At 32.8% G+C, this 72,089-nt stretch overlaps 2 protein-coding genes across 2 annotated transcripts; both read left to right on the top strand.

Moving 5' to 3' along the window:
* The first annotated feature begins 13,489 nt into the window (after positions 1–13,489).
* On the top strand, positions 13,490–52,451 carry LOC132721992 (uncharacterized). The gene is made up of 4 exons (XM_060706385.1): positions 13,490–13,804; positions 22,199–22,417; positions 25,970–26,219; positions 45,712–52,451. Exons 1-4 carry the CDS (start codon positions 13,619–13,621, stop codon positions 46,401–46,403), a joined length of 1,347 nt encoding a protein of 448 aa, XP_060562368.1. The 5' UTR covers positions 13,490–13,618; the 3' UTR covers positions 46,404–52,451.
* LOC132721991 (uncharacterized) lies at positions 29,964–34,186 on the top strand. Its single transcript, XM_060706384.1, has 4 exons — positions 29,964–32,091; positions 32,646–32,705; positions 33,151–33,334; positions 33,563–34,186. The coding sequence occupies exons 1-4, from the start codon at positions 32,041–32,043 to the stop codon at positions 33,592–33,594; spliced, it is 327 nt and encodes a 108-aa protein (XP_060562367.1). The 5' UTR covers positions 29,964–32,040; the 3' UTR covers positions 33,595–34,186.
* Positions 52,452–72,089: the final 19,638 nt, after the last annotated feature.

Here is a 72,089-nt window from a genome sequence, read left to right as displayed (position 1 = left end):
GTTCAAAACTCAGAGGAACCTACTTAAGCATCGTGAACAGTGGTCTACACCCAGAAGGTCTTAATCTGTTGACATACAGAACTATATATGCATCGGTAGTTATACCTAAGGCTATGTATGGCTGTGAATTATTAAACAGTTATTCCAAAACTGATATAAACTTGCATAGATTCTGCATTAAGTCAATATTGGGACTCAAAGGCAACACAAACACGAACTACAGTCTAGCTACAATAGATATGGACTCATGTGAAACTATAATAGACAGTGGAAAATAAACATTCTTTGGCCAGCTCTGTCGACTACCGACTCGATATATGGCTAAGACTGTCTTCTTGAATCGTCTTACTAGATACATGTATTTGAAACGGGCCATCAAACCCAATGTTTGGGAAAATCATTTCCCCGTTTTTTCTATCTGAAAATTTTGGGAACGTTTATGTATTTTAAATGAACTTGTTTTTTTGGGTTTTTAAACGCTATAACTCGTATCCCTTAAGGTTTTGTATACAAATTTAAAAGACAACAATTTTGGGTATTGAAATTTGAAATAAAAGTGTCAAAAAACTTTTTGTCTTTCAGAACCCCTAAAATTTTTTTTCTTTTGACCAGCATAGGCTATCTTTTTAATTGGCAACCCAAATAGCAAAAATTTCCCTTTGCGACGAACAAATAAGGGGGGTTTTTTCCCCAGATTCTAAAAAATTCTAGAAAAATACAACCTATTAAAATGTGAAACAAACAAAAACCCCTAAACCCGGGAAATTTTTTCCAAATCAATTTTTCAGTGGAAAAATGTGATAACAAAGATGTGTACCAATGTCTGCTAAATATGAAAGACTTAACGCCCTTTTGGAACTTCGGCCATCAGCTTCAGAGTTCCTCCCAAATGTCAACAATCCATGTGCACTTTTCTCTCGTGAAATATATTCAAAAGATGTGTGGCTATGGATTATGTCCCTTGTATCGGTCGTCGGGAACTTGTTCTCTAGACAATACATTCAGAGTTGTTTCTCTGTGCAAACACCATGTGCTTCAATATCGTGGGATCATGTTCTAAACTTTTGTAGTAAAATGGACAGATCGATATTCCGACAATCACTTTGGTCGGTCCTACATGTTTGAAACTATGGGGATTAATGCGTATGTAGAATGGACAGTGTGGTGCTTCGAGAAAGACAGACGGATCAGTTTAATAGCGTTGGCTTTTTAATCAAGAAAATTTGCCGTAAAGTACACACTTTTGGGAAAATGTTTCCATCCATTTTTAGAAATCTTTCCCCCCCAAAATTTTCCCAAATCCCGAAATTTTTGGGGAACAGTTTTAATTATTTTCTATAAAACTTTTTTGTTGGAAATTTTTAACGCTATTCGTAAAAAAAGGTTATTTGGTACACTTTTAAAAACAAAAAAATAGGGGTTTTAGCTTTTGGGTATAAAAAGTGTCAAATTTTATGCATTTCAAAAAGCTAAAACTTTTTTCGTTTCGAAAAGCATGGGACTACTTTTTAATATGGCAACCCGTAGCTAAAATGTCCCTTTAATAGACAAAGTTTTTAAAAAATTTAATTTCTTTTTTCCGGTTTTAAAGAAAATTAAATCTAAAAAGAATAATTTTTGGTTTTTTTAAAAGAAGTACACGAACCTATATGAAAAAAATCGCAACAGTTATTCAAAGTCAAAATGCAATAATAGAAGCAGTATTAGTAATACATTGTATTTCTATACTAGCATTAATTTATTTGGTTCAATTCTCTTGAATGATGTCATAATGACGCTAATATGACAATGTTAATGTCGTTATATTGTACATTTTTACTACTAAACTGGTATACTAAGAAAGATACAACAATTTTTCAAAATTGTCTCTCCAATTATAATATAAATTAAAGCATAATGTTTTCAATTTTGATCATAAATGACTGCTAAATACAAATGTATCTAACCCAAAGTTCTATTACCATTTAAAATTTATTGTTAAATACATTTGTTGAACACATTTTATTATTCTATGCTTAAACCTTAACAACGAGTTATATGCATCCTTTTGTGGAGAGAAGCTTTATGTAATTCAAACACCTGATGGCTTATGCTCATAATATTACATATGCATATATTTTTACCATTATTAGCTAGGAAACTTGGACGTGATATATGTACGTTGTATATTATGTCAATGTCTTTATACTTGTACGTTCTGCATGTATATATGTTGTACTCTTCAAATTTGGAGGAATAAAAGAATATATCTATCTAGCATAAAAAAGCAGACGTAAACGAAAACGGAAGTACAAATGCAAGCCTGTGATGCTAATAAAAACAACGAATCATGTGTGACTTTTTAATAAAATCTTTAAAAAATCAACTTAGAATAACAATTAAACATTGTTCTTACTTTTTGTAAAGTTGAAGTCGTTCCGATATATTTAGAACAGTCTTAAACTGGTATTGACACCAGCTGTCATATTGTTTTTCTATATGCAACTTCCAGGGCCGCCACAATAGTCGGCTTTTTCCATTAAATCTGTCGCTTTTGGTGCATTTATGGTGTATTGTTTTGTTAAACATGAATTTATGAATAACTTAGTAAATAATTAACGAAGACTGCAGCTTTAAATAAACAAAAGGGCCATGATGGCCCTGAGGTCGCTCACCTGTATATAGGCCATACCCAGCACAACCCCCCCCCCCCCGTCAGGGCCAATTTTAACCAAAAGGCTTTTATTTTAACAAACCTGGTTGACACCAATAAGAAGATGTTTCATGCTAAACATCTAAGTTCCAGCTCATTGGATTTTTTAAAAGAAGATTTTTAAGTTTTTACTATACACATATAGTTAAAAACAATGACATCCCTGGGGTGGGGCCAGTTTTGACCCCAGGGCTTTTATTTGAACAAACTTTGTTAATATTTACTAGAAGATGTTTCATGCTTAATATATAAACTCTAGCTATTTGGGTTTTTTTCAAAGAAGATTTCTAAGTTTTTGCAATACACATATAAGGGAAATCAATGACCCCGGAGCGGGCCAATTTTGACCCCAGGGCTTTTATTTGAAAAACTTTTAAGACACTCACTAGAAGATGTTTCATGCTTAATATCTAAACTCTAGCTCATTTGGGTTTTTTAAAAGAAGATTTTTAAGTTTTTACTATACACATATACTTAAGTTAAAACAATGACGTCCCTGGGGTGGGGCCAGTTTTGACCCCAGGTCATTGGATTTTTTAAAAGAAGATTTTTAAGTTTTTACTATACACATATAGTTAAAAACAATGACATCCCTGGGTGGGGCCAGTTTTGACCCCAGGGCTTTTATTTGAACAAACTTTGTTAATATTTACTAGAAGATGTTTCATGCTTAATATATAAACTCTAGCTATTTGGGTTTTTTTCAAAAGAAGATTTCTAAGTTTTTCTGCAATACACATATAAAGGGAAATCAATGACCCCGGAGCGGGCCAATTTTGACCCCAGGGCTTTTATTTGAAAAACTTTTAAGACACTCACTAGAAGATGTTTCATGCTTAATATCTAAACTCTAGCTCATTTGGGTTTTTTAAAAGAAGATTTTTAAGTTTTTACTATACACATATACTTAAGTTAAAACAATGACATCCCTGGGGTGGGGCCAGTTTTGACCCCAGGACTTTTATTTGAACAAACTTTGAAGATATTTACTAGAAGATGTTTCATGCTTAATATCTAAAAAATAGTTTTTTTTTTTTTTTTTCAAAAAGATTTCTAAGTTTTTGCTATACACATATAAGGTAAATTAATGACCCCCGGGGTGGGGCAAAATTTGAACCCAGGGTTTTTATTTGAACAACCTTTGTAGACACTCACTAGAAAATGTTTCATGCTTATTACCTAAACTCTAGCTATTTGGGTTCTTTTAAACAAGATTTTTTAAGTTTTTACTTTATGGATATAGGGAAAATCAATGAACCCCTGGGGCAGGGCCAATTTTGACCCCGGGGCTTTTATTTGAACAAACTTGGTAGACACTCACTAGAAGATGTTTCATGCCAAATATCAAAGCTCTAGCTCTTAGGGTTGTTTAAAAAGAAGATAATTAAAGATTTTTCTTTCGGTTGCCATGGCAACCAGAGTTCTGCATGGAATTAAATTCTTTGAACAATTTTAAAAATAATTCATTCACAAAATTGAGACAGTTTTGATGCTAGAGATAATTGTTATTAATGTAATTATGCAGGTGTGCTATGGTTGTTGATTGATTTCTACATTTAATTACAATTAGATATCTGAACATTTAAAGGTCGGTCTACGTTTTGAAGATAAATAATTATGTGAAAAAAAACCATTATCACGTGTCTTTAATATCAATTCAGTCATTGTCTCAAATAATCATGCATTGAATTCGACTTTGCATGTCTACTTTGCATCCATATATATGTACTGTATATAAATCGTGGCAAACCAGTTCTCAAACCTCTAAGCATTCAAGAGGTCTTTTAATGTAAATGAAAATATATCTTTATAAAAATTCTTTACATATGCACATTTTTATCTTTATTTTACATTTCTGTAAAATGTGGCTAAAATTCAACAATTAAAACAGCTCTATTTCCATCCTGGAAAAGCATGACCTTCTTCTGTTAAAAGGACATGGTCTCGCAAAATTGTTTGTTAAAAAGCCGAATTAGCAGTAACATGACACAAAAGTTCGCGTTTCAGCTGATTTTTTTTTTTAATAAAAAATCCCATTAAATACAAAACATGTGCTTTATTAAAATATGTGTCACGAAGTCTCCATGTAAGTGGTACGAAATCCCATGGTATGAGGTTTCAATGGTACGAAGTCTCCATAATTCGATTTTCCAAAATGGCGGCGCAAGTTATAGGGCGATACTAAACTGCTGACGACTTAGCTGACGATATAGATATATAGGAAACTGCTGACCAGTTAAATAAAGAAGGATTATCGGAAAATGCTGACCAGTTAAACAAAGAAGGGAAAACATTGAAGGTGTCAAATTGCCGTTGGTGATATTATAGACGAGGTCGACTTGATAAGATGTTTTTCAAAATGGCAATATTACAAATGATAAATAATATTAATAAAAATTTCAATGGATATATTTCTCAATTTCTATTGATATTGATATAATATTTTATTTCAGTACGTTATTAAATTGTTTTCTATGTGTTATATATTGGTTAAAATGTAAAAAAATGTAGTCATAATATATGATGTACTTACATACAAGAAATGTGATATGTTTCAAGTATGTATAAAACTATGCATCATAGCTGAGACTTAAGTCCCAGAACATAGTTAAAATATATAAATGTACATATATGTAAAAAATATAATTATTATGTCGTATTTATTGCAAATATGAAATAAAGTGTTTTATATTTTTCTTATTTGTTGTTCGTATAATTGTATAAGTAATATTGAACAAAAATTAATAGTGTGCTTATTGTTATAGTTAATTAGCTTTTATCACATTATAAACACCATGTTTTTACAGATATCCATTAAACTGATAATCGTCGGTTTTTAATGACAATCGACCGCCGTCTTTCAAGTTATGTGAAAAACGCTTAATCACTCTAATTGTTTATTATCGTGTGTCTGTTTATAACAAGTTCTATTGAGATTTTAATACAATACTGTTTATTTGCTTTAAACAGTAGACAATGTATTTATTAATACAAAAATACATCAAAAGAATTTAAACTGTTATAAAGAAAGAAAAATTGTACTTAATTAGTTTCAATCTTCCTACAATTAGATATGATTTCATCAATATAGAGTTAAGTTTGAGTAAAAAACTGGGTATATAATATTTAAGTGAAAATATGAAATCATATAAAATCTATATTTGCGTATATTCAATATCATACAATTGTGTCATTCCTAAAATATTTGTGATCATATTTTGAATTTGTGTTTTGTGTGAATTATAATCATGGCTATGATAGTTGGGCATTCTCAGACCAAGTACTTAGACAATTTTGTTACTTGTCCTGTGTTTTCCTACCCTGGATTTACTGTGAGAGATATTCTGAAGGAAACTTTGGATTTTTACAACGTGGTGCCAAGCAAGTCGGTAAGTGCATTTTGCTTAGATAAAAATTGGCAATTATGACGTTGATATCAGATATTGCAAAGAAAATAATACAATTTTATATGATTAGCCGGAAAGTTGATTATTTATTTGAATTAATTCACATTATATTTTGTGTCTGTGTGCATTATTCTTATAAAATGAAAATTGCACGTGAATTTCATCGTTAATCTGTAGGTTCGCACCTACAAAATACACAATATCGAGACCCATATGCCCCGAGGTCATAATAGTTTAAAGCAATTTCACAGCGACGTGTCATTTTTAATTATCTATGAGAAAATACAATAAACAGTCCAAAATATGTCATTGAAGATAACCATATTGTAGAATATGCTGACCAGTTAAACATAAAGTAGAAACTGCTGACCAGTTAGATATATTGGGAAAATGCTGACCAGTTAGATATATAGAGAAAAATGTATATTGCCGTGAAATTGTTATTCATTTTATAATATATGTAAATTTAATATATTGTATAGAATCATTAAGTAAACAAAACTGCTGACCAATTTAATATTTATTCAAATTGATTCAAGACGTAAAACTCTTCTTATTCTATATGGTCAGTAAATTTAAAGCTCTTAACATATAAGCGAGAAAATGCTGACCAGTTAAACATATAGTAGAAACTGCTGACCAGTTAGATATATAGAGAAAATGCTGACCAGTTAGATATATAGAGAAAAATTTATATTGCCGTGAAATTGTTACTCATTTTATAATATATGTAAATTTAATATATTGTTTAGAATCATTAAGTAAACAAAACTGCTGACCAGTTAGATATATAGGGAAAAATATATTTTAAATAGATTTAAGCCGTAAAACTCTTCTTATTCTATATGGTCAGCAAATTTAACGCTCTTTACATTCAGGCGAGAAAATGCTGACCAGTTAAACATATAGTAGAATCTGCTGACCAGTTAGATATATAGGGAAACTGCTGACCAGTTAGATATATAGGGAAAAATATATTTTGCCGTGAAATTGATACTCATTTTATAATGTATGAAAATTTCATATATTATATAAAATCATGTCGACATTGAATTAAGTAAAAACACTTCTGACCAATTAAATATTAATTCGAATTGATTTAAGCCGTAAAACTCTTCTTATTCTATATGGTCAGCAAATTTAACGCTCTTTACATTCAGGCGAGAAAATGCTGACCAGTTAAACATATAGTAGAATCTGCTGACCAGTTAGATATATAGGGAAACTGCTGACCAGTTAGATATATAGGGAAAAATATATTTTGCCGTGAAATTGATACTCATTTTATAATGTATGAAAATTTCATATATTATATAAAATCATGTCGACATTCAATTAAGTAAAAACACTTCTGACCAATTAAATATTAATTCGAATTGATTTAAGCCGTAAAACTCTTCTTATTCTATATGGTCAGCAAATTTAACGCTCTTTACATTCAGGCGAGAAAATGCTGACCAGTTAAACATATAGTAGAATCTGCTGACCAGTTAGATATATAGGGAAAAATAAATTTTGCCGTGAAATTGTTACTCATTTTATAATGTATGCAAATTTAATATATTATATAAAATCATGAATCAAGTAAAGAAACTGCTTATTAATTCAATATGAATTCAAATTGATTTAAGCCGTAAAACTCCTCTTATTCTATATGGTCAGCAAATTTAACGCTCTTAACATATAGGCGAGAAAATGCTGACCAGTTAAACATATAGTAGAATCTGCTGACCAGTTAGATATATAGGGAAAATGCTGACCAGTTAAACATATAGTAGAATCTGCAATTTTTTTTCCAGATTGTTGCTTTGGTTATTGGTGCGAACGACATAGGTCGGAAGTCAGTGCGGGAAATAGTAGAAGACTTCAAACAACTATGCCAGCGTCTACATACAATGTCTCCAAGGTAAGTTGACATTTTCTTTATTGCATTTTTTTTCTTTTCAATTATTACGATTTGGAATACTTCCTCTTGAATTTTGTGCTGGCTTATTGTAGAAGGAAGTTGTCCGGGAAGGCTTAATGGAAATTCAAAAAAATTGTTTCACTAAAGAAAATACATTTTAATTATTGCAAAATTTGTAAACTATGTTATGTTACGGATACATAAAAATGTATGTCGAGAAATACACATTCATCATTTGCATTTGCAGTGCAACGATTTTGGTGTCAGAGATACTACCGAGGGGCCGGAACTTATTTCATGCACAGTCTAACGACCGTATTGCTGCAGAGACTATTTTCCTAGATGAGTGGAATGCTATTGCTGGCCTGATAAACCAAAGTCTGCGTGACTTGACGAAGTCCAATGCTTGGATGCAGATAATCAGTCAGTGGGAATTCCATACTTTATTCGGTAAGCTAACTTAGTAATCATTATAATATGCAATGTTCTTCTTATAATATAACAGAAAGGGACATTCTGTCTATAAGTAATTAAGATTTCTTCAATTTTCTGGTCGACCTGTTTATGACATCTTATAAAATTAGATAATTAATTTATAAAAGGAGCGTTGATTCATGTTTTATGTTTGTGAATCTATATATCTACATATTTGTACTATTAATGAATACATATGAAGTAACAGTCGGTTACGAATTAACATGGTCATTATTATAATTATCATTATTGATCCGTTTACAGGTGCCGCTCGTCAGTTCCTTGGTAGGGACGGACTCCATCTCAGCGTTGAAGGAAATGAGAAGTTGGCTAACACTATCGAGGCTGCCATAGAATCTGTAACTGAAAAGTGTAAACCAGTGTTCTCGTCTTGTGGTATCTTACAGCTCCAAACCTGTACAGACAGCGAGTTTGATATTTCGCAGCGTAGCCAGTCCAGTGGTTGGGAAACGGTCGGTTCATCAGGGCGTCGAACATCGTCTAGTCGTGTACCGCGTGCATCTCGTGCACAGCCATATGTTGACGTAAACCATGCTCCAACATCATTTGTTAAGACTGCTATCCAGAATAGGGTATGTTCATAATCTTGTACTTAAAGTATACGGATAATTTTTTTTTATGAATGTTCATTTTCAAACCAATTTATACCTAATATATAACAAGTTTATAGCAAGTTTATTTATCTTTTCCCAGAAGGTCATAGACCCATTTGGTACAAAATGCAAAACATATAATATGGCATAATACGTGCAAAATTGACATGATCTCGCACATGCATTACAGTAGCACATTTTACATCGGAAATGAAAACATATATTTACCTATTAAATGATGTACATGCTTATAGTAATTCACATTTTCTATCATAAGTGAATAAGATAATTTGACAGATTAAAATCTTTCTCAATTGAATATTGAATTAAATCATGTTGATAACGAAAGTGTGAAACATAGAAATATGTAAAATAATTAATCAGTTCCAGATAACCACGGTATTATTTAAATGAAAAAATATTATACTTATTTTCAGAGAGTGTACGAGGTAATCCGTGACATTCCATCAGCCCCTCTATCAGGTGGTCGCTACTGTCCAGTTTCTCGTGCGTCGGGTAAAGTGAAGGGAACTGATCACTGCACTACAAGACTTAAGAGCGCCTCTTCTTCACCAAAGTCTTCAAAATCAAAACGAAAGGACAGTGTGTTCATCAATAAACATGTCATTTTATGTGAGTCTGATCGTATGTTCTATCTAAGTACAGATGTGCCGTCAAAACTCTATGGAGGTGGAGTAGAAACGCCTATATTCTCGACGACTGAGAGAGTAATCTCGTACGGAGAGGCTTCCTGTATACTAGAGTCTAGTCAGTCAGATAGCATAACAATTAATTCTCCGTACAAACCAAAGGAAGGAAGCGTATATTTATATTGTGATTCTGGTGATACGAGTAAGAAGGACGATTGGAAAGCTGATGGTTATACGTGGCGGCATAACGGCAGAAAAGAGTATAAGGTTGAAGGGAAAGTGATAGAGAGACACTTTTTTAAAATAAAAAATCAAAAAACAGCTAACAATGATTTCCAGAAACACGTGTTTCGCTACACGTCCAGTGACTATAACGGGAAAACTGTGCTAGCTTACTATGGGAATTCTAGTGCGTATCAATCAATGCCACATGGAAACAGAAGAAATAACAATAGACCTTTTAAACGTACAAAACCGTCCGTATTGCATAAAATAAAAGAAGCCACACTTACAAAAGATGAACCTAAAGAAATATTAGAAAAAATACGTTCAGAGATATCACCTGAAACTAAATTAAAGGGAGTAAGCGCGCCAAGAAATCTTAAACAAATACAGAATTCTAAACAGACAATTAAAACTGTAAAAAAACTTTCTCATGATGCAATGTTTGCACTTCACTTGTTAGTTACTCAATTAGATGGTTATATATTAAGCATAAAAACAACGCCCGACTTAGAGGTCGTGGTCGGGAATAAGGAACTGTTCGAGGAAGTGAAGAAACTTATTCAATTAAAAGATTCAACGGTTGAAATATTTTATGATACAACTTTTAATCTTGGTGATTTTTATGTTTCTACTGTTGCAATCCAACATCCGATGTTCAAGGAAAATCCAGTTATTCCAATTGCTTTTATGCTCCATGAAAGAAAATTTCAATCTTGCCATTCAGACTTTGTTCACATTCTTAAATCTAAAATTCCAAATTTAAATTCTGCGAATGTTACCATTATCACAGACAGAGAAAAGGGTATCATTGGAGCATTTGAAGCTCAGTTAGAAAAAGCAACTGTTGTTAATTGCTGGAATCACATTTTTAGTGATATAAAATTTTGGGTTTCGAAACATGGCGGTTCAAAAGACGATAAAAAAATATACGAGTCTAATATAAAATCCTTATTGCAATGTCAAAACATCGAAGATTTTGAAAATATGCTGTCGGAACTTAGATTATCATGGAGTGAGTCATTTTTGAACTATTTCGAAACAAACATTTACCATTCTTTGAAAACATATTGTGCCAGATGGATTCTGGAAGAGAGAGACATTTACAATCCGTATTCAGGAATTACTAATAATGTTAGTGAAAGTTTAAATGCAATGCTCAAAAGGCTAATTGAATATAAAGAAAAAGCAGTCGACGAGATAGTGCTATTTCTATATTACATGCAAGGAAATATGCTCGCAGAATTGATTCGTGCTTTTTGTGGTGAAAGTGAGTGGACACTAAGAACCAATTATAAATACGCAATACTAGATCCAGATACCGTATCACTTCCTAAAAACGTGTGTCATCCGCATAAAATGATAGAATTAATAAAGGGGGAACTATCTACAATAACGGAAACAAAAACAGAACAAATGATGGAATCTTCAGAAATTACAATAAATAAGCCGAAAATAAAGCATAACAGTCAAAAAACACTTGCCATAAAAGTAATTGAAGAAAATAACATAGTTTTAGTGCCTCAAATGGGCGCATTTATGGTTCAAGGCTCAAACGGAACTAAATATTCTGTAACACTTTTTCCTAAAGAATCCTGTACCTGCCCTTCAACTGCAAGATGTTATCACATAATAGCTGCGATGATGGCAATCGGAATGGAATTACCAGACGATAAAAAAGTTTTTAATCTTACTCAACTTCGACGTAACTGTAGACCAAAAAGTAATAAAAAGTGTGGTACAAAAAAAGGAAGAAAAGGAGATAATGATGAACATGTTATTGTTAACGCTGCGCCAGATTCCATTTTAAAAAGTGAACAAAAAATTAATACGGTTGTTACACCATCATCTAAGATTACCAAACAGCATGACTCTAATAGTGACGTGAGAAGATCTTTATTTACTAATTCCACTCCAAAATCTATTTTAAAAACACCTAAATCATCATCGAACGAAAAGAAACGAAAACTGTGTTTTGTATCGCCTGAAAATAATAACAATGTTAAAATTCCAAAAATCAATGATCTTTCTACAATAGAAGAAGCAAGTGAAATGATAGAATTAAGTGACATACGTGATGATAGTGCATTAGAAACAGAAAATAATATGTGGATAAAAAACTTAAAATTGACAAATGATGATAAACATATAATCAATGACAAACATGGAAAACTACACTCTCAACATATGGAATCAGTCAATAAACTTTTAAGAAAAAAATTTGGTAATGAAATAGGCGGATTGCAACTACCAGAAAAAGTACCAAAATTTAATGATAATAAAAATACTTGGACAACATTTACACCCTTACAGCCTTCTAATGAACAATTATCCTGTCAAATTCACCACAACCACAAAGATCATTGGGTTACATCAATAAAATGCAACAATGACATTTATCTTTTAGACAGTTTGGGGAATGAGAGATCGGATGACAGTTTAATTCCAGATGGACTGAAAATACAACTTTCACAAATTTATGGCAAAAATAAAAAAAGTGTAAATATTATTATTCCACCCGTTCAAAAACAAGAAAACTCCGTAGATTGTGGTTTATTTGCAATTGCTCAAGCAACTTCATTTTGTATAAGTAAAAAACCATTGTTAAGTAAAATTTTTGATACTAACAAATTAAGAAGCCATTTATTGAAATGTTTTGAAAATGAAGAAATGACAGAATTCCCTACTACAAAGAAAAATTTAAGTTCTCGGAGAATAAAGAAACAGAAAATCGTATCAATTGACTTATATTGTATATGTAATATGCCTGCTTGTTTAGGGAATCAAGTACAATGTGATAAATGTTTAAATTGGTACCATAAACACTGTGTTGATGCACCCGTTGATATATCCCATGTTGATGTTGAATTTATTTGTTCTGTTTGCTCATAATATGTTTCCTAGGTCAAATATGAAACATTGTATTCTTCTTGTTATTATTTTTTATGCATTATAAAATAAAGAATGATTTTACATTTTTATATGTTTAAATGGGATTTTATAACTCTCTGTGTTTATAATTGCTTCATATATGAATTTAATTGCAATTATTGCTTTTGAAAATGCATTTTTTCCAATACAAGATTTTTTCTATTAAAACATCACGTTTACAAAAGATTTTGATAAAAAAATTATTACATCGTAATTCTGTATAAAACATTAATTGAGCTTTTAGCATATCTATAGAGGTATAGCTGTTAATATATATATATTTTTTAATGTATGATATTATGGTACGTTACATGTATATATTAATTTTGTTTAATTATTTATTAAAAATAGTCATATAAAATTAAATGTAAAAATTACAAATATAAATAAAGAATAAAAGTATTTTCCCGTCTTTTTATTACCCCCTACGGCGTGTTTATATAACTTCACACCTACAATGTTTTCCCTTCTTTGTTTAACTGGTCAGCATTTTCCGATAATCCTTCTTTATTTAACTGGTCAGCAGTTTCCTATATATCTATATCGTCAGCTAATTCGTCAGCAGTTTAGTGCGACCCCAAGTTATAAAATTATAATCATGAGCGGTGAATTATATTGTAATCTGTGCATGGAAGTGAACGGATTTACCATATAACCTTAGATTTCATATTTTAAGTGTGTTACGGTCCGAAGGAAGGAAAGAAAAAAGGCATGTGCTGAAAATGGATGAAGAGGACATTGAAATATTCATAAAGAATTTAAATCTTAACCTAGGTGTTTACAGTTTTGATAACCTAGTCGCAAACCCAGGATCTTTCAGTGTCCTAGGTAAAATTAACACAATAAGTGACACAGCTCGTTATATCGGTTATGGAAAACCTTTAGTGGAATTTCTCAAACCATTCAAGGTAGATATCATATATTTTCAAGGTAGCCTAATTAATTTGGCGTGAACGGTTTGACCCATTTTACAGTCTTTTTTTTAATATGAAAAAGGCAAAGCCTCAAAGCGAGCTCGATGTACTATTACGTGAAATAGTATGAAATAATCGCTCATTTTTATTTCAAATGCAGTGACAAGTGCGTGTGACGTCACACGTACTGTGTTAAATATGGCTCCGCCCCTGTCGTGAAATGAATAACGAGTTTTGAAAACGTTGATAAAACTTTGTTTATTTTATTTCACTCTATAATTTTTCAAGCGAAATAAAGATTATTTAAAGTGAAATAAATGTGAAACTTAAAACGTTTGCGACATTAAAATAGCGTACTTGATTTGTTTGTTTTGCACGTGCTGTTTGGCGCTACATTGTGACGTCACGTAAACAATACTTTAAACGTCTGTACAGCGTTAACGACTGAATAAAAGATATTGGTGTTCGGATTCATTTTCTTAGTTAGACCATTTTCTTTCATTCTAGATAGTTTTCACCACAAAATTCGACAAAAAATTGTTTTTATTTATCAGATTTCAAACAAAATGGCGCCTTGGATTTTCATTTTTTATACACAGCTTCCGTTATTCTGGTTCCCTGTCCAATTATGGTTCCCATAGGCGTACGCGGGTGACCAGTCTACACATCCTTTTTCAGTCAGAATTCCTCAGTTTTTATCGCTATCTTTAAATTCGAAAGGTTGTGATGTGTCCAATTCGGTACTTTGGACGAAAGTTTTCAAAACCATCACTTAGCAGGTACTCGCGTTACCGTAAAGCTCGCTTTGCAAGCAGGCCCTTCGGGCCAGCTCGTCAAGCTCGCTATTACTGTCAAACCGTTACGCCTAATTTTAAGTGTCATTTTTACGCACGGAAAATCTACCGGCAACACTATCGATAGCTTGGCCTGATTTTTATGACTGCTTAGGACTGCTAAGGAGCCACAAAGAACTACTAGGGAGGCACAACGGACCTTAAAATACCTCCTAGGGCATTCTTATAGCCTGGAACCCTGTTGTATCGATCTATTTACCTATAAATCACAATTGAACTTAAAAAATTTAAATCTCCCTGAATCTTTATTTTGTATCATTTATTTTGATTCTTTTGTCATAATATTTACATAGCAAACATCACTAATATATAGGGGTGTAACAATACAGCAAAAACCGTATTGCAATATATTGCCATTTTGCTGAAACGTATTGCAATACGTATTGTCGTGTATATGTTTTGATGTAAAGATGGAGTTACATTTATATATTATTATTATATGTATATATTTTAGTAGACACTTAATAAAAAGTTAAGGAATAAATAGAAAGTAAAGTGTCTCACAATTTGAAAAACAAAACTAGTCGCGTGTGACCTTTCACATCTGGGCTGCTTATGTAAATTATGCGGCCGCTTATTGACTTTTAAGTGTACTAGTTGTCGGATACTTTTATCTTACGTTGGCGCCAACAAAATTAGCCAATTAAAGATTTTATGTACAAAATTAGAAGGCAAATAATTGAAAAATATGATTTTTATAAAATACCGCCTTTTTTTACCGGTTTTCCAAAAATAGTACCGCGGTACGAAATTAATTTTTTCATATTGCAATATATCGGTAAACCGGTAAACCGTTACACCCTTACTAATATATATAGTTTTTAGCTTTGGAAATCTGGTTGGAGAGATTAACTCCGACGCATAGATAACCCCGACACTTGCTTGATAAATATGATTTTTATAGCTTTGTCTTTCAACAAAAAAGCATTTGGTCACCTATTAGTATAGGAGCAGGACAGAATTTGATGATTTTTTGTAAGTTGGTATACTTTTAAATGTTTTTCAATTAACTGAAACTTTTCGTTGGCAAAAACTGCTTCAAAACGTTCTTTTTTTCTAAATTACAATGAGGTAGTTAGAAATGTATTATCCAGAGGTCACCGACTTGGGAAATATTTTTGAAAACTTGTTTTTACATCAACAACAAATAGATAAAACATATAAGATGTAAAAATAAATTAATGATGCTGATTTTCCGGTCATTTTTTACTTAAAGATTCAAGTGTTGGCTTTATCTACTCAGTTGAGGGGTAAAAAGACCATGTTTTGTATACCCCATTCAGGACCTTAAAGAAGTACCAATTCTCATGTTCATACATTATTTTTGTAGTGTAATGTAAAGTCTTTGAACTGAACTTTATTTAGGTGGTTCAATATTTAAAATATACAGGAAGATAATTAAGATATTACAAAAAGTATGTGATTTAGTGTCGGAGTTATCCCTCCAACCAGTATACGGATATTTACAGACATGCCAAACAGGTTGAAGAATTAGGCCATCCTTAATAATATATATGTTTGCTATTGCCGACCCAGAGTTATAAGGAGTGGGTCGGTAGGTAGGCTTTTTTTTTTTTTTTTGATATATGATTTTTACTGAACATAAGTTAATACGCTTAGTACGTTGTAGCTGATTGTGGAAATTTGGACTACGTACACTATCATCATCGGCGACGGCAAAACTTACATGTAAAAGACTGTCAAAAACAATAAAAAACATGTTCACTAGTAATCATAACATGAAATAAAAAAAATGACTATGTGGACATAAATTCAAGCATGGTCAAATTACCGATGTGATAAACTTCTCCTGGGTAAATATTCTCGTACGAACTTGAAAAATTATAGTGGATCACCAGGACATATCGTTCTATCGGGTGATCATTACTCAATTTATTACACGTCTGTAAAAAATAACACACGCAAGATTTGTCTCCTATAATTTCTGAATGGCGGATATTTGCACCCCTGTTTTAAAAATGTTTAAATATTTCATTGTTAGTTACCGAAAATTATCGCCGATTGTTGAAATTCCATAGTGCTAAAAGACACAAAAACACTCAGGCAAAAAGTAGCATCCATAAATAAAAGGAATATAATGTTTCCATTGTTAAATAATAGATACAAAATTTACACACAAAATGACCTCTGACAAATGACTGGTCGGCTCTTCTGAAGAATCTGTGAATCTTTGATGTTTACACACCTGCAGTTGTTGCGGAATCATCAAAGAAGTGCCGACACTCAATTGACTTCCACCTCATTTTTATATATAGAAAAAAACTGTCATTTCTTTTTGTCAAGGAATGATTACACATGTTTAATTATTGCTCAAGTAAAAAAAAAATGTTGGATATTTATTGTGTCAATATTATTGACATATTATTAATCGGAAGTTCATTTTGACATGGAGTTTAATTAGACGTATGTATATTTGTGATTTTGATTGTGATATTTTATTTACATTTTTACGATCTTGAAGATATTGTGCAATACTTGTGTCTGCTATCAAAGCAACAATGCATATGAAAGGACCACAGCTTCCAAAAATTTATTTTTTCGGTCAATTTTATGACAGAATCCCCGCTGCTACCAGAAATGTTTCATTGCATGGGCTAAGTATTTAATCTGTGTTGGCAGTCATCAACAAACGAACATGTACTCCAAAGCACATTAAAATTACCACATGGTAAACTAGTGACCATATAAATGCTTTACAAATATTCATTAATTGAACAAACATTATTTTTAATATCGTTTTGATACGTTCTATTATTAGTTAATTCAACTTAATTGCCGCGCGCATGCAGTACTGCGTGACGTAAGGAAAATATCCTTCCCTGGTTGGTCGCTTTTTATGTAAATACTTTAAATAGTAATGCACAGAATGCCCTCATGAATTATCACTCGTTACTTTACATATTAAATGTGTGATTTTCCTCCGATTTTATTATTGTTTTCGAGGGAATTTTTTAGGTCAAATGCCCTGGCTGATTTGGCGGAAATAAAAAAAAATCTGATTTTTTTAAGCTGAAAAAAACTTTTGAGTCGGGGCATTTTCGGTGGGTCGGCCGGCAATAGCAAACAGATAATTTTTTAAGAGTGGCCTTAGGTCACGCCATTATATTGATGCATTGTCAAAGATTGGAAAGCCTGATCCATCTTTTTTAGTTTTTGCTAGATTTTTCAGTCAATTAGAATTTAGGATGTCTGTTTTAAAATGTCAGCATAAATTTAGGAACTTTTAACAGACAGTTAAAGCTACATTAAATAAATATGTTAAAATATTTTTGCCGTCTGCCTAAAAACCAAGCATTCTACAGTTTCATTAACCTTTTTAACAGTATCGTTGTAAATCTCATCAAATTTTGTTCAGAAATTAGGATTTTAAATGGAAAACCCCACGGTAACACTAAAGTTTGAATACGAATTTTAACATGCAAATGAAGACTATAATCAGCTTGTGTATGCGCTACGTCACGGTGATATAGTTGCTACCTGGAACACAGCAAATATAAGATTTTCTTGTGCAAACACACTTTACCGTTTAAGCTTCACGGTGCACTAGGCCTGTGGTTAAGAAAAAAGTAATCATCTCATAAAAAAGATTAAATTTGTATGAAAATATCCGTTTCAATGCGGAAATATACCGTTAAATTAGGACTGCTACTTATTGTCATGTTTGTTGATTTTATATTGATGTACGGATGATCTGAAGGCGGAGTTTCTCATGCAAACAGAAATTGTACTTCCGAATTCGCCACAATGAGGTTGCACATTTGTATGCTCATTTAACTCATTTTGGTTGTCTGGACACCAAAATAAGATCTGGAGTCGATATGAAACCCAAATTATTAATGAAATGTCGCTATTTCTTTTTTTTATGAAATTTATTTAATGTAACTTTAATGTACATTTAATAAGAACACATTATTTATAAGTCTTTTTATTATCTACAAAGTCCGACGGTACTGGAAACATGTTTTTGATCATTGTTATGGCACAAAACAAATGCGAAAGATTTTCGTGACACTGTTGTAAATGTAAACAATCAGTAGCTAGTTCTTTTTGCAAATAAATCAAATGATTTGTAAATAGATCGATACAATGAATAGCACGATACAATGGGGTTCCACTATAATATATGGTAGTATGTTCAGTGAAACTTTTTTTATAATTTAAGAAAAAATATTATTTTTGTGAAAATTTTATGAGTTGCCGGACTGCTAAGGACTCCCGACTGCTCAGATATACAAAAGACTGCTAGGGAGGCACAAAGGACCTCCTAGGGCATTGTTATAATTCAAGGTAGTATGTTTAGTGACAAAAAATGTATTATTTTAAGAAAAAATATCATTTTTGTGGTAAAATTTATGTTTTTGAAGAGTTGTCGGACCGCTAAGGGCTGCTCAGGTGCACTAACAACTGCTAGGGAGGCACAAAGGACTTTAAAATCCCTCCTACAGGGCTCTCAGTAGGGTCAGAATTTCACGAGTCAAGGACTCTTTGGCCAAAATTTTCATGAGTCAAATCATTTTTAGCTCACCTGTCACAAAGTGACAGGGTGAGCTTTTGTGATCGCTTTTCGTCCGGCATCTGGCCGTCGTCCGTCCGGCGTCCATCCGTCCGTAAACTTTTACTTTAAATGACATCTCCTCATAAACCACTAAGCCAATTTCATCCAAACTTCACAGGAATGTTCCTTTGGTGGTCACCTTTAAAAATTGTTCAAAGAATTTAATTCCATGCGGAACTCTGGTTGCCATGGCAACCGAAAGAAAAAACTTTAAATATCTTCTTTTAAAAAAACATAAGAGCTAGAGCTTAGATATTTAGCATGAAACATCTTCTAGTGAGTGTCTACCAAGATTGTTCAAATGAAAGCCCTGGGGTCAAAAGTGGCCCCGCCCCGGGGGGTCATTGATTTTGCCTATATGCATATTGTAAAAACTTAAAAAATCTTCTTTTAAAGAACTCAAAGAGCTATGGCTAAGATATTGAGCATCAAACATGTTCTAATAGGTGTCTACCAAGTTTGTTCAAATAAAAGCCCTGGGGTCAAAATTGGCCCGCCCCATAGGGTCATTGATTTTCCCTATATGCATATAGTAAAAACTTAAAAAATCTTCTTTTAAAGAACCAAAAGAGTTAGACCTAAGATATTTAGCATAAAACATGTTCTAATAAGTGTCTACCAAGTTTGTTCAAATAAAAGCCCTGGGGTCAAAATTGGCCCCGCCCCGGGGGGGTCATTGATTTTCCCTATACATGTATGCATATAGTAAAATCTTAAAAAATCTTCTTTTAAAGAACTCAAAGAGCTATGGCTATAATATTTAGCATCAAACATGTTCTAATAGGTGTCTACCAAGTTTGTTCAAATAAATGCCCTGGGGTCAAAATTGGCACCACCCCGGGGGTCATTGATTTTCCTTATATGTGTATAGCAAAAACTTAAAAAATCTTCTTTGAAAAAACCCAAGATATTAAGCATGAAACATCTTTTAGTGAGTGTCTACAAAGTTTGTTCAAATAAAAGACCTGGGGTCAAAATTGGCCCCGCCCCGGGGGTCATTGATTTTCTTTATATATGTATAGCAAAAACTTAAAATCTTCTTTGAAAAAACCCAAATAGCTAGAGTTTAATAGATATTAAGCATGAAACATCTTCTAGTAAGTGTCTACAAAGTTTGTTCAAATAAAAGCCCTGGGGTCAAAACTGGCCCGGCCCAAGGGGTGTCATTGTTTTTAACTATATGTGTATAGTAAAAACCTTTAAAAAAAATCTTCTTTTAAAAAGCCCAATGAGCTAGAGCTTAGATGTTTAGCATGAAACATCTTCTTATGGGTGTCTACCAAGTTTGTGCAAATAAAAGCCCTTGGGTTAAATTGGCCCTGCAACGTTGGGGGGGGGGGGTGGGGTGTTGGTGGGGCCTATATACAGGTGAGCGACCTCAGGGCCATCATGGCCCTCTTGTTTCTAAGTGTCAAGCGTTGCTATTTTATAATTGATAAATCATGAATGATATTTAAAATGACACATTTAAATTAATGGTTGTTTATATCTTATGACACCTATTATATTTCGTTATTTTATCTAATTATAAACAGATTCTCCCTGTTCTATTTTTAAGAATCATGTGACTACACGATGTATGTTTAAGTGTTATAGAATCTATAAATAGTAACAGATTGCTGATAAGAAAACAGTATGGCGGCTAATTAGATGCAAATGTATAAATAATTACAAAGTTATCTTTCATTAATCAGTTTCATACTTTATATCATTAGAAAGGATTAGCACATTAAAGAATTAAATAAATTTTCAAAACCTTTTCATTTTATCTTGGTAAAGGGTTAAATTTTGCCCTTTCTGTCAACTTTCAATAGTTTAGTTTACGTTGAACATCACAAAATAGATTTATGCTAAAGAGGCACATTTATTGAAATAAAAAGTGGTAATCGTCGTCTTCGTTATATTCGGTCAATTTCCGTCGCGCGGGTTACCAAAACGGCATGACAGATTGTATTAGATACATAATAAAGAAAACTAATAAAATATCTTTTTGTACTGAAAGGCAATTAAACGTTTACTATATCATATGTATATAATGACAGGAATATTGATTTCAACTAAATAATTTATTTTTTCGATAGCGCAAAAAATAGTTTTATGAAAACTGCAAAAGGGATTTTCAAAGATTCGAATTTGGCCTACTAGGTCACAACTTCGTCCTATACTTACCACCTGTTGGCCATCGAGCAATATTAATTAATTTAATATCGAGATCTATACTATCAATAAAATCTTTAGCATAAATCATAATAAGTTACGTAAACTAACATACAAAATACTTGCTTAATAATCATAGCAGTTCCTTGACAATATTGCTAAGCAAGTTTGCTTCATATATGATGTTTTATTGTGAATAAACTCAACATAAATTGTTCCTCTTTTCTTTATACCTGAACCATTAATTAAACTGATTTTTTTTTATATTTGTGATAATACAGTCGATATCCGGCGACTTGATGCTTTAGCATCAAAATCTCTACTTGTGTTTTAATGTAGTTAAGTTTTTCAGCTCTTATCAGTTATAAGCAGTTGACCAGTGAATCCATTTATTCAGGAGTGACTATAGAAAACTGGTAGACACCTTTGTTATAACTGAACTAGAGCATTATTTGTGAATTACTTACTTTTGTGTCAAATATGCAAAGTTGAGGCCATATCATGGTCTTTTTGGGCAATAATTTAGTTGTAAAATTTCAAATTTTGGCCCTAAAATTTCTTTTACTTAGTACCCTAAAATTCCTAATTTTAGCCCTAAAATTTCTTAAAAATTGCCCTTAAATTTGCCCTAATTTTTTGTAAGAAGGTGCTGGACAGCCTGTGTCTACCATTTTTGTTCATTATAAGGGCCCAGGGGTTAAAATTGGCCCCGCCCCGGGGATCATTGAAATTTGCCAAACTCACAGACTACATGTTTTTGTAGTAAAAAATGCTAAATGAAAATATTTTGCAACTTTTCAGGAAAAAAAGTCGTTGAAAAGAAAATTGAGCAATTGCAGTGATACTGAAACACAAGAAAGAATATTGAAAAGTAAGAAATCTGATGTTCATGAGACTGAAATAACAGTTACTGATGATTTGCATAATGAACAGGAGACTGCAGGAGCTTCGTGTATGGGTGATCATTCAGCCAAACAGAAAAATTTCCAAGAAGAGAAAACAGAGGATGAGACTGACACGGTCAGGATATTTCAAATTTTGCATTTGCTTATTGATACATGGAAAGCCCGAGTTTAGCCTTGGATTGTAGCGTTTTAGATAACATCTATGTTGTATGTGAATATAATGCAACAAGTATATTGATAATGTGGTCGATTGGCATTGCGATGTCCCACTTTCTGGGTTAAATTTGTGTTTTGGGATATCTTCACCGTAGTTTACTGTGAAATATTGCAGGGACATTTCACTCTCACGTATTTTCCAGTGTCTTTTAAAAAATAACACACACACAACATTTGTCTTCTTTAATATATTTGCACACCAAAATGGTAAAATATTTAATTGTTAGTTACAGAAATTCATGGATGATATTCCATAATGCTAAAACAGGGTCCTCACTAGGACTTTAAAACATGGAGTCCATGGACTTCCAAGCCTGAAAAATTTGGAGTCCAAAAGCGTGTTGCAAATAATATGTTTACAGATTAGTCATTTTATGCTCACAATAGCATTGCTTATATTTTGAATCTTCAAGAGACTTTCAAAGTTTATTGTAATTCAAAACAAACTCTGAACTACATAGTGTAAGTATTGTTTGGTTGTTAATATTTATTATATGAAACAATGAAATTATAATGCATCAACTCGTGGAAATTTTTTTTGTTGTTTTTTTTTTCACTTATATACCAAATCAAATTTTATTCTGGTTAAATAGGTCCACTCTTAAGACCAAAAGTTTATATTTGTAAAAAAAAAAAAACGTAATTGTATATAGGCAGCGTTTAGCGGAATGGATAGGAAAATCGTGTACAGCTTCACACAATGTGTAAGAGATTCATCCAATCGACAATTATTTTAGCAAATATCTTCAAAAGGGGGCAAATTGAAGATCAATATTTCAAGATTTAATGTTGATTTATTAACAAAGGAACAATTCATTCACATAGTTAGCTTGAAAACTGAGAATTTTTGTGCCCTTTGAGTAATTTGAGGGTTTCTGGCGAATGTGAAATTGCCGATGTTCGGAATCAATTTTCGGATAGAATCTAAAAATCAAGGAAAAGGGTTTGTTTTTTAAAATTTTTATTATAATTGCTTCTAACTTTCTTATTTATGAATGGATTGTCATCATACTTGAACATGTTAACCCTTGGAACAGCACCTTAGAGAAGATCAAACTCAAGTAATCTTACCCTTGAACTGACCTTGACTGTCATGGTCAGATTATTGAATTTTCTTAAAAATGGTGTAGCTTAAATTGTTATTAATTGATCGATTTTATTGATATTTTGATAAAATAACATGTATGACAAAACCGACATGTTGCATAATCAATGTATGACTTTGAATTGACCTTAACCCTTGAGGACATGTTACTGAATTTTGCAAAAATTGGTGTAACTTTGGTAAAATTTGATTGATACATGGGCAAAATAGACATGTATAATTTATGTTTGGCCTTGACTTTGAAAAGACTTGACCATCCAGGTCTTATTATTGAATTTTGCAAAAATTGACGTAAACTTCATTATTATTTGATGAATTTGATTGATAGTTGCACTTAATGTAAAACAACACTGCTGATAAATAACATGTTGACCTTGAATTGACCTTGATTGTCAAGGTAATGTTATTGAATTTTACTGAAAATGGTGCAACTTTGTTATTAATGAATTGATTTGATTGATGCTTGGACAAAAAACAATTATGACAAAACTGACATGTTGCTTATGTTATGTATGACCTTTACCTTGGAACAATCTTGACCGTCAAGGTCATAGCATTGAAGATTGCTAGAATTTGTGTAACTTTTGATAATGAATGAATTTGAGTAATACTTGGACAAAACAACAGTTATGACATTCTTTGTTTGTTTTTGTTTTGTTTTGGGTTTTACGTCACAGCGACACAGTATAGAATCTAGGTCATATTGCTACGTTCCAGCTTAACTGGTGGAGGAAGACCTCAGGTGCCCTTACGTGCATTATTTCAGGCACAAACAGGCACCTGAGTAGAACCACCGACGTTCCGTAAGCTAGCTGGATAGCTTCCTCATATGAAAGAATCCAAAGTCCCTGTCGGGATTCGTACCCACAGCGGTGAGGGGCAAGTGATTTGAAGTCAACGACCTTAACCACTCGGCCACGGACTCCCCAGTTATGACATTAAACACAAACTTTGTTATTTAAGAATAGATTTGGTTCATACTTTGATATAAACTGCATGAAGCACTAAACCGTCATATTGAGTAATTCAAATTTGCCTTTGATCTTCGAAGGACCATCGCCAAAAAAAGCCTCATAAGTAATAAGCGTGAACCCGGCTTGCGATGGCTCTTGTTGATAATGTAAAGCATTTAATATACAAACTACATGTACAATTTCTTAATCTCTTAATTATGAATTGTAAGAATTTTATACATGCATAAAAAGTTCAGTATTTTGGTAATAGAAAGTAATATTTAAGAAATAACATCGGCCTGAGAGGTGTATATCGGCTATTTAACACCGGTTTGGAGTTTTGATGCATAGGAATTGACCACGAAGGCCGTGGGCCTGAGTGGTTACTTTTGTCGCATCAAAACGACAATACCGGTGTTAAATAGCCGATATACACCTCTCAGGCCGATGTTATTTCGATTCTAACACGATGAAATAAGGAAAATCACTAATTATTTTTCAAGCGGGAATAACTTCCGGTGCCGATTTTCGTATAACGCTGTTCGATTTTAGCACCCTACTGTTGCGGAGATACAGAAATTATTAAACAAATGAAATAAAAAGAAAAAAAAAACGTTATTTTATCAAGTTTTCAACAATAAAACTTACGTCGTATTGTGTTTACATCAGTGGCCCATTTATCATTCTTGTCTGTATGAAATAACGTCAGCTTGTTTATGAATGAATTGTTTACTAGGATGACGTCATAACGCTGCTTACGGATTGGCGCCGTTTTGTCAAAATATTTATTAAATGATGTGGATCTAATATGTGGCGTTAGTGTTTGTGAGATAGTATTTCGGTATCGTATGAAAAGAAAGCATTATACGAACTGAAAATATAAATAAAAATGGTTTTTATTGTTGCTTTAAAATGCTTTGTAAACTATACAATCGAGGGTGAAAACATAACAGCGCATATACAAGTAGTCCCTAACCGGTGTTTATTGGCAGTTTAACACCAGTTTTTTTCCTTCTTTGTCTATAGTGACAAAATCGCGTGAGTGTTAGAATTCAGTATATATCAAAGAGCAAATAAACACTTTTTGGTTAAATCCCTCCTGGCCTGACTCAGAATTGGCATCTTTCACACAGCTGTAATTGATTTATCAAATATGTGTGTTTTAACACCTGGGAAAACACATTATGCTAAATTCTTTAAATAACAAAGTTGCTTCATCCTTTTAAAATGTAAGGGATTATCTCAGTTTGTTTTACATTTTTTAAAAATGGCAGGTACTGCATAACAGTTTCTTTCATCAAAAAGCATGATTCTGTTGTTAAAACTCACAGTAGTACTGTGAAGACACCCACTGACTTTGTGACATTTTAGGACGTTCTTATTTCTTTTTTAGATAGATTTCAGCAACACAGGTCTTAAGAAGGCAATAGAACATCTAAATAGATTTCTGACTGATACAAATTTAAATGCACTTAGAGAGGTTATCAAGAAGTCAAGAGATGAAGGTGAACTTGAAATTGGTCTTGGAATTCATCTGATTTCAAAGTTGGCAGGAAAAGCTTACACTAGTAAACAAAAGAGCTTACGAAGCTGTCCATGTGGATGTAAAGAAAAACTGCCAGAAAATGAAACCATGTGGATAGGTAAGTTGTATATAATTATAATTGTTTTTGATTGCCATGAATGTAGGAAAGCTGTTGTCTTGTCTTTTATGTATTTTTTGCTTGACTATATGAAGTATATGGAGGGCTCTCCTACTCACCCTGACATTTATGTTGGCGTCCACGATTTTAGATTTAAGTTTTGTGCAGTAAAATATTTTTTACTATAACTTTTATTTCTTAAGTGATCAACTTCAAACTTCAAATGTATGTTCCTTATCATCAACCACATCTTAAATGACAAGGTTTATAACTCTAAATGCAATATTTTTCAGCGATGCGGTGGCATATAGCGATTCATCTGTGAGTTTTATGTCACCGCAGCATTTGCGATGTGGTGGCATATAGCGATTCACCTGTGTGTGTTTGTATGTATGTTTGAGCCGCGCCAAGCATGAACAGCCGTTATCGTGTAATTAATTATGCTAAGAAATATGACGTCAAAATTGATGATGACGTAGAAAGATGGCGGCGCCCATATTTTTACATGACAGATTGTAAGCTGGTGTATCTCATGATAAACTTGCTATTCTGTGTACAGTGGTGGTTTTGAGTATTTTAACTGTTGTGCTTCTGTGATCACAATGGTGTCGTAGTAACTGATTTTGTGACCTACACTATAGCCTCAATAAATAGCTGTTATAACGCTAATCTCAGTATAGCGCTCATAGACCTTGGCTCCCAAACAAAAAAAAAATCATGTAGATCTAGAGTTATAGCACGCCATATCCACTATAATGCTTGTTCAATTTGATAGTCAAGTACAATAAACAATTGTGATTAGGACATTTATGAGCACTAAAAGTGTGGAAAACATGCACAGGTTAGCGTTTATCCGCTCTTTTGTTGTTTTACCTGTTGATTAGTCAGGCATCACATTGTTTCCAAAATCTCAAATTTATATCATCTGTGACATGGGCAGCCAGTGATGAGTATAAATAAACTAAAATTCACACACATATCTGTGACATGCAAACCTCGCTGAATTAAATAACCCACACAAGCCCAAAATCAATTTAAAATCCTGCACTGTATATAGAACGGCCCAGACAGGAAGTAAATGGCGTTTGATTAACTTAGGGAACAAAACTAAAGCTGGACTGTAATTGAAAACTGTTTACACTGCATTTATGATTTATGTTTTTCTTTTGAAAGTTTTTTGTTACTTTTAAATATAATAAGCATTATTTGTGAATATAATATAGGTTTACATCATTGAATTGTTTTAGAAAAAGATAATGTTGATATTCATTGAAAAGTAAGTAAAAATTGTCAGTGTTGTATGTATAGGCGGAAGGTGGGGTAATTTCGCAATGAGCGTTCTAATGAGAGCCTCGTTAGAACGCGGTTTTGAAACATTGGACCCCAACATGAGCGTTATAATGAGGCTGTAGTGTATTAACATTATGAAACATTTTAATGTTCTTTTTAGATAATGTTTTATTTAATACTTACAGAAATAGAGAATATTGAATGAGTGTACATTTATAAATACTAAATTTTATTAAACGAGTTGAATAAAATCATGTTAGATCTATTATAACAAGCCTCTGGCGAGCATAATATTGTTTTATTCAACAACTTCAATAAATTAAGTATTGAATCTACACGAAAATAATATTTTATTTATTGCATATAATATATAAATATAAATAACAACTATTAACTGTTAAAAGAGTCATTTTTAGCTCACCTGTCACAAAGTGACAGGGTGAGCTTTTGTGATCGCTTTTCGTCCGGCGTCCGTCCGTCCATCGTCCGTCCGTAAACTTTTACTTTAAATGACATCTCCTCATAAACCACTAAGCCAATTTCATCCAAACTTCACAGGAATGTTCCTTTGGTGGTCACCTTTAAAAATTGTTCAAAGAATTTAATTCCATGCAGAACTCTGGTTGCCATGGCAACCAAAAGAAAAAACTTTAAATATCTTCTTTTTAAAAAACAGAAAGAGCTAGAGCTTAGATATTTGGCATGAAACATCTTCTAGTGAGTGTCTACCAAGATTGTTCAAATAAAAGCCCTGGGGTCAAAATTGGCCCCGCTCCAGGGGGTCATTGATTTTCCCTATATGTATATAGTAAAAACTTAAAAAATCTTCTTTTAAAGAACTCAAAGAGCTAGAGCTAAGATATTTAGCATGAAAGATGTTCTAATGGGTGTCTACCAAGTTTGTTAAAAAAAAAGCCCTGGGGTCAAAATTGGCCCCGCCCCAGGGGGTCATTGATTTTCCCTATATGCATATAGTAAAAACTTAAAAAATCTCCTTTTAAAGAACCCGAAGAGCTAGAGCTTAGATATTTGGCATGAAACATCTTCTAGTGAGTGTCTACCTAGATTGTTCAAATAAAAGCCCTAGGGTCAAAATTGGCCCCGCCCCAGGGTGTCATTGATTTTCCCTATATGCATATAGTATACTCTTAAAAAATCTTTTTTTTAAAGAACCCAATGAGCTAGAGCTAAGATATTTAGCATGAAACATGTTCTAATGAGTGTCTACCAAGTTTGTTCAAATAAAAACCCTGGGGTCAAAATTGTCCTCGCCCCAGGGGGTCATTGATTTTCCCTGTATGCATATAGTAAAAATTTAAAAATCTTCTTTTAAAGAATTCATGGAGCTAGAGCTAAGATATTTAGCATGAAACATGTTCTAATGGTTGTCTACCAAGTTTGTTCAAATAAAAGCCCTGGGGTGAAAATTGCACGGCCCCAGGGGGTCATTGATTTTCCCTATATGTATATAGTAAAAACTTAAAAATCTTCTTTTAAAGAACTCAAAGAGCTAGAGTTAAGATATTTAGCACGAAACATGTTCTAATGGGTGACTACCAAGTTTGTTCAAAAAAAAGCCCTGGGGTCAATATTGGCCCCGCCCCAGGGGGTCATTGATTTTCTCTATATGTATATAGTAAAAACTTAAAAAATCTTCTTTTAAAGAACTGAAAGAGCTAGAGCTAGGATACTTAGCATTAAACATGTTCTAATGGGTGTCTACCAAGTTTGTTCAAATAAAAGCCTTGGGGTTTAAATTGGCCCCGCCCCAGTAGATCATTGACTTTCCTTATATGTATATAGTAAAAACATAAAAAATCTACTTTTAAAGAACTCAAAGAGCTAGAGCTAAGATATTTAGCATGAGACATGTTCTAATTGGTGTCTACCAAATTTGTTCAAATAAGAGCCCTGGGGTCAAAATTGGCCCCGCCCTGGGGGTCATTGATTTTCCTTTTTTATGTGTATATCAAAAACATAAAATGTATTCTTTGAAAAAACCTAAATAGCTAGAGTTAAGATATTAAGCATGAAACATCTTCTAGTGAGTGTCTACAAAGTTTGTTCAAATAAAAGCCCTGGGGTCAAAATTGGCACCGCCCTGGGGGTCATTGATTTTCCTTATATGTGTAAAGCAAAAACTTTAAGAAAATCTTCTTTGAAAAAACCTAAATAGCTAGAGTTTAGATACTAATCATGAAACATCTTCTAGTGAGTGTCTACAAAGTTTGTTCAAATAAAAGCCCTTGTGTCAAAATTGGCCCCGCAACAGGGGTCATTGATATTATTTATGTGTATAGCAAAAACTTACAAATCTTCTTTGAAAAAACCCAAATTACTAGAGTAATGATATTGAGCATGAAACATCTTTCAGTAAGTGTCTTCAAAGTTTGTTCAAATAAAAGCTCTAGGGTCAAAATTGGCCCTGCCCCGAGGGACATTGATTTTCTTTATATGTGTACCCGTCCCTAGATTTGCCACTACTTGCCAGCTATTTCCACTGAAAAGGGTGGCATTAAGTGTAAAAAAGGTGGCATTAACTGGAAAATGACAAAATTCCACTCTTTTTCCACTGTAGTGGCAAAATTGCCACCAAATTCCACTATCCTTTGGTGGCATTTAGGTGGCATTGAGTGGAAATTTGAACATAGACTTTTTTTATGGTGGCAAAAGGGTGGAAATTGGTGAAAAATGAAACTTAGTTTATTTTGAAGGTGGAAAATGAGTGGCTTTTAGTGGAAAAGTGAAACTCTAACTATTTTCTGGGTGGCAAAATAGTGGAAAAAAACTTAGAAAATTTTGTGAATAACTTTTAGTCGAAAAGGGAAACTCTTAACTATTTTCTGGGTTGTATTTATAAAAATTGGTGGAAAAAACTGAGAAATCTAATAATTGTGCATTGCAGGGTTTAAGATTTATTTAAGTCAAAGCTCCAAACTGAAATAAATCTGTTTATAGTTTGTACTCTACCAAAGCATCAAGTGAACTTTTTATCAAAAATATAATTTATTGAAGTTGAACAGTAAGAAAATTTTATCAGAAACTCATATTTCTTAAACATACTAGAATGCCATGAACACAATTCTGATACAAAGTCACTGCCTCACAGTAACGGTATGATAATTCCAGCTGTAAAGTAGCAGGAAAAGACACAGAAATTGGGCGTAAAATCACTTTTCCAGGCGTTAAACACATATAATTATGATCAGGATAAATTAGAAAAGTATGGGGTTACTTAACTTCCCATTTTTTATGGCAGTACTTTTCTTTAGGGATGTAAAATTTGACTTTCAAGTCAAAATGTTTATGTTCCATTCTATGCTTGTAAAATAAAATTACGGCTTTTAAAGTGTACTTTGTTCTTTAGTAATAATCTGTACATTAAATAGTTGAAATGTTCTTCTATGCCCAGAAAATGCATATCTTTGCATAAAGTTTGTTGCTTCTTCTATGATATTTAATGTCAATCTTGAATAAAGTTTGACTTTTGTCTTTTCTTCTAATTGACATAATAAATTGTCTCTTCATAATTACTTTAAACTGATATCTGGTGAGTACTAACACTTTTCATGTAATGCTAACAATAATTAAAGTGAAAAATGCAAAGGGCAATAACTCCAAAAGTATGCAAAGATTTATGGTTCTTAAACACAGCACATTACTAGAAAAGATCTATATCTGTGAAGTTTTTAATTAATATCTCCATTACTTTTTAAGCTTAATGATCAAGACAAAAATTAAGCATAGAGAAGTAAAAAATGGCAATAAACCCCAAATCATGCAATAAAAAGTTATGGTTCCTTGGCATTGTAACTTCTCATAAATGAGATTTAGTTATATGTGGAGTTTAAAATTATTGTCTCTAACATCTTTTGTGCTATGCTTTCAGAGGCTTTAAATCTATTGTAAAAAATAATGTGTGAAAAGTAAATAAGTCATAATGTCTGATAAATTTCTTACAATCAGGATAAGTAACTACTAGCTAGTAAATACTGCATCCTCTAAGATTTAACAACACAGCATATATCTCAGATCTGATAAAACTACTGCCCTCTTATCTAGTAATCTATGAATGGGGGTTAATAGTTTACTCATGCTGACCAGAGTGTTCCATTTGATTATTTTGGGAAAGGCAACATTATACATGTTTTTATGTAGAATTTGTCTTAAAATAGCATGCTAAATTATCTTTCAAAAGCTTATTTCTACTCAATCTATTGAGGTATTAGACATAGTTTATACATTCAAATCAATGTAAAAATAAAATGATGGGTGCTATGGTTTTTGGAAAATCCCTCACAATTTAAAATTATAATGGACTGTCCATGCAGTTACACCGTTGTAAAGTTTGAATTCAAAGGAATTGAGGTCAGCTAAAGCTTGCAAACACAAAGGAAATTATTGATATTGTAGCAATTCCGGAGATATTTTGTTTAAAATGTAAGGGTGCATATTTTTGATTTCTCAAAGAAAACATTTAAAGTCTTATTAGTGTGGTAAATAGAAATGAGAAGTTTTAACTGAAGTGTGAATGTGTAGACAAGAAGATAAACAGCAGAATCATTCCCAGTCAAAGTTTCAGGTAAACAACTTTTACATACAATAATTATTGTTATTTATGCAGAAACTGTTTAGTTTTTTGACAGTAAATATATGAAGTGGTATTGTATAAAATTGTGTTTTATATTTGTTTTGTTTGTAACTTGACTAAAAAGAAAGCTGCATGTACATTATGTACATATAAAGAATGTAGGAATATAAAGAATGTAGGAAGATCTTCATCATTTCTTAAATACAATATGTTAGAAATTTTAAGTTTGAGAAAAAAATTATAGAAATTAATCAGTAAGTACAATATCATTATGTACAATATTACATCAATCAAACTATAGGTAACCTGAGGTACCTATTACTACAACTTTCATGCTATAAACAATTTTCCTTGTGTGTCACATGTGGAGCAGATTAACAGTAACTGATTTATTAGTAAGTTTCATTCCTTCATTGTTGTAATTCAGCTTTCATGGTGCAGTAGATAATTATATAACCATAACTAGACAGTCTAGAGTAACATGTTATTAGGAGAATGACAGTTCATAACAGAAACAGCATTAAATAAGAATTGTTCTTTTGCAGACACAAAGCAATGAGGAGCAGCCTGGAGCAACACATTTGATCTTCAGTGGCTTTACAAAGGTATCTTGTTAATTCAAAGTTATTTTAGAATTAATAGGAAAGAAGTGTCACAGTACCCAATAAGACACTTTTCAGTTCTTGATAAATATAGCTATTAGTCACTATTTACAAACCTACTTTAATTCAAACTCTTTATGACACTTTAATTTGCATTTACATTTTGTTTTACAAATTTTAGAGTTTTTGTACATTTTAGCTTGAAAATTTTATCAAATATTTATCCTGATGAAGGTGCGTTAAGAACTGAAACTGGAAGATTATTAATTACTCAACCTGCACTGGTGTTGATGTGTTGTATTTCTTTATTTCTTTCTTATTTTAAAATTTTAGAGTTGTATACATATACCAAGGTCTTATAAAAGTGTTTCATTTTCTGTCTTTACATATTAGATATTGATAGTCATTTTCTGTCTTTACTTTATGGATATTGATAATTATATTTTAGGACCAAGTGATGGCAGAACTGAAGCCATATGCCTCAAAAGAGAAAGGTACAGCAAAGCTCTTCAGAATGCTATTCAATATAGAAGAGATTAAAGGCCGCTCAATGTATGGTATGAGGAAAGGGAACAGAGAGTCTGACGCCAGACCTTCTTGTGCAGACAAGGCAAAACTTAAGTTCTTGGAAGGTAACTAATGAACTGAATGAAAATATCATTTTTGATTCTGCGTATATTTTCTGCCTTGGAGTAAATAAGAAAAGTCTGATTCTTCAATGTCTGCAGTGCTGTTTTTTAAAGTGTTTTAATCATATCTATGCACTCAAATTGAATATAGAAATATCCAATAGTCATATAAAAATGTAAGCTTATGTTTTTTATTATTGTATTAATCATTCATAATTTTTTTTGTTTTAGATTGTGCGCTTGAAAAGTTGCCGACAACCTAAAGGACTGAACTCAAAGATAAACTGAAGAAAATAAATGGACTAATGTTTTGCTATTTTTTGAGACAATATATCATATCATATGGAAACATTAAAAAGGATTATTTTTAAAATTTGTTTGTTTCCAATTTAGGGTACAGGGTGACTTTCAAGCAGTTTCCAGCTATTGCCACCCACAAGGTGGAAAATTTCTGAAAGGGTGAAAATAGGTGGCATTTAGTGGAAACTGAATTTGCCACTATCTGGTGGCAAAATGGTGGAAAAGTGTCTAAATACTCCACCAATTTTCCACCCTTATGGTGGCAAAAGGTGGAAATAAGTGGCATTTGGTGGAAAATAAGTTTGCCACTCAATGGTGGCATAATGGTGGAAATTTGTCTAAATACTCCACCAATTTTCCACCATTATGGTGGCAATAAGTGGAAACAAGTGGCATCTAGTGGAAAATGAGTTTGCCACCCTAAGGTGGCATAATGTGGCATTATGGTGAAAGTTTGTCTAAATACTCCACCAATTTTCCACTCATTGGTGGCATTTAGTGTAAAAAAGGTGGAATTAACTGGAAAATTATATAACATCAGTCCTGCTCAAATTTTTCACCATTTCATGATTTGGGTGGCGTTTTGGTGGCATTATTGGTGGAAAATAGTCTAAATACTCCACCATTGAAAAGGGTGGCATTTTAGTGGCAAATCTAGGGACGGGTAAAGCAAAAACTTTAAAAAATCTTCTTGAAAAAACCCAAATAGCTAGAGTTTAGATATTAAGCATGAAACATTTTCTAGTGAGTGTCTTCAAAAGTTTGTTCAAATAAAAGCCCTTGGTTCAAAATTGGGCTCACCCCGTAGGTCATTGATTTTATTTATGTGTATAGCACAAACTTAAAAATCAAATAAAAGCCCTACCTGGGTCAAAATTGGTCCTGCCCCGAGTAACATTGATTTTCTTTATATGCGTAAAGCAAAAACTTTAAAAAAATCTTCTTGAAAAAAACCAAATAGCTAGAGTTGAGATATTAAGCATGAAACATTTTCTAGTGAGTGTCTTCAAAAGTTGTTCAAATTAAAGCCCTGGGGTCAAAACTGGCCCCGCCCTAGGGGTGTCATTGCTTTTTAGTATATGTGTATAGTTAAAACTTAAAAATCTTTTTTTTTTAAACTCAACGAGCTGGACCTTAGATGTTTAGCATGAAACATCTTCTAATGGGTGTCTACCAGGTTTGTTCAAATAAAAGCCCTGAGGTTTAAACTGGCCCTGCTCTGGGGGCCTATATACAGGTGAGCGACTTCAGGGCCATCAGGGCCCTCTTGTTTAAATTAGGCTCCCTAAGTAGGAAAATGGTCAGACATGTGGTAAAATGGGTGAGATAGGGTAATATGTGGATTGTTAGCTGAATGGTTGTTTCTTACCAAAAATTAATGGGAAATTTTTTTTCATTAGAATGTTTTTGCAGATTATTTAAAGGTCCCTCATTTCTAAAAAAGAGCCCTCATAACATCCTAGCTTGAGTTCAGAAAAGTGGCCATAACTTGATTTCTGATGGTAAATTTTGTTTAAATTTTGCATACATATGTACTTTAAGGTAGACCATGGGTAATGGGCACCATAAGGAACTGTAAAATTGACAACATAGGACAGTTATATGTCACCTGTATGCAAAATTTAAATACAAGTTTCCGTGTGGTTTATGAGTAATGGATATATTTCTGAACTAAGACTTTGCCATTAGACGGGCTTATTTTCAGAAATGAGGGAACTTTAAATCTGTAATATCAACATTATAAAAATGTTTTTCTATTGCTCATTGTTAAGAAACAAATAATAACATTCAGGTAACACAAGCAAAATGTTTGTTTCTAAACAAAATGTTCTTAATATGTATAAAAATGTTACCCTACCCCACCCACTTTTAACATTAATTTTACCATTTCCCTATCTAAAATGCCTTATTCAAAATATCCCTAAAATTTATCGAAATTAGGATCTATTTTCAAAGTTTGCCTAAATTTTCTCAAAGGTATATTAGTTGATCATGCGAAATATTAAATACCTTTACTGTGTAGTTTTTATTTTATCGAATTTTGAAAATATCTGGTATTACATTTGCTATAAATTTTAGCATTATTTAGCAAAAAAAACCCTCATATATAATTTAAAAAAATAATTATATAATTTAAATCAAACTTTTTTTCTTCCATAAGGGATCAGAGAGATACATAAATAATGTTAAAAAGAAAAAAAGAAAGAAAAAAAAAGTTGCCCCTTATTGGGTTTGAACCCACGTCCCTCAATTTCAATGTAGTTTACAGGCAATTCTAGCCTATTTGAATACTCTTCAAAGTGGAGGTAATGCATTACCCATGGTCTACCTTAAGGTATATATCTGACCTATTATGTAAATTTTTAAGTCCCTTACAGTGCCCATTAGGGTGGTAAACCTTAAATAGGGCTGTTCAAAGAAAAGGGGAGCTATCTTACTCACCTTGGCAGCAGCATTGGCAGTGCATGTAAATGTTGAAGGTTTTTATGACTTTTTCATATGCCTGTTTAAAAAACTGAACGTATTATGGGAACATCCTTGGGGGTGGGCGGTCAGCATCAAAATTTCAGGAGCATACCTCCTACATGCATAGAGAAATTTTGATTTTACTCGGCACAAATGTTAACCATTTGTGAGGCGGAGTTTTGCATGAAATATGCAGGTCCTTGCAGCCAAGGTGAAGGTCACACATATAGGTCAAAGTTCAGATGAAAATGTGTAAATTAAGTCATCATTTTTGGAGGGATTGTAACACAAATTGTCAGTATCACAGACTGCAGCTGTGACACATGTAACATGTAATATAAAATTATGCAAGGACAAGGTCACTTAAAATGATGAAATATTCAGAATTAGTGTTCCAATTTTGTCCGGAATATCTCTTCTATACCCAAGGAGGGCTTTTAATGAAACTTCATTGAAATATCCACCTCTATGAGAAGCCATGTCACGATCATGAGCCAGGACTCTAAGTTTCGCATACAAAATTCAGGTCCCTACGGCCAAGGTGAAGGTCACACTTAAAGGTCAAAATTCAGATAAATATATGAGATGTGTATAGGGAACATTTAGATATCCTTTTTGAGGGATTGTAACACAAATGGTCATTATCATTACTACAGCTGTCACAGTCAATATCATGATCAATGCAAGATCAAGGTCACTAAAGGTGATGAAATATTCAGATTTTGTCTAAAGTAAATCTTCTACATACATGGAAGAATATTTATAATTCTTTTTAGAAATGTTCACCACTCTTATCGGATGTATTGCTCCGTGCATGATTCAGGTATCTAGATCAAAGGTCAAGGTCACTAAAGGTGATGATATATCCAGATTTTGTCTAAAGTAAATCTTCTACATACATGGAAGAATATTTATAATTCTTTTTAGAAATGTTCAACACTATAATCGGATGTATTGCTCCATGCATGATTCAGGTCTCTAGATCAAAGGTCACACTTAGAGCTAATTGAAAAACGCTTGTTCGGAGCAAAACTTCTACATTCATAAGAGGATTTTAGTATACCTGGGCACAAATATTTACCTTTGTGAGGCTGAGTGTTGTGCCTAAAAGTCAGGCACCTGCAACCAAAGTCAAGGTCACACATAGATGTCATAGTTCAGGATGTGTATAGGGACCATTTGGTCATCATTTATTGATGGATTGTAACATAAATGGTAATTATCATGACTACAGGACTGGCACATGTAATTTAAGTCAATATTTGCAAGGTCAAGGTCATAAGAAATGATAAAATATCCTATTATTGTCCAGAGCATATCTTATAATGCATGGAGGAATTTTAATGTTACTTTTTATAGAAATTCTTTCGGGCATGTTATACCCTGTGGCGTCAGTCCGTCTGTCTGTCCGGACGTCCGTCTGTCCATTAGCAATTTGGTTTCCGGAGCATAACTTAAGTTCCATTTGGCCCACAGTGTTCAAACTTCATAGGATGATTGTCAATATTGGGTAGAAAACCCCTATTGATTTTGGGGTCACAAGTTTAAAGGTCAAGGTCACTATGACCTTAAAACTGAAAACAGTTTCCGGAGCAAAACTTAAGTTCCATTTGGCCCACAGTGTTCAAACAACGTAGGATGATTGTCCATATTGGGTAATAGACCCCTATTGATTTTGGGGTCACAAGGTCAAAGGTCAAGGTCACAATGACCTTAAAACTGAAAACAGTTTCCGGAGTATAACTTAAGTTCCATTTGGCCCACAGTGTTCAAATTTCATAGGATGATTGTCCATATAAGGTGAAGACCCCTATTGATTTCGGGGTTACAAGACAAGGTCAAAGGTGAAGGTCACCAAGACCTTAAAACTGAAAACAGTTTCAGGAGCATAACTTAAGTTCCATTTGGCCCAGAGTGTTCAAATTTGATAGGATGATTGTCCATATTAGGTAGAAGACCCCTATTGATTTTGGGGTCACACGGTCAAAGGTCAAGGTCACTATTACCTTAAAACTGAAAACAGTTTCAGGAGCATAAGTTAAGTTCCATTTGGCCCACAGTGATCAAACCTCATAGGATGATTGTCCATATTGGGTAGAAGACCCCTATTGATTTTGGGGCCACAAGGTCAAAGGTCAAGGCCACTATTACCTTAAAACAAAAAAAACAGTTTCAGGAGCATAACTTAAGTTTTATTTGGCCCACAGTGTTCAAACTTATTAGGATGACTGTCCATATTAGGTTGAAGACCCCTATTGATTTTTGGGGCACAAGGTCAAAGGTCAAGGTTACTATTACTTAGAGATTGAAAACAGTTTCTTGAGCATATCTTAAGTTCCATTTGGCCCACAATATTTAAACTTCATAGGATGATTGCCCATTTCAGGTAGAAGACTCCTATTGATTTTTGTGTCACAAGGTCAAAGGTCAAGGTCACTATTACCTTAAAACTGAAAACAGTTTCAGAACATAACTGAAGTTTCATTTGGCCCACTGTGTTTAAACTTCATAGTATGATTGTCCATATTGGGTAGGAGATCCCTATTGATTTTGGGGTCACAAGGTCTATGGTCAAGGTCACTATTACCTTAAAACTGAAAACAGTTTCCGAAGCATAACTAAAGTTCCATTTGGCCAACAATATTCAAACTTCATAGGATAATTGTCCATATTGGGTAATAGACCCCTATTGATTTTGGGGTCACAAGGTCAAAGGTCAAGGTCACAATGACCTTAAAACTGAAAACAGTTTCCGGAGTATAACTTAAGTTCCATTTGGCCCATAGTGTTCAAATTTCATAGGATGATTTTCCATATAAGGTAGAAGACCCCTATTGATTTCGGGTTACAAGACAAGGTCAAAGGTGAAGGTCACCAAGACCTTAAAACTGAAAACAGTTTCAGGAGCATAACTTAAGTTCCATTTGGCCCAGAGTGTTCAAATTTGATAGGATGATTGTCCATATTAGGTAGAAGACCCCTATTGATTTTGGGGTGACACAGTCAAAGGTCAAGGTCACTATTACCTTAAAACTGAAAACAGTTTCAGGAGCATAAGTTAAGTTCCATTTGGCCCACAGTGATCAAACCTCATAGGATGATTGTCCATATTGGGTAGAAGACCCCTATTGATTTTGGGGCCACAAGGTCAAAGGTCAAGGCCACTATTACCTTAAAACAAAAAAACAGTTTCTGGAGCATAACTTAAGTTTTATTTGGCTCACAGTGTTCAAACTTATTAGGATAACTGTCCATATTGGGTTGAAGACCCCTATTGATTTTTGGGGCACAAGGTCAAAGGTCAAGGTTACTATTACTTAGAGATTGAAAACAGTTTCTTGAGCATATCTTAAGTTCCATTTGGCCCACAATATTTAAACTTCATAGGATGATTGCCCATTTCAGGTGGAAGACTCCTATTGATTTTTGTGTCACAAGGTCAAAGGTCAAGGTCACTATTACCTGAAAACTGAAAACAGTTTCAGAACATAACTGAAGTTTCATTTGGCCCACTGTGTTTAAACTTCATAGTATGATTGTCCATATTGGGTAGAAGACCCCTATTGATTTTGGGGTCACAAGGTCTATGGTCAAGGTCACTATTACCTTAAAACTGAAAACAGTTTCCGGAGCATAAGTTAAGTTCCATTTGGCCCATAATATTCAAACTTCATAGGATGAATGTCCATATTGGGTAGGAGACCCCTATTGATTTTGGGGTCACAAGGTCAAAGGTCAAGGTCACTATTACCTTAAAACTGAAAACAGTTTCCGGAGCATAACTAAAGTTCCATTTGGCCAACAATATTCAAACTTCATAGGATGATTGTCCATATTGGGTAGGAGACCCCTTATTATTTTGTGGTCACATGGTCAATGGTGAAGGTCACTATTACTTTAAAACTGCAAACAGTTTCGGGAGCATAACTTCAGGGATCCCACGGTCAGGGAATAGTCAGGGAAAAATGATTTTTAGTCCCCTACGGGTTAACTGGAGGGGACTTTAGGGTTACCCTTTGTCCGTCCGTCAGTCTGTCTGTCTGTCCGAGCAAACATTTGATAATTATGAGCTTCTTTCCGTAGTTAAATAAAGAACAAAAACTCATAAAATTCAAATTAATAGCTATTTTTTTTTGTTTTTATGAGCTTATTTTGCTTATGGAAGTTGGTCCAGGTGGTGTTTATGAGCTGATTTGCCTCATAAACATCAAAAGTTGGTACGTCCGTCCGTCCACAAAACTGGATCCCGCGATAACGCAAAAAGTACTTAAAATATTTTTATGAAACTTGATATATGGATAGATGGCAGTATGGAGATTATGCACGTCTTTTTCTTTTCTTCCTATGTTGAAAATTCTGGTTGCTATGGCAACAAATAGACTGAGAATATGGCAAATTTTACACATAACCTGGATCCCACGATAACGCAAAAAGTGCAAGAAATATTTTTATGAAACTTGATATATAGATAGATGGCAGCATGGAGATTATACATGTCATTTTCTTTTTTTCCTATGCTGAAGATTCTGGTTGCTATGGCAACAAATAGACTGAAAATATGGCAAATTTTACACATAACCTTGATCCAGTGATAACACAAAAAGTACTGAAAATACTTTTTTATGAAATTTGACAAATGGGTAGATAGCAGTCTGGAAATTATGCACACCCTTTTCTTATCTTCCTTTGTTGAAAATTCTGGTTGCTATGGCAACAAATAGACTGAATTTCAAGATTCCTGATTATAGTTTTTAAGTTTTTTCACTATAAGTTCTTTATAAGTCCCCTACCGGTTTACCGGAGGGGACTTTAGGTTTACCCTCCGTCCGTCCGTCCGTCCGTCTGTCTGTCAGTCAGTTTGTCCGTCCACAAAACTGGATCCCGCGATAACTTGAAAAGTACTGAAAATATTTTTATGAAACTTGGTATATGGATAGATGGCAGTATGGAGATTATGCACGTCTTTTTCTTTTCTTCCTATGTTGAAAATTCTGGTTGCTATGGCAACAAATAGGCTGAACAGGGCTTGACACTAACTTTTTTTAGGGGTAGTCAGAACTACTTTCAGGATCAGGTAGTCCTTGACAAATCTAGGTAGTCCTCATTGTTAAACATAAAAAAATGTTTCTTATTCTATTTAAATGCATTTTGAGTGTACATGTATGTATCTGAAGATAAGAAAACAATAGCATGAGATCTCTTCAAATTTATTGGAAAAAATCACCAATAGATAAATCATATAAGATCTAGTAAAAGTTTGTAAGCTTTATTCTGCATGAGATGTAGGTTCCGGCTAGCCTCTGAGCTCTTCAAAGTCATCATCAACATTTTTTACATATTTTTGTAATAAAATATGGCAGTGTGACACACAAAAGTCAATAGGTTTTGAAAGGCCAGACATAATCTACAGGTACAGGGTTCTAGCCAGGAATTACTAAAGTGTGTTGCAAATAAAATTGCTAGGCAATCAGCTCAGCTTATATTATTGACAGCTTATAGGGAAGCGGAGAATATATTGGCAATATCAGCTAAATAAGTATGTCAGTTTTAAATTTATGTAATACCTGGCTTTTGTATTAAAAAAATATTTCAATAGAGCTTACAAATCTACTTTCAGGTATAGATAATGTATGACCTTTTAGATGTGTTTTTAAATTCAAAACAGAAGTAAAAAGCTTGGACAAGAACAAAATATGTTTGTCTTTACTATAATTGATTTATTCTACAAACTTATTTTGTCAGACATAAAACAACAAAATATCAGAAAAACAAACTTGTACTAGTGCTAGTAATTCAGTTATTTAACTGTCAGAAGATTTAAATAGGGACATTAGATTAATATCTGTTGTCCCTGATTTAAACACGAAATTAGAAATGTAAAGCCATTTTTATTCAAACTATATTGCCTTAGTTTTTTATGCCTAGGGTATTAGTATTTGTTAACAATTTTTTTCTTCATATACATGTATTGGCATTATTGCTTACATTTGCTTGTACATGATTAAGAAGTGCTTATGTAACATTGTGAAGTTATGGCAAAGACAATTACAAATACTTTAGAATATTTCTTTTCTCTTTTTTAAAGAGATTTAAACATTTTTCTTCTCTTTTTTTATAAAGAGATTTTTTCCCAATCAATAATTTCATGTCCGAATAAATTACATCCGAAATCAGATCTATTTCAGACAACACGTTTATTTTGGTTATCATTGTCAGTGTTATTTACATCAATCAACAAATCATATTCTTTTAAGTCTAAACCATTGAATAGGTTCCAATATGAGCAAATATTTTCATTTAAATGTTTAATAGACAAAGAATTCTATTGAAGTAGGCTGGAAAAATCGGCAATTAAGTTGGACTTCTGGTTTCACTTTTCGCAACTTTATAGAGATTTAAAATAGAATCTATTATGCGTCTGCTGTGACTGACACTAGTGACCCAACGGGTAATTATTTACTAGTAAGATGAATTTATCTTTCGTTTTGAATCATAGCCTAAAAAATGTTATTTTATTAATTATTTTTAGTGAATTTAGAGGCATCAGGTCACTGAAATTTTGAGTAGCCCGACGGGATACCCAGCTTGGAAACTCGGGTAGACCTTGGGGAAAATTGGTAGCCTCGGGCTAACGGACCATCGTTAGTGTCAAGCCCTGCTGAAAATATGGCAAATTTTACACATAAACTGGATCCAGTGATAACGCAAAAAGTACTTTAAATATATTTATGAAACTTGACATATGGGTAGATGGCAGTCTTGGAATTATGCACGTCTTTTTCTTTTCTTCCTATGTTGAAAATTCTGGTTGCTATGGCAACAAATAGGCTGAAAATATTGCAAATTTTACACATAAACTGAATCCAGTGATAACTCAAAAAATACTGGAAATATTTTAATGAAACTTGACATATGGGTAGATAGCAGTCTGGAGATTATGCACATCTTTTTCTTTTCTTTTATGCATGTCTTATCTTTTCTTCCTATTTTGAAAAAAAAATTGGTTGCCTTGGCAACAAATAGGCTTAAAACATGGCAAATATAACAATATCTGTGATTAGTCAAAAAGAGCTGAAAATTTTTATGAAATAGCATCTTTTATTCAAGAGTTATCTCCGCTTTAAAAATTTTGCTTTTAAAATGTTATATTTTGGTAACAGGGATGTTTTAAATATTAACTTTAGACTGTGTCCTTCAGTCCGTCTGTCTTTCTGTTCATAAAAACTGTTTCCTGTGATCACTTTTAAAGAACTTTTCCAACAAGTTTACTTAAAATGGAGAAAAATTGAAACATTAGTGAATGGCCAATGGCCCTTCAGAATGTTGATGGGGTTCTAAACGGTAGGGGACTTATGGATTGCTTGCAATACTATGATAATTGCTTGTTTCTTAAGGTATTTTCTTCAAACTTTAAATATAAGTTGCTAGTCATCAACCACATCATATGTGACAAGGTTTACAACTCTAGCACAAAATTTATCAGAATTACCCCTTGAACTTAAAATTTCATGAAAAATATATTGTCTTTTTTAATAACTTCTTTTTTTCTGAATGTATCTACTTCAAACTTCATAATTATTATATATGTTTCTTATTATCACTCAACATTTGTGAGAAAGGTCAATACTCTAGCAAGACTTTTAGGTAATTATGCCCCTTTGAACTTTTTTTCCAGAAATTGGTAATTTTTACTCCAAATTCTTCAATCATTATAGGATTTTTTCTTCAAACTCCTTCAGTGTCCTTCAGTCCGTCTGTCTCTCTGTACATAAAAACTGTTTCCTGTGATCACTTTTAAAGAACTTTTTCAACCAATTTACTTTAAATAGAAACATAAGTGAATGGCCAATAACCCTTTAGAATGTTGCTAGGGCTCTAACCGGTAGGGGACTTATGGATTGCTTGCAATACTATGATAATTGTTTGTTTTTCAAGGTCAGGGAAAAGTCAGGGAATTTAGAAATTGGTCAGAGAAATTTGAAAAATAAGCAAAAGTCAGGGAAAAGTCAGGTAATTTTGTAGAAATTTTTTTTGTCAAACAGCAAGAAGCAAAATCAGTAAAAGCTAAGGCAGTTTCTTCCATTATTTTGGGTATCTTTATTGTTATTTTTTATTATGTGTTTTATTTTTATATTCTTTTACTGTTAAAAATGACTATGCTTCTGCCTGAAGATTTTGGATATTTTTGTCACTAACAGTAACTAACTTATTAAGAAAGAATCTAAAAGGAGTTTAAGCATCCATTGCCTCCTGAGCTATTTATGGTTTGTTCTTGTGAAAGAGGCTGATAATCTGCTCTGGAGGCTGAAAAAAGATGAAAATGGACTTGCTTTTGAAGTCAAATGCCAAGTGCAATGCCTTCAGGGTCAAGGTGAAAGAAAAGTAATAAAAGAATCCAGTAAAGAAAAAGAGAAACTTCAGAAACACTTTGTGGACTTTGATTAAGTGCCATGTTGTGTTTTTGCACACATGCATTAAACCATAACTTTGAGATACTAACTGCCATAGCTAGTTTTATTAGTAGTAATTTATCTCTTACTGCATTCTGCTTTTTATGTAGCCACTTCATTACCTGTCTTATTGTTTCTTGTCCATCACCAGTTTTCCATTGATAACTATCATATATTTTATTAAAATGCAGGCCTGTTTTAGTCAATCCTCCAATGATTACACTGATTTGTATTTTTTAAGAGAATGAAACATCTTGTATTATCAAATACTTTACATTTTGGATAATGTACCCATACTTGTTGAAAGTAAACAAGACAAGTAGCTTATGACAATTGCTCTCTAATATTCATTTTTTTATCTTGAACAATTTAAAATAAAGAATTGGAGAAAGTAGGTTGGCTGTTTGGGGAGGAGGAGGTCGAAATACCTGTATAAAAAAACATTTAATGCTTTAAGATTGTGCAACCTTGACGCTGTTATTGGTCAGGGAAAAATGGTTTTGGTCAGGGAAAAGTCATGGAAAAGTCAGGGAATTGTAATTGCTCTCCTTTGTGGGATCCCTGAACTTAAGGTTTATTTGGTCCACAATATTCAAACTTCATCGGATGATTGTCCATATTGGGTAGAATACCCCTATTGATTTTGGGGTCACAAGGTCAAAGGTCAAGATCACTATTTCTTTTAAACTGAAAACAGTTTTCGGAGCATAACTAAATTTCTATTTGGCCCATAATATTCAAACTTAATAGGAGAATTGCTATTGGAAGGAGGTAATACTTCATTTAATTTATGTAATGTCTTACAAAATAATGCTTCATCGTTAAAAAAACAAAAACACTTTAGGGCATATAATGCTCCGCCTAGCGGTGCTCTTGGTTTATACAGACTTTATTTTAGTTTGATTGTGCAGGAAGCTATAAGCTTATAAACACACTTTTGAATCAGTTCCTGGAACCAACCAGTACTGAGCAATGAGTGTAAAGTTTCTTGCTCAAGGAAACAACGACTTGCCCCTGTCAGGGTTTGAACCTATGAGGCTAGCGATCATTAGATTACTAGTCCGAAGCGTTAACCACTCGGTTAGCGGTGCTCTTGTGTTATCTTGTTCTAGTATACCTAATCTATTTGCTTTGATGATATTGCTTGACTGTTTTCTTTTTCAGGTACAAAAGACACTTGGTATGGAGAACTTGATATTTTAGCAGGGAGCCAAGTAAAAGGAGATTCTGTCTCAGTGACTGTAAAAAATTATGATGGAAATCAGGAAATAGAAACACAGAAATCTGAGAAAGATAGTGATGATGAGGAAGAAAACCAATACAAGAAATCCACTGAAGAAAAGGATGAAACTCCTGGAGATCGAACAAACATCGAGGCGGAATTTAGTGGATTAATTCAGGCACTTAATCAAGTTTCTACTCAGGCAGTTGTGTTTGCCTATACTGAATTCAACAGGCATAAAACAATGGGACATTGTATTCCTTCAATCTACATTGATAGAAGCACTTTTCAGTATGTCATGTACAGTCCTGTTGAAGATGTACTTCTTGTTTCTAATCATATGGTGTACACCGATCCAAAAGACTTCGATAAAGAAACAGGTTATAGGCCATTTATAGTCTTATGGATAATCCTTAACCACAGGTTGTTCTTTAGAAAATGTCCAGATTTCAGAAAGCGTTTCAGCAAAAGTGGGTTCCATCAGAAGATTCAGAATTTGGAAGCATTCCAAAATTTGACTCAATATTCAAATGTCTTGTCTGTAAAAAGAAATTATCGTTTTGAAAATGATACTCCAAATACAATTCGCCCACCAGCAATGGAGTGGTTTCTTGACAAATGTGACAAGTTTTGACATGTTTGATTTAAGCATGACCTCTTTCTAAGAGAACAGGTCCATTATGATGTCCATATTCTCATTTTGCAAAGAATTAATATTAAATTTCTAAGTCATCTGCATCCCAGGAATGTGTCTGTAGGGACTTTTATTGAAAGTAAAGCTAAAGTCAGATAGGCCATAACACAGCTAGATGATTTTTTATTCCATCGCAGCATCTGCGATTTGGTGGCATATGGCGATTCACCTGTGTGTTTGTTTGTGTGTGTTTGTGTGTGTGTGTTCTATAGATTATATAGTGAACTTAAAAAATCTTCTTGTGAAAAACCAATTGTCCAATTTCAACCAAACTTGGCAGGATTGATCCCTGGGTGAAGGGCTTCCAAAAGTGTTGAAAGAAATTCATTCTATGCAGAAATCTGGTTACCATGGCAACCAAAAGGAATTATAAGATTAAATTAAAAAAAATTCTTGTATAGACCCAAAAGGCCTTGAGCTTAGATATTTTGCATAAGGCATTTTCTGGTAGACCTCAGCCAGGATTGTTCAAATTATAGCTCTAGGGTCCAAATCAGCCCTGCCCCGGGGGTCATTGATTTTCACTTTATGTACATATAGTAAAAACTTAAAATACCTTCTTGTCTGAAGGTACTAGGCTTAGAGGTTTGATATTTGGTATGTGTTATTATCTATCGGTACTTTACCAAAATTATTCAAATTTTGCCTCTAGTGTCAAAATCAGCCCCACCCCGGGGGTCATAGGTTTTTCATATGTATATAGTAAAAACTTAAAAAATCATCTTCTCGAAATTGACAAAGGCTAGAGGTTAGATATTTTGCATGTAACATTGTGTAGTGAACCTTTAGCAAGATTGTACAAATTATAGCCCTGGGGTCAAAATTGGCCCCAGTCCCAGGGGTCATTGATTTTCACTATGTACATATAGTAAAAAATTAAAAAATCTTCTTGTCTTTGGTATATGATATCATCTATATTTACTCGACCAAAGTTGTTCAAATTTTGCCTCTAGTGTCAAAACTAGCCTTGGTGTCATAGGTTTTCCTTACAAGTGTATAGTAAAAACTTTAAAAAAATTATCATCTCTAATTGACAATGGCTACTGGGATCCTACATATTACCGGACAAAATATGATGTTTTTTCGCTGTAACTTTTATTCAAAATAATAAAAAAGAATGAAATTTTACCCAAATATATGTGGGTTCTTAATATACTTAAACATTCCTTTATCAAACATAAAATTCAATATTTAACCGTTGAAATGTGTCTTTAAAGTAGGGCATTAAAAGAGGGAAAAAATCGTGTAGACAACTCAATTTACCGGACATGTATGAAACATTGTGTTTCAATTTTGTTTGAAGTCTTAAATTGAAATTTAGCAAGGAAACTACGACTATTAAATTTCAATGTTAAGATACTGGAAAACCCTAGTATGTCACTAAATTAGACACGGCAGCCATGCTTGTTACGAAGAGGCAAATATAGGGATGTAATTGAAATCAACACTATTAACTCAATTAACGTATTCATTCTTCATGATCCTTAAACTTATGAAACATTTTGATATTCAAATGGAATTTTGTTCTTTGTCATAGTTTCCCTTTGGTCATCATGTAGCATGTTGCAAAAGCCATAAAGTCTATTTCTTGTACATTTCATGTAGAGTTTCCTCCCATGGGCTTTACCCGTTTCCTTATAATATTATTTATGTATTTTAATTTGCATTTTTATTGTAAAAGACAACAACGAGATATTGTTTGAACGAAACTGAAAATAACTTTTTATCATTAAAATATGTTACGATTAACTCCTGAGGTAACGTTGAGAAGAATTAAAAGTAAAACCTATCTAAAATAACCCATTAAGGACCTCAATATTCGGGAATGCGCAACACAGATTATTCCCCCGCATGACCAGGTCATGGAATAACTAGTAAAAAAAAGGGTATGTTAGTAAATAAAGAACTGAATCAACAATACTTACCTGAGAGTGGTTTTGTTGTTATTTACTTTGAAATAGAAAGTGTGTGTACGATTCACACCGGATGAATTTTGAATGGAGGCAAAAATTAAGCCTTATTTAACAGGAATAGATTTTGTCCGGTAAACTGGTTGTCTGGTAAACATGTAGGATCCCAGTACAGGCTAGACATTTTGCATTAAACATTGTGTAGTGAACCTCTAGCAAGATTATTTAAATTAAAGCCCTCCAGGGTCAAAATTGGCCCTGCCCCTGGGGATCATTGATTTTCAGTCACTCTGTCAAGTAAAAAATAAAAATCTTATTGTCTGAAGGTACTAATCTGTTAATAACAGATAGGTAAGTGATCTATACATTATGGCAATCTGTATAGAAACAAAAAAATTGTGTTTCTACATTACTATTTATTGTTGTATTTATGCAGTGGCATGGCATTTTTAGCTCAGGGTGAGCTTTTGTGATCGCTATTCGTCCGGCGTCTGTCCGGCGTTTGAAACTTTTACTTTAAAGGACATCTCATCTTAAACCACTGATCCAATTTCATCCAAACTTCACATGAATGTTCCTTTGGTGGTCACCTTTGAAAAATGTTCAAAGAATTTAATTCCATGCAGAACTCTGGTTGCCATGGCAACCAGAAGAATAAACTTTAAATATCATCTTCCAAAAACCCCAAAGAGCTAGAGCTTCGCTATTTGGCACAAAACATCTTCTAGTGAGTCAAGGTCTACCAAGTTTGTTAAAATAAAAGCCCTTGGGGCAAATTTGGCCCCGCCCAAGGGGGTCATTGATTTTCCCTATATGCATATAGTAAAAACTTAAAAAATCTTCTTTTAAAGAACTCAAAGAGCTAGAGCTAAGATATTTAGCATGAAACATGTTCTAATGGGTGTCTACCAAGTTTTTTCAGGGCTATATACATGATGGCCCTCTTGTTTAAACTATGATTATGTGACAGGTTTGGGGTGTAAACTTCAGAAAGTCCTTCATTTCGAATGTTAACTATCATCAAACACATATTTTGTGAACATTAAATGAGCTGTACCCCTTTATGTACATATGGATCATCCTGGGTCAAAAACTAGATCACTAGGTCAAAAAACCTTGTTAACACCTGAGAGGTCACAATTTTGATGCAATCTCCATCAAACTTGGTCAGAATGTTTATCTCAATGATATACAGGTCAAGTTTGGATATGGGTTATATCTGTCCAAAAATTAGGTCACTAGGTCTAAAATACAAATGGACTTGAGTGAATGATAAAGGGCCATCATGGCCCTCTTGTCCTAATGTAATCTTGTTTGTGCTTGTTCTACCAATCTGCTGGGCGGATTTCAGTATAACTGCAGAAGAACATTGTGCATGAAGCCTGTCACAATAAGTGATATTTCTAGTTCGACTTGTGATAAAGATGTATGCTGCATATTGTAATATTTTGAATGTGGATGTAAAATATCCTAAAGTGGTAAAAGATTATATTAATTTATTATTAAAAATTTTATATATGAATTTTCAAATGCTCAAGAATTTGTTTTTATTGCTTTAGCAGTTAACAATTACATGTACTTGTACTGGATTTATTTTTGGATTCAGTTGCCTGATTTTTAATGGACTACTAAAGTTTACATGTCTGTCTCAAAAATATTTTTAATTTAATTTGGTAAATTGTAAGTTAAGATTATTTGTAAATTTCGTAAGAAGGCAGTAATTTATGACATTGATGTGATTTTGTTGTTTTTTTCATAGAATTGATTGTTCATAATCTGTTACTTTTATTGGCAATGTGGGCTTCTAGAATCACTCTATTCGTCAGTGGTAAATTTTGCCTCAAGGTACATCTTATTATAAACGGTAAAACCACTTTGAATATATGTTCAGTATCTAAAGGGGACTTAATTATTAAGAGAAGATAATCCTAAATTTATTTTACTGGTTGTTTTTTCCTTAAAAGTATTAAAGTACCTTAAAGGTATTTATTTATTACTTGATATACAGTTTAACTATGAAAAGAGCAAGCCTTTAAACCTTAAAATTCATAATAACTGAGTTATGTCCCTTAGAATTTTCCGTGAAAGGCATTTTCTTACAATCCATCATCTGTGAAATATCTAAGGTATTTATTTGATATTTTGAAATACTTGCTTTTAATTATTGTGGACGCATCTCCTTTGGGACATTGTTAAAGGGATTTGACTCAAACTTTGACAGATGATCAACCTAGATGTGTAGTTGATCATACTGGCTGAAATTTTTGATGCACACAGTTAGCTGAATTATGGCCCTTTATTGTTTCCTTCACTATACATTACATAGAGGGAAAAATTGTGAACACAATACCTCTTACACCCTTTGGGGAGCATTGCACTTGTCCTTAAGTATGTCCTGAAATTTTGTGGATATTGTTAAAGATATTTGGCTCAAAGTTACCCAGATGATCAACTTAGATGTGTAGTTAGTAATACTGACTTGAATTTTCGATACAATTTTAGAGCAAACATTAAAAGTGGGGGGGTTGCATTAGTTCTAGTTTATATTGTATTTTCTGACTAATTGTACATTGTTTTATCTAATGCAATTTCAAAGTGTATATAGTATTATATGATAGATATTTCTGAATATAAGATGTTGTTAAAAAAAGATTTTTTAAATTGTCTTTTGTCACTAATTGTACATTGTTTTACTTAATGCAATTTTACAGTGAATTGTTTGTTATATGATATTCATTTTGAATATAAGATGCAGTTTAAAAAAAAGATTTTTTTTACATTGTCTTTTGTGCTTAATTGTACATTGTTTTAACTAATGCTATTTTATAGTGTATAGTGTGATATATGATAGATATTTCTGAATATATAAGATGTAATAAGATGTAGTTATAAAAAGATTTTTTTATATTGTTTTTTTTTTTGTGATCATTGTTTATTGATTTACCTAATGCAAATTTGTATGCCACCACATATAGCGATTCACCTTTGTGTGTCTGTCTGTATTAAAAAATCTTTTTGTGAAAAAACACTAGTCTAATTTCAACCAAACTTTGGATGATTGATCTATGGTTAAAGTGCTTTCAAAGTTGTTCAAAGAATTTCATTTCATGCAGAAGTCTGGTTGCCATGGCAACCAAAAGGAATTATAAGAATAAATTTTAAAAAATCTTTTGTAAAGACCAACAAGGTCTAGAGCAAAAATAATTTGCATAAGGCATTAATTGTCTGGGAGACCTCTACCAAGATTGTTCACATTACATCCCTTGGGTCCAAATTGGCCCAAGCCAAGAGAATGATAGGTTTTCCTTATATAATTATGTATATGGTAAAAACTTAAAAATCTTCTTGTCTGAAGGTACAACGCTTAGAGCTTTGATATTTTGTATATGTTATCCTCTATATGTCCTCTACCAAAGTTGTTAAAATTTTGCCTCTAGTGTCAAAATTGGCCTGCCCCGGGGGTCATAGGTTTTCCTTATACACATGTATGTATATGGTAAAAACTTCTCAGAATTGACAAAGGCTAGAGATAAGATATTTGTCATGAAACATTGTGTAGTAAACCTCTACCTAGATTGTTCTGTTTATAGCCCTTGGGTCAAATTTGGCCCCGCATCGTGGTCATAGGTTTTCCTTATATGTATATGGTAAAAGGTAGAAACTTAAAAAAAACTTCTTGTCTGAAGGTACATTAGAGCTTTGATATTTGGTGTATTATATCATCTATAGGTCTTCTACCAAAGTTATAAAAATTTTGCCTCTAGTGTCAGAATTGGCCCCGCAAGGGGAGGGGGGTCATAAGTTATCCTTATATGTATATGGTAGAAACTTAAAAAACCTTCTTCTCTGAATTAACATAGGCTAGAGCTTAGATATTTTGTGTAGTTTACCTCTACAAAGATTGTTCAAATTATAGCCCTGGGGCAAAATTGGCCCCGCCCCAGGGGTCATAGGTTCAATGCGGTGGCATAGCATTTTTTCACAAATGCAATCTTGGTTTAATTGGAACTGTAAATTTTTCTTATAGCTAAACAGACTGGTACTGAACATAATGAGTTTTTGTAAATAAAAATAACCTAATAAATTTGTTAAAGTTTTCATTTAAGTACTCACCCCATTTTAGCACCCAGGGTGCTTAGAAAAATGCTAAAGATGGGTGCTTATTAACCCAAGCCAATCCTCTGCAAACTGTTTTTATCTACTCCAATAATGCACAACACAAAACAAGGAGTTAAGTTTTTTTCCTGGAAATTAAACGAAAAACGAAACTGAAAACGCCAATTGCCAATAATCACCAATGAAAAAAAAAAATACTTTTAATCAATATCAAATTGTTAAACCAGAAAAAAATCAATCTTTTTTTAGCTTGACTTTTTTTTTGAGAAAAAAAAGAAATATTGCCAGTCAGGTTGGTGTTTTCATTGCGTCCAAAAACTTTAAAGTTGATCATAATATTTTTAGCTCGACTATACGAAGTAAATGGAGAGCTGTCCTACTCGCACTGGCTTCCGCGTCCAGATTTCAGATTAAAGTTTTGGTGCAGTAAAATATTTTTCACTATAACTTTGTCATTTCTAAAGGTATCAACTTCAAACAGATGTTTCTTATCATCAACCACATCTTATGTGACAAGGTTCATAACTCCTGCACCAATATTCTCAGATTTATCTCCCCTTGAACTAAGAATTTTTCCTTAAAAATACTATTAGCTCGACTATACAAAGTATATGGAGAGCTGTCCTACTTGCCCCGGCGTCGGCGTCCAGATTTTAGATTAAAGTTTTGGTGCAGTAAAATATTTTTCACTATAATTTTGTCATTTCTTAAGGTATCAACTTCAAACTTAAAATATATGTTCCTTATCATCAACCACATCTTATGTGACAAAGTTCATAACTCTAGCACCAATATTTTCAGATTTATCTCCCCTTGAACTTAGAATTTTCCATAAAAAATCTAATTTTCTACTGTAACTTATTTATTTCTAAAGGGATCAACTTCATACTTCAAATATATTAACGTTATCATCATCCACATCTTATGTGACAGGGTTCATAACTCTAGCACCAGTATTGCAAGAATTATCTCCCCATAAACTTAGATTTATTTACTAGAAAAATGTTATTTTTTATTTTAACTTTTTTATTTTTAAAGGTATCTACCTCAAACTTCAAATACTTATTCCTTATCATCAATTACATTTTATGTGACAATGTTCATTACTCTTGAAGCAATATTTACAGATTTATCTCTCTTTGAGCTTAGGATTTTCTTTAAGAAATATAATAACTTCTTTATTTTTTAAGGTATCTACTTCAAACTTCAAATATATATTTCTTATCATTTCACAAATGTTGTGTGGCAAGGTCCATAACTCTAGCATGACTATTTCTAGAATTATTCCCCTTGATCTTGGAATTTATGTTAACAAATGTTATTTTTTTACTATAACTAAATACATAATTATACATAATTGATTTTTCTTTCATAGTTTTGTCCTCCTTACTGCGTCCAGTATTTTATTAGTTGAGCTTCGCTGTCTCCTGTGACAGCTCTTGTTTTAAGCTCACCTGTCACAAAGTGACAGGGTGAGCTTTTGTGATCGCTTTTCGTCCGGCGTCCGTCCGTCGTCCGTCCGTAAACTTTTACTTTAAATGACATCTCCTCATAAACCACTAAGCCAATTTTATCCAAACTTCACAGGAATGTTTCTTTGATGGTCACCTTTAAAAATTGTTCAAAGAATTTAATTCCATGCAGAACTCTGGTTGCCATGGCAACCAAAAGAAAAAACTTTAAATATCTTCTTTTAAAAAACCATAAGAGCTAGAGCTTAGATATTTGGCCTGAAACATCTTCTAGTGAGTCAAGGTCTACCAAGTTTGTTCAAATAAAAGCCCTGGGGTCAAAATTGGCCCCGCCCCGGGGTGTCATTGATTTTCCCCATATGCATATAGTAAAAACTTAAAAAATCTTCTTTTAAAGAACTCAAAGAGCTAGAGCTAAGATATTGAGCATCAAACATGTTCTAATAGGTGTCTACCAAGTTTGTTCAAATAAAAGCCCTGGGGTCAAAATTGGCCCCGCCCCAGGGGGTCATTGATTTTCCCTATATGCATATAGTGAAAACTTAAAAAATCTTCTTTTAAAGAACCAAAAGAGTTAGAGCTAAGATATTTAGCATGAAACATGTTCTAATAAGTGTCTACCAAGTTTGTTCAAATAAAAGCCCTGGGGTCAAAATTGGCCCCGCCCCGGGGGGTCAATGATTTACCGTATATGCATATAGTAAAAACTTAAAAAATCTTCTTTTAAAGAACTCAAAGAGCCATGGCTAAGATATTTAGCATCAAACATGTTCTAATAGGTGTCTACCAAGTTTGTTCAAATAAAAGCCCTGGGGTCAAAATTGGCACCGCCCCGGGGGTCATTGATTTTCATTATATGTGTATAGCAAAAACTTAAAATCTTCTTTGAAAAAACCCAAATAGCTAGAGTTTAGAAAGCATGAAACATCTTTAAGTGAGTGTCTACAAAGTTTGTTCAAATAAAAGACCTGGGGTCAAAATTGGCCCGCCCCGGGGGTCATTGATTTTCATTATATGTGTATAGCAAAAACTTAAAATCTTCTTTGAAAAAACCCAAATAGCTAGAGTTTAGATATTAAGCATGAAACATCTTCTAGTAAGTGTCTACAAAGTTTGTTCAAATAAAAGCCCTGGGGTCAAAACTGGCCCAGCCCCAGGGGTGTCATTGTTTTTAACTATATGTGTATAATAAAAACTTTAAAAAAATCTTCTTTTAAAAAGCCCAATGAGCTAGAGCTTAGATGTTTAGCATGAAACATCTTCTTATGGGTGTCTACCAAGTTTGTGCAAATAAAAGCCCTTGGGTTAAAATTGGCCCTGCAACGTTGGGGGGGGGGCCTATATACAGGTGAGCAACCTCAGGGCCATCATGGCCCTCTTGTTTTACTGTTACTTCTTTATTCCTTAAGGGATCAACCTCATACTTCATCCCCATCACATGTGACAACGTAAATAACTCTAGCACCAATATTTTCAGATTTATCTCCCCTTGAACTTAGAATTTTCCTAAAAAAATACTATTTTTAGCTCACCTGTCACAAAGTGACAGGGTGAGCTTTTGTGATTGCTTTTCGTCCGACGTCCGTCCGTAGTCCATCCGTCCGTCCGTCCGTAAACTTTTGCTTTAAATGACATCTCCTCATAAACCACTGAGCCAATTTCATCAAAACTTCACAGGAATGTTCCTTTGGTGGTCACCTTCAAAAATTGTTCAAAGAATTTAATTCCATGCAGAACTCTGGTTGCCATGGCAACCGAAAGAAAACTCTTTAAATATCTTCTTTTAAACAACCCTAAGAGCTAGAGCTTAGATATTTGGCATGAAACATCTTCTAATGAGTGTCTACCAAATTTGTTCAAAGGAAAGCCCTGGGGTCAAAATTGGCCCCGCCCCAGGGGGTCATTGATTTTCCCTATATGCATATAGTAAAAACTTAAAAAAAATCTTTTAAAGAACCCAAAGAGGTATAGCTAAGATATTTACCATGAAACATCTTCTTTTGGGTGTCTACCAAGTTTGATCAAATAAAAGCCCTGGGGTCAAAATTGGCCCTGCCCCCAGGGGGTCATTGATTTTCCCTATATGCATATAGTAAAAACTTAAAAAATCTTCTTCTAAAAAACCCAAAGAGCTAGAGCTTAGATATTTGGCATGAAACATGTTCTAATGGATGTCTACCAAGTTTGTTCAAATAAAAGCCATAGGGTCAAAAATGGCCCCGCCACAGGGGGTCATTGATTTTCCCTATATGCATATAGTAAAAACTTTAAAAAAAATTCTTTTAAAGAATCCAAAGAGCTAGAGCTAAGATATTTAGCATGAAACATCTTCTTATGGGTATCTACCAAGTTTGTTCAAATAAAAGCCCTGGGGTCAAAATTGGCCCCGCCCCAGGGGGTCATTGATTTTCCCTATATGCATATAGTAAAAACTTATAAAATTTTCTTTTAAAGAACCCAAAGAGCTAGAGCTAAGATATTTACCATGAAACATCTTCTTATGGGTGTCTACCAAATTTGATCAAATAAAAGCCCTGGGGTCAAAATTGGCCCCGCCCCAGGGGGTCATTGATTTTCCCTTAATGCATATATTAAAAACTTAAAAAATCTTCTTTTAAAGAACCCAAAGAGCTAGAGCTAAGATATTTAGCATGAAACATGTTCTAATGGATGTCTACAAAGTTTGTTCAAATAAGAGCCCTGGGGTCAAAATTGGCCCCACCCCGGGGGTCATTGATTTTCCTTATATGTGTATAGAAAAAACTTATAAAATCTTCTTTAAAAAAAAACAAATAGCTAGAGTTTAGATACTAAGCATGAAACATCTTCTAGTTTCTACCAAGTTTGTTCAAATAAAAGCCCTGGGGTTAAAATTGGCCCCGCCCCGGGGGTCATTCCTTTTCCTTATATGTGTTATACAAAAACTTTAAAAAATCTTCTTTGAAAAAACTCAAATAGCTAGAGTTTAGATATTAAGCATGAAGCATCTTCTAGTGAGTGTCTACAAAGTTTGTTCAAATAAAAGCCCTGGGGTTTAAACTGGCCCCGCTCCAGGGGCCTATATACAGGTGAGCGACTTCAGGGCCATCATGGCCCTCTTGTTTTATTTGATTATCAATCAAAAAAATTACTGTTACTGCTCACGGAATGCAAGGGCCGTAATAGTTTTAGGTTAACGATATTTGGAAGAGTATTGTACCTTTACTACTCGATGGAGAAAATGTAAACAAAACGTGTTTGAAGTTGAAATATCCAATATATAATCCGCACATACACTTCGGGTGTCGTCCCGAGAGTGAAAAAAACTGCTCATTATATACAGGTTTTTACGGTATTGTGTGTTATGATGTATTCCAGTCCAACAGACCTTCAATTCGACTGTAAACATGTATTAATATTAAGAGGTCACAATTTTAGCACAATGTTAATAAAACTTGGTCACAATGTTAATTTCAGCAATAGAGTTATGGCCCTATTTAGGAAAATAATGTGAGAGAAACATGAATTATGAAAGAATTACCAAATATATACATGATAGAATGCTACAGAATGTGTAATACATTATGAACGGGAATTTCTTTCTGACTCTAGCACACTGTTAGATCACAGTGATGGAAAAATAATTTAACATTTCCGAGCGATGTGAATATTCATTTACAGGGATTATCGTACACTAACTCTGATTCCATAGACTCATTTTGTATCATTTAACACTATTCTGCCTTCCAAATTGCTCAAATTAAGCTGCATTTCAACCTGTAATTTAGCAGCTTTCGAAACCAGTTGCAAGAATTAGTAGATGGGTAGCAACTGGAAAGAACGTTTTATCACATACTAATTTCTTTAAAAAGTATATGAGAATGTTGTTATGTGTATAAAAGGTTTGGTTTCTTTTAGTGTCATTACAAAATTATTATTCTAGAAAAGTGGCAGTGTTAAATTTATTTTTGTTCTCAGTTTAATATATCACTTACACTGGAATTCTTTCTTTGGTATTATATAATATAAATGAACTTATAAGTCCCCTACTGCTTTACCGGAGGTGACTTTAGTTTTACCCTCCGTCCGTCTGTCTATCAGTCCGTCCGTCCACAAGACTGATCTCGCGATAACTTGAAAAGTACTGGAAATATTTTTATGAAACTTGAAATATGGGTAGATGGCAGTCTGGAGATTATGCGCAGTCTGGAGACTATGCACATCTTTTTTCTTTTTTCCTATGTTGAAAATTCTGGTTGCTATGGCAACAAATAGACTGAAAATATGGCAAATTTGACACATAAACTGGATCCAGTGAAAACGCAAAAAGTACTGGAAATATGTTTATGAAACTTGAAATATGGGTAGATGGCAGTCTGGAGATTATGCACTTTTTTTTCTTTTCTTTTATGCATGTCTTATCTTTTCTTCCTATTTTGAAAAAAAAATGGTTGCCTTGGCAACAAATAGGCTTAAAACATGGCAAATATAACAATATCTGTGATAAGTCAAAAAGAGCTGGACATTTTTTTATGAAATTGCATCTTTAATTCAAGACTTATCTCCTCTTTAAGAATTTTGCTTTAAAAAATGTTATATTTTGGTAACAGGGATGTTTCAAATATTAACTTTAGAGTGTCCTTCAGTCCGTCTGTCTGTCTGTTCATAAAAACTGTTTCCTGTGATCACTTTAAAATAATTTTTCCAACAAGTTTACTTAAAATAGAGAAAAATTGAAACATTAGTCAATGGCCAATGACCCTTCAGAATGTTGATGGGGTTCTAACTGGTAGGGGACTTATGAATTGCTTGCAATATTATGATTATTGCTTGTTATGAATAAAAGCTTAGAACTTAGATAAAAGCGAATTTTCAACATAGGTATGAAGGTGCAATATAAAATAAGATGTAAGACTTATGAAATGATTCTGTAGTTTTCTTCATTTACTGTATGGGACTTTTTAACTTGTTTAAAGTAACGATGGCAAAGAGGGTACATACGATACATTTCATTTTGCCTTTTTATTGTATCAGATATGTTATATACATGTATTTCAATAAGATGTCATAACATGTTTCCCATGATCTCATGATATTCTTTCGGAACACCACTAGAAGTGATTTAAATAAAGCCATGTCAGAAATGTTTCACAAAAACACACAGTTCCAGTCAAGTTAAGTAATTAATTAACAAATTCGATAATTTGCAAAGGTTGCTTATACATTCCAAACCGGAAAATATTTAGAGAACACTTCTGTCAATATCTCCGTCATAATTATGTTGAATAGATTCACTGGTTCAAATTTTGACTTTTCAACGAAAAATATCCATATGAGGCAGAACCATATCATCTTTCGCAGCTGCATCTTAAATATATTTTTACTGGTAAGAGAGAATAGTGTATTGATGAATAGATGACTCAAATTAATCTGAAAAAAGCAGTATTACTGATACACGGCTATTGCTGATGATGCTTTATAGCTGTGTTAGTGGTAATATTGATACAACTGCTGAACGCTTTATCAGTAACAACAGTAATATTAACGTTTTGTATAAGGTCACTGATTTCATGGTGTCGTCGGTAATTTGTAATCAATACATATGCACAGCAAATTACTTTTAATTTTAACAGTTAATTGGATTGTTAACATTGTGAAACATATTCATGTACCACCTGCAGAATAAACAGTTACTGAAGACATTTCCGTTTTTTATTTTCGCCCGAAGGCCGTCTGATTTCACATTGACTTCCGGTAAAATAAACAGTTAAGAAATGAATATAGGCAGAATTTTCTTGGTCATTTTAACACTAATAGTCTGTTCGATTGATCCTTTAGCACAGCATCCGTTAAAGGAACTGATCGATTGCTCGATGGTTAGAAGAGTAAACTTTCAAACATAAGTTTAAATGAGTCAAGTTTCAAATTTATTAACAAATTAACAATACACGTCATCATAGAAGACAACTCTTATTCAAAATCCTGAAAGAAAGATTGAGACAAAAATAGAAACTGATTCTTTCCCCGTAGTACTTTATTTATATCTAAATTAACAACTGAGTCATTCTATATTTTCGTAGCATTTTCTGTCCCAGGACCAAAATTGTATATTTAAGAAATTTTACTAAAAATGCAAATGGACATGAAATGTTCAGCTGAAATCTCGTAAGTTCAGCAGCTTCTAGTTTTTAACGATGATACAAACCCTTCAAAGTTTTATTATGCGCTGATTTATGGTTCTACTGAAGGTGGATTGAATCTCAACACAATGTTCCGTTTTATATTTTAATGTTAATCTTTCTTAGTGGAATACCACAAATAATATATAACATATACACAGGTTATCCTTATGTTAACAAATAGATATTGAAAAACAGTAACAAATATTTCTAGTGGAAAGCCACAATGTTATCACTTGGAAATCCAAAATCTAACTATCTAAATTTTTCTACATGTATCTTTACAACATTTCTAAATAGGATTTCGTTTTAAACTGACCAATAGAATTTTAACATTTTTGTGTCTTAAATAACAAAATGACCAATCAGGTTTCACTACAAAATATGGTAACATAGCAACATAGAATTTATAACAACAATCATCACCTGGACATTTTATCAGTCATAAGGTTTAACAACTTATTAAGTACAGACGACTAAATTGACATTATCACCTAAATATAATAAAACTTTTAGCACAGTTGATTGGACAATGAGGAAAAGCCATATTTAATCTTCCGGTTACATAATTATTAATTTGACATCTGTTATTAAAACATATAATATTTGTTATTTAACATATTTGAAATTTCACACATTGTTCTGAAAATTTGACCTTTTAGAAAATGATTATATTTATAAATCTTTGTGTTTAAACGAAAATCATCATGCATATTTATTCATTTTTTTTTTTTTAATTTTTATCATTTTTCTGCTGCACAACAGTTTATTTAGAAGTGCCAATAAGTGCTGCAGCATTTGTAAAAAAGTTACAAATCTATTGACAATTTTACTGTCAAGAACATGACTTTTTGCATTATTAATATTACTATTATTATTATTATTATTATTATTATTATTAGATTATTATTATTACTAAACATTATTTGCCCCATATAAAAAAGTGCACAAGTATTTTCATTGTGACTTGTTAGTGATTAAAAACCTTATCTCTTGTTGTCTTTATCTCTTATTAAAATTGTATTGTATGTATCTCTGAAAACTAAAATTGTCGTTATATCTAAAATATTCACTATATCCTTATTGTTGAAACATGATAGGATCATATATTACTCACTAAACCGTGAGTAAATCAATTATTTTCTATTCTCAAATACTTCTTAAAAACAACAACAACAAACATAGGTTAAGGTCGTTGTATTTGACAGAATTATCACATTTCAAGACCAATAATTTCTCTAGTCTATTGCAAAAAACATCTGCTGGAATGAAGGCTGTCTCGAATTTCGGCGGAGTCATGATGAAATCAACTGAAAATATCTTAAACTAAGAAAAGACTGTAAAAAATAAACAGAACATAAAAAAGGGTGGGTGGGACGGGAATATGTATGCTTTCTTCTGTCATTTCACGAATTGTATTCTATCAAATACAGACCTCGAGTGACGCTTTTACACATATTCTCCGTTTTATAATACTGCACGTTTGTAACGTTAATCGTGACGTTTATATAGTTTTATATACACGACTACTGTCGATTCATGAAGAAATCTTACCTTTTCTCTAAAAATGTTGCGTGCTGAATTATAAATTCGTTATAAAGATTGTTGACAGGATATATGGCCGTATATAAAAGGCTGTTGCAATATAACACTCGCCTAACGGCTCGGGTTATATTTACAAACAGCCGTTTATATAGGGCCATATAACCTGTCAACAATCTTTATAACTAATAATATACAGTACACGCGCTTGAAAATCGTTAAAAATTATAAAGGAATGTGCAACAGAGTAAATCGAATTAACGTAAAATCATAAAAATTGCTATAGATATAACAGATACCATAAACTGCGTATTGTTCGAAACGAAAATAATTTCATTCATTCAAAGGTGCTGCTGTCAGTGATACCGTGACAAGCCATGTAATTTTTTTAATTAAATGCTAATCACTGGCCAGAGATAGGTAATTTTGGGGGGAAACTGGAAATATCGGGTTAATGCGTAGGACTGATTAACATATTCCGGATTTAGGTCGAATCCATAGAAGAATTTTACATTGAATATGATTAGTTGTAAAGTAGTGCTTAGTGCAAAATTTACTCTTTTATGATAACGACCCTTTGGGATAAATACAAAATTTGAAATAAATATAAATAATGTTGAGTAAGACGAAAGCAATAATGCCTCTTCCAGCATATATATTTCTAATGAGTAATTCCAGACTAATGTCGAAAAAGACTTAACCGCAAACGTCCTGATACATAATTGTTGTTAAGCACTTGATTGTGGTAGGTTTTATTTCGCCGAGTTATTGTTTCTATTCCATTCAAAAGAAATTATCAACAATTTAAGAACATTGCCTTTCCGTTTTATAAAAAATAAAACTGAACGGATTGTAACAGGAGGCTGGAGAAGACAAGACATATTTTATGTAGGTTGAACTTTAGGTAGAGTATCTATTGAACACGCACTCAAGTTGAGAGACATTGGTTGTTTTGCACCCTTTTCCGGGACTATATACATGTAGTTGTGGTGATATATTACTAGATATTTCTTTAACTAAGTTTATTTTCCGTCTAAAGTTATTGATAATATTTATAAAAACAAACCCACTTAAGTATTTGCCGGACGTTGGTCCTAATTGAAGTCGTAGAATCGTCTAGGGATATGGTTTGCTGCCTTTGCCAGGTGTTTTGTGATACGTAAAGATATTTGTGTCACTGCTCTGTATTTAATAATTTATACAGGATGGACTGCTACACGGTACTCGATAAAATAAGCCATATTTTTTTATTATTTCCCGGCCTTAGATCGAATTCAAAGAAGAAATTGAACGTTTCACTAATTACTTAATAATATATAAATAAGTGTAAACATGAACATCGATTTGTTTATTTTCGGCTTATGCTAGGAGGTTTTATTTTCTGGTGAGATATTATTAGTTATACAAGTTGCTTGCGAGATATACAGGAAAAGCCTGCCAGATGCGGACAAATTTATCAAATATATAAATAACTTCCGCTTTCTTCATAACACACGCATGTTGTTGATAAGGCATTTTTGTGTACAGTACAAATTATCCACTTTTTAATTGATGCGCATATTGTGTAACGCTAAATTTAAGCACATCTTGGGTTTTTTTCTTGCAAACATTATCGGACTGGCGTTTCCGCTAGTTTTACCCATGCTAGAAAAGTCATCAGGCATGGGGGTGCAAGTCGTGCGCTCTTATAAGACATCGTCGGAATGGAAAACATGGAAGAACATGATAGAAAAAATTTCTGAAATGAGTTCGCGGGTCGGAAGATGTTGCGGTTCAGATCGGAATTTCCGTCCCGAGGGGACCCACCCATTGTGCGGTAAACGAGGCTTGCCGAGGCCTTGGGCGACAGTTCCAAACACTTTTCCCTCCACCTCGGGCCAACAGTTTGACTGTTCGCAAACCACGTATGAAATAACTGCATACTAAGTCGAAATTGAAGGAGATTGTTTAGGGGATTTAGGTTCGAAAGTAACTTCTTCCTTAGGTTTAATATATTTGTTTGTATTGAATCTAGCAAACACTAATTGTTGATTGGTTCTTGCCAAAAGATGGCGTGTCATGAGATTTCATTTTGCGTTGATATATTATTAAATATTTCTGTTTTTGTGTTTATGTTTCGTCTTTAATAATTTACACATGTCTGACAGGTACAGGAAATTCAAGAATATAAGACATATTTATCAGACTAAGGTCGAACTGCCAGGATAAATTTTAAAAGACACATTTTTTTCGGGGTACATTGTATATTATTTTGTTGATATGTCTCTGGATAATTAAATGATTAAGCTAGACTTACCTGTAAGGTGAAGGTTAATCATGATTTCATCCACATAAAACTCACTAATGGGCCCCATAGAGAGAAGACGCAGCTATCAGCAGCCAGTGGTCATATTTTAAAGTAAGTAATGACGAATAATATCGCAAAAATATCAGTTTAAACGGGGAGGTAGCGGGTTGGGTGTATGAGCCCTTAGTGAGTTTTATGTTGATGAAATCATGATTAACCTTCACCTTACAGGTAAGTCTAGCTTAATCATTTAATTTCATCCTACATATAAACTCACTAATGGGCCCCACAGAGATTTTAGAGTCCTTTTTGCGATATTTTGGAAAGGACATTACGTGCCATCCAACGCCATAGTAAATATTTATCTTTCATATTATTATGAAGAACAACGATTTAATTTCAAGACATAAAGGTCTTTTTGTAATCGCAAATCGGTAAAAACACATGTTTTTCATATTTTTACAGAATATAAATGCCATGCACAACTATATAGAAAGTAATTTCATCCTACATATAAACTCACTAATGGGCCCCACAGAGAGAAGACGCAGCTATCAGCAGCCAGTGGTCATATCGAGGCATTAGCAGCTACGGTCAAGACGTATAATTGTTCTTAATTGAATTATTTTAAGCATTAAAATAACTAATTACGCTTCATTGGATTGTTTACCTTTCGCTATTAGTATTTTTGTAGTGTCGCTTGATTTTCAAAAAAAAAAAGTTTCTCGAAGTTGTTTTTAGGGTGTGGCATTCCCGCCTTTTTATTATGTTTTAAAGTTTCAAGTTTTCACTGGACATTCATATTAATTTAGAAATTAATTTCTCATTGAAGGGATATAGACCCTTGCTGGGTTTATTATTCTATTCTAAAATGTCTTCAAGGACTACTGAAAGGAAAAAAGGTCGCGTAGACTATAAAAAAATGATCGAAGGAGAACCGTGGATTTCGGACGACAATGGAGAAGAGGTAAATAAGTTGCCGACTGCTTCTGCGGGTTTATCGGAGGAATCAAAGCCCTGTGGGATTTCAGTTTGTGAGAAGCAAGCGTCTGCTGATTCTGATGACTCAGATCTGGATAGCATGAAGGAGGAATTGAAAAAATTAGAAAAAGAAGAAAAAGAGCTTATCGTCCAGCGGGAGAAGGCAGAATTAAGACGCAAAACTTAAAGAAAGAGAGACGCTGTAAAATCTTTAAAGGGTAACGATTTTTCGTCTATTTCTATCTCGTTGTCTGATACTAAAGAACCGAAGAAAATTTGCTCAAAAAAAGGTAAACAAGAGCTCTCCTTTGCAGAAAAGTCAGGATAAAAAAGTAACTTTAAACTCTTTGAGACAAGATAATGATTTAAAGCGTAAAGTTTCGGCGTAAGCTTAGCAAATTAGGTCTTGAAGAACCTTCTATTGATACAAGTTGTTCCGATTCGGATACGTCCGATAATTCGGACAATGAAGTTTCTAGTATTGTTGATTCGTCAGATGAAGAGTTCTCTCCAGTTCTAATAAAAATGTTAGAAGAAAGAGCTCTCATAGATCTGGTATCGAGGCTAAAGCGTCTGATAGAGTGAAATTTGTTCAGAAAATATCCTCATTCTCAGTTAAGATACGAATTTGTTGACCAGAGTCTGTCCTTCAATGATTTGTCTATGAATCTTTTATAGCTGGTGAATTGGAGATTATCTCTGATAATGACACCAAATCTACAGAAAGAAAAGGACGAATGGGATTACTTAAAAGATTAATGTATTTAAGCGTATCCTATGGTTTCAGCAATTTTAAAGGCATATTATGCAGCTGTTCTTAGGGAAATAGAGCTTGGTAAGAAGTCCTGGTCTGATGATTTCCATTATATTGAAATGGCTATTCTAAGCAAATATCAGCCTCAAGTTCAGGGCAAGTCTACATCTAGTACAAGAAATCGTAGAAATTTCAACAAGCAGGTTTTCTATTGATAATTCTGTTGATGAAAGTCAAGGTTCTACTTGGTTTTTGTTCTTCTTATCAGAGGAAATAAATGTTCTAACAAATCTGGTCACATGATGGTTGTAAAAGGTAGGATGCGTATGGCTCAACAATATTTGTGCTTTCCTGTTGGCAGAAAGATAAAAAAAGAAATTGGATCATCCGGAGTGTTCCACAGCTTGTCCTTATGCTATGCAATGACTTTTTTCATGCAACAGAAGTTTCAAGAATGAAAATAAGGTTGAAGATTTGTTTTTACCAGAATTTTGTTTCAAAAATTCAGAAAGTAATATAAAGGAAAATTATCATGTTTGTTCTCAATCTGGTTCATGTCACATGTGTAGTTTTGTTTGAAAATAATTCTACCTTTTCAGAAGTTAATAAGAAATTTTAATTCATGAATTGGTTAAAAAAGTCAGGAAAACATAATTTTGAAGGTTGCCGTATTCCAATTAAATAACAAGATAAATACTTCTTATATGAGACAAATTTTGTCAACCTTTCAATATAATGATATGCTGGTATGTGATTTTTTGGAATTTGGTTTTCCTATAAATTTTTTCTGGTAATGAAAATGCATTTTCAAATCCTTAGAAGCTTCTAATTACAAAAATTATAAAAGGGGCCAATGATTTTTCCTGTTCAAATTAACAAATATTTGCAAAAAGAGATTCAAAAATGAGCACATTATAGGCCCTTTTTCAAAAAAATCCATTTTCAAATAATATGTTAGTGTCTCCTTTAAATTCAGTACCAAAAAAGGAGGTTTCAGACAGAAAGAGTAATTTTAGATTTGAGTTCAAATATACTTCTTTGCGCGGTTAATGATTACATTGAAAAGGATGAATATTTAGGGATGGCAAGTTCTAACTATTTTTTCCTAGAAAAGATGATTTTGTTAAGTTGATTTTAGCTAAAGGCACTTCGGCTAGGTTATACAAAAAAGAGACTTGAAAGGCGCATACAGACAAATTAGTATATGTCCTTCTGATATAATTTAGTGGCTTATTTCTTGGATAATAATCTTTTTTTGTGATGTTGTTTTTATCAATGGGTCTTCGCAGTGTGTCTTTGTCTTTATATTTTTTGTCTAATTTTCTGTTGTATTCTTTTTATATGTTCTTTCTTGTTATTGTTTCTATTTTATGTTATCTTTGGGTTTTGGTTCTTTCTTTTCTGTTTTTGTTTTTATTTTCTCATTTTATGTATTTGTATTTTATTTTGTCTGTGTGTGTTGATTATATACCAATGTTTGTCTCTGACTTCTTATTCAACTGCTGACTAGAAGTTTTTAGAGGTGTGTGGTTTACAAAGAATGTTTTTTGTTTTATTGTATAATTTATTTTTGTTTTCTTTTTCTCTTTTGCTTTTATTTTATATTTATTTTTTTTTGTTACTTTTTTGGGCGTTTGTTCTCTCTTATATATATATTCTTTTTTGGTTAGTTCTATGATTTTTTTTTGGTTATTATATTCTATTTTCCAAATCGTTTGATTGATGATTCGTAGTTTGGTGAAGTATGGTTAAATAAAAAAGTTGCTACCTTAAAGGAGCTTCAGTCTCTTTTAGGGAAATTGAACTTCATAGGAGCTTGTGTTAAACCAAGCAGGATTTTTGTGGCTAGATTGTTAATTTGGCTCAGACAATTGTATGGTGCAGATAAAAGATTAAACATCGCATTCCTGATGAGGTTAAAAAAGACTTGCTATGGTGGAATGAATTTTTGCAAAAATATAATGGTATTTCTTTGTTGTATCTAGGACCTTGGTGTGAGCCTGATACTATTTTAAGTTGTGATGCTTGTCTAGAAGGCTGTGGTGGTTTTTTGGGAAGGGAATTATTTCCATGCTTTATTTCCTTCAGAAATTTTGTCATTTAATTTACATATAGGTGCATTAGAGATGCTAGCCTTAGTACTTTGTTTACATCTGTGGGCTTCTAATTTTAGGCATTCAAGGATAGTCATTTTGTGTGATAATCTTTCTACATGTATTGCTATTAATTCCGGAAAGCTAAATGCCCGTTTCTTCAAAAATACATAAGGGAGATTTGCTTCATTTTCTGCAGTTTATGAATTTGAAATTAAAGCTCAGCATATCTCTTCATCAGAGAATCGTTTAGCTGACCATTTTATCAAGATTTGAACAGGGGGAATTTCATCGTAATGAGTTCTTTAGTTTAACAAAGAATTATAGGTTAAAAGAATTTTCAGTTAAAAGTACTGATTTTGATATATCTTAAATCCATGGTGATTTTACATTAAATTAGTGGTTTAATTGTTTTTTAAATTTCAGAGGTTCAGTTTATGGGGTTGAAGCATGATCTTATGTTATCTAACAAACAAGCTTTATGCTGAAGGTACATGGAAAAATTTGAAGATTCAATGGGAGGCATTTCTGCTTTTCTGTACCTATTTTCATTTGGTTTCTCTGCCAGTTTCTACTGAAACACTTCAATTATATGCTCAGTTTCTGAGTAGATCCATGAAAATCAGTTGATTCAATTAGAAATTACATCAGTGGTGTTAAAACAATGCATTTGTTAAACTAGGTGGCTTCAGTGGAAACATATTAATAATTTTCTACTAAATTTATCTCTTAAAGGGATAAGTAAACAAAACTGTATTTGCATAAACAGGCGACTCCTATTACTCCAGAAATTCTGCTGAGTATTTTTAAATGTTTAGATTTTACTCAAGTTGATAATGTTGTTTTTTGGTGTTTGTTTTTATTTGCCTTCTTTTTATTGGCTAGAAAATCAAACTTGGGTACCAAACAAATTTAAGAGATTTGCAGAATCCAAAGTTTTTGTTGAGAAAAGATATTGTCAATTTAGGCACTTATTTGTTGGTTAAGATGAAATGGTCAAAACTATATACAAGCAGGAGAACGGATTTTAGAGGTTTCTTTACACAGTATAGATCATTCTTGTTTATGTCCTGTATCTGCTTACAATAATATGATTAATGGTAGTTCCTGGGCAAGGCTAATGATCCTTTGTTTTCGCTAGGGCTCTAATAAACCAGTTACATATGCAATCTTTATGAGAAAATTGAAATCTTGTATTGACAATATTGGTTTAAATTCTGAGGACTTCTCTACTCATTCTTTTCGTAGAGGTTTTTGCTACTTATGCTTTAGGCTTAATTTACCTGCAGATCTTATTCAATTAATGGGTGACTGGAAGTCGGATGCCTATAAAAAGTATATAGAGTATTCTTTTTTCAAGATAAATTAAGAGTATCAAATTCATTAGTAATAAATTAAAATATGATTAGATATAATATTTAAGGTCTTTCAATTAGTAGGCAGATTTTCAATTACAATTATCTAAAGTATTCATAAGGGGTAGTATAAATTGTTATGACATTCAAGTTCCTTATTATAGTGTTTATTTGGTTACGTTTTGAATTTTGAATTTCTTATGTGGCTTCATTTTAATCTATGGAGTTTCTGTTACAACATGATGAATACACAAGTTGGCAGAATTTTCACATATAAAAAACTTCACAATTTGCATATCAACTGTTAAAGGACAGAGTTTTTTATGTAGGCCCTAATGTTATAGTTCTATTTTCTACATGTATGTGGCTTCATTTTAATTTATGATGTATCTGTTACAACATGATGCTTACACATGTTGGCAGACTTTCACATATTGAAATTTCACTATTAGCCTAGCATCTGTTGAAGGACAGTGTTATTTATTTAATATGTTATGATTTTATTTTCTTATGTGGCTTCATTTTAATTAAGGAAGTTTCTGTTATAACTTGATGTTTACACAAGTTGGCAGAATTTCACATATAGAAATTACACCATTTGCATAGCAACGGTTGAAGGGCAGTGTTAGTGACAAGTTTTCACATATAGAAAACGCATTTTTCATAGCAACTGTTGAAGGACAGTGTTATTTACATAATATGTTATGATTTTATTTTCTTATGTGGCTTCATTTTAATTAAGGAAGTTTCTGTTATAACTTGATGTTTACACAAGTTGGCAGAATTTCACATATAGAAATTACACCATTTGCATAGCAACTGTTGAAGGGCAGTGTTAGTGACAAGTTATCACATATAGAAAACACATTGTTCATAGCAACTGTTGAAGAACAGTGTTATTTATGTAATATGTTATAATTTTATTTACTTATGTGGCTTCATTTTAATTAATGGAGTATCTGTTATAACTTGATGTTTACACAAGTTGGCAGAATTTCACTTACTGAAATTTGATAATTTTCTTAATTTTGTCTCTACTATTGACATACATTTATTTAAGTTAGCAGAATTTTCTTATTGGGTAAATGATTATATATTTGAAGTCTTTATATATTGTATTTTGTATTTCAAAAGTATTGTATTTTGTATTTCAAAGTATTCTATCTTTGAATACCTAATTAATTTCAGAGTTCAGGAAGGTGATCATTGTGGGTGATTCTATGATAAAAAACTTACCACCGATTGAGGGAGTTGAAGTTAGAGCCATCAGAGGTGCTACAATCGGTAAAATCAATTTTCTTCTAGAGAATAGACAGCTGTCTCTTGGTTCTAGTAACTATATAATTATTCATGCTGGTACCAATAATGTTGCCAATGGCAATTCATGTGACTATATTTTATCTGGTCTGGCAAATTTGATTGCAACAGTCCGTCGTTTAAAACCAGACATTCATATTATCTTTTCTTCTATACTTCCTCGGCCGGTGGATAAGGATGAAACTGAGTCAGTTATCAAACAAGTCAATACTTGTTTTGAAAAAGAAATGTCCAAAGATTTGAATGTGAAGTTTGTGAAATCTTTCCGTCCATTTTTGTTTAAGGGGCAGATCAAAAGATTTCTTTTTGCCAATCTAGATGGAGGGTTACATTTGAATACTGAGGGCTCAAATCGTTTGGGTCATTTCTTCTTGAGGGTTATTTCTACGCTGAGTTATTAATTATTATTTTTGTTATGAGTTTCTTCTTGATTGAAGAAATACTGTCTACAGTTGGATGTGTTAACCTTCTGGGCAGTTAAGTCATAACAAATTATTCTAAGGTTCTAATTGTATATTATATATATATATATAATATTATGTTAGTCATATGGTAGTAATTGTTGATTCAAATTACTATTTCATTTATTTCTACAATTTGTGTTAAAATTTTGAATCTTTCAGAAGATTCCTATATATAAATTTTGTTTCTGCGGTCTAAGGTAAAAAAATTTTTTTTGATTTTGTGTTGTTTATTTTGATTGCCTTAGTTTGTTGGGCTTAGGGATGGCGGTTATTTGATTATCTCTAAAGTACTTTGTCGTTGATTTATCCATTACTTTAGATCTTGTTTGCGACACTTAGGACAAATAAATTTATTAAATTATATCTGTTTTATGTTTTGATATCTAAGGAAAGTAATTGAATTATTTTAAGCATTAAAATAACTAATTACGCTTCATTGGATTGTTTACCTTTTTTAGTTCTATTTTTAGTGTCTGTTTCTAGCATCAACAAAACAACTTCTCATTGGTTAAGATTTGATATTCATACACCTTGGCTATTTATAGGGACTTGTTTCCAGTTTTCATTACTATTAGTATTTTTTGTAGTGTCGCTTGATTTTCAAAACCCGCCCTCCCGCCGCTATTTGTTTGGATGTTATTTGTTTTCATATATTTCTACTGTTTGTGTTAATCTTTATACAGTACAGGCGGTTATTTGATTATCTCTAAAGTACTTTGTCGTTGATTTATCCATTACTTTAGATCTTGTTTGCGACACTTAGGACAAATAAATTTATTAAATTATATCTGTTTTATGTTTTGATATCTAAGGAAAGTAATTAAAGTAAAGCCTGTCGTATTTTTCACAAGTTTAAATTATTATAGTGTAATTATTTAGGACTAACAAGTGTTTCATTTGTGGATATTAATTAAGCAGTTAAGAAAAGTGTGATAAGAGGTATGTTTAATTTATTTGTATATTTAAGTTTATACTTAAAATCGTTAATTTTTTGTCAAAAAAAAATCGTATTTGTTTGATGTCTGAACACCACAGACAATATATACATTTGTAGTTATACATTTTATAACAACAATATTTATTAGCCAATTTTGTCTGAACACTGCTGCCAAATACAAAAAAAAATGTCTGAACACCACAGGCAAAACAAGATACAGTGTTCGTAATCATGCTTATC

Source organism: Ruditapes philippinarum, unplaced genomic scaffold (genome assembly GCF_026571515.1).
Source record: "Ruditapes philippinarum isolate M1 unplaced genomic scaffold, ASM2657151v2 ctg1866_1_1_1_1, whole genome shotgun sequence".
NCBI lineage: Eukaryota > Metazoa > Mollusca > Bivalvia > Venerida > Veneridae > Ruditapes > Ruditapes philippinarum.
This window is presented reverse-complemented; position numbering and strand designations above follow the sequence as displayed.

Coding starts and splice junctions, on each gene's coding strand:
- LOC132721992 (XM_060706385.1), top strand. CDS start 13,619: ATGGATGAAGAGGACATTGAAATATTCATAAAGAATTTAAATCTTAAC. Junction 13,805..22,198: donor AATTTCTCAAACCATTCAAG/GTAGATATCATA, acceptor GCAACTTTTCAG/GAAAAAAAGTCGTTGAAAAG. Junction 26,220..45,711: donor AAATGAAACCATGTGGATAG/GTAAGTTGTATA, acceptor TTTCTTTTTCAG/GTACAAAAGACACTTGGTAT.
- LOC132721991 (XM_060706384.1), top strand. CDS start 32,041: ATGTGTAGACAAGAAGATAAACAGCAGAATCATTCCCAGTCAAAGTTT. Junction 32,706..33,150: donor TCTTCAGTGGCTTTACAAAG/GTATCTTGTTAA, acceptor ATTATATTTTAG/GACCAAGTGATGGCAGAACT. Junction 33,335..33,562: donor AAAACTTAAGTTCTTGGAAG/GTAACTAATGAA, acceptor TTTTTGTTTTAG/ATTGTGCGCTTGAAAAGTTG.